At 40.2% G+C, this 52,032-nt stretch overlaps 4 protein-coding genes and 2 long non-coding RNA genes across 6 annotated transcripts; 4 read left to right on the top strand and 2 right to left on the bottom strand.

The window, feature by feature from the left end:
- Window positions 1–6,031: 6,031 nt before the first annotated feature.
- LOC120109333 (enoyl-[acyl-carrier-protein] reductase [NADH] 1, chloroplastic-like) lies at window positions 6,032–14,102 on the top strand. Its single transcript, XM_039123080.1, has 13 exons — window positions 6,032–6,464; window positions 7,350–7,655; window positions 11,182–11,291; window positions 11,387–11,442; window positions 11,560–11,644; window positions 11,764–11,811; window positions 12,010–12,084; window positions 12,158–12,269; window positions 12,563–12,614; window positions 12,700–12,751; window positions 12,859–12,916; window positions 13,192–13,290; window positions 13,388–14,102. The coding sequence occupies exons 2-13, from the start codon at window positions 7,379–7,381 to the stop codon at window positions 13,516–13,518; spliced, it is 1,155 nt and encodes a 384-aa protein (XP_038979008.1). The 5' UTR covers window positions 6,032–6,464; window positions 7,350–7,378; the 3' UTR covers window positions 13,519–14,102.
- A 4,356-nt stretch (window positions 14,103–18,458) lies between these two features.
- On the top strand, window positions 18,459–19,962 carry LOC120109332. Its single transcript, XR_005510271.1, has 3 exons — window positions 18,459–18,639; window positions 19,246–19,344; window positions 19,451–19,962. It is a non-coding gene; the product is annotated as an uncharacterized LOC120109332 (long non-coding RNA).
- A 2,348-nt stretch (window positions 19,963–22,310) lies between these two features.
- On the top strand, window positions 22,311–24,388 carry LOC103713901. Its single transcript, XM_008800955.4, has one exon. The coding sequence runs from the start codon at window positions 22,834–22,836 to the stop codon at window positions 23,938–23,940; it is 1,107 nt and encodes a 368-aa protein (XP_008799177.2). The 5' UTR covers window positions 22,311–22,833; the 3' UTR covers window positions 23,941–24,388.
- Window positions 24,389–27,508: 3,120 nt separating this feature from the next.
- On the bottom strand, window positions 27,509–28,228 carry LOC113463197. Its single transcript, XR_003387011.2, has 2 exons — window positions 28,089–28,228; window positions 27,509–27,843 (listed from the first exon to the last, which is right to left on the bottom strand). It is a non-coding gene; the product is annotated as an uncharacterized LOC113463197 (long non-coding RNA).
- LOC120109334 lies at window positions 27,862–32,608 on the top strand. The gene is made up of 3 exons (XM_039123081.1): window positions 27,862–28,464; window positions 28,611–29,286; window positions 31,465–32,608. Exons 1-3 carry the CDS (start codon window positions 28,127–28,129, stop codon window positions 32,512–32,514), a joined length of 2,064 nt encoding a protein of 687 aa, XP_038979009.1. The 5' UTR covers window positions 27,862–28,126; the 3' UTR covers window positions 32,515–32,608.
- Window positions 32,609–41,748: 9,140 nt separating this feature from the next.
- On the bottom strand, window positions 41,749–51,771 carry LOC120109331 (protein EMSY-LIKE 3-like). The gene is made up of 11 exons (XM_039123079.1): window positions 51,566–51,771; window positions 47,741–47,943; window positions 47,534–47,643; window positions 47,160–47,406; window positions 46,877–47,113; window positions 46,723–46,791; window positions 44,401–44,428; window positions 43,183–43,397; window positions 43,014–43,082; window positions 42,867–42,930; window positions 41,749–42,230 (listed from the first exon to the last, which is right to left on the bottom strand). The coding sequence occupies exons 2-11, from the start codon at window positions 47,825–47,827 to the stop codon at window positions 42,160–42,162; spliced, it is 1,197 nt and encodes a 398-aa protein (XP_038979007.1). The 5' UTR covers window positions 47,828–47,943; window positions 51,566–51,771; the 3' UTR covers window positions 41,749–42,159.
- Between the last annotated feature and the right edge of the window lie 261 nt (window positions 51,772–52,032).

The raw sequence follows: 52,032 nt of genomic DNA, 5'->3' as shown, positions 1-52,032 counted from the left end.
ATAGGCTTTGAGTCCACCATCTAAACTTATTGAAATCGGAGGCCTTGAACCTCTTTACCCCAGCATCATCAAGACCATATTTGCTATCTAGGGTGTCCCAGAGTTCTTTGGCATTCTTGGCTGTGTAATAGATATCATACAGCCTCTCAGAAAGAGCACCTAGGATTCTATGGATACAATGATAATCTATCTCATCAGGTGTCCTAGAGGGTATGCTAGTGGAGGCAGAATGTTCAGTGTTGGAAGAGGTAGTTGGGTTGGACCCGTTATCAACTTCGGTCGTACTTTCACCTATGGCTGAGATTAACCCTAATGTGGTGAGCCAGAACCGCATTTGGTTCTGCCACCTCCTAAAGTTATGGCCATCAAATTTTTCAGGTTTGGCACTAAGATGGTCACTAGTGTTTGAGGCCATAGGATCAGGGTTACAGAATAGTGACAGAAACCTGATTGAAGGCAAAAAAAAAAAAATCTATGTCAAAAGATTGCACTAATATTTATATTGAACTTTGGATGTCTAATTGATATATCCAAAAAACTAATAGCCAGATCAGCTCCAGATCGGTGGTGGAGCACTAGGCTCACTTAAGTACCAGCCTTTCTTAGGCACGTATGCCTTTTTGACAAGCTTTTCTTAGACACTATTAGTTAGTGGATATAATCACTAGAAATCACACAAATTCAATATTTAAAATAACCTAAATGCAAATTTAAACGAATTAACTAATTTTTGATTTTTTTTTTGTTTGACCTTTCCGAATTAGTAACAATTGATTACTAAATTTAATTCTAGCAAAACAATTATTGTAATTGAAATCTAATTTATCAATTCAATAAATTATATATAGTAGAATTGATTTATTTTCTTATTAGAATAATTAATTACTAATTTTGTAGCAAATCAATTATTGTAATTAAGATGTCAATTCGATGAATTAAAAGATTTATTTCTTTATTAGAATAATTGATTAAGATCTAATAAGTCAATTCAATAGATTAATTATTATATATCAACCAATTTCCGAATTTTCCGTTTGAATGGGATCTGGAAATTACTCCTTGAGGAGTCCAAATGGAGGTATAATAAACCTCTTGGAGGTTAACCAAATTATTAACTCTTTAGAATAATTTATTATTAATGATGTGCTAGCAAAAACAATTATTGCAATTAAAATCTAATATGCCACAATTGTAATAAAGAATTTAATTAATTATATATTACTAACAAAAAACAAATACTTCTTTTGGATTGTTAGCAATATATCTCCTAACTAAATAAATAAATCTATAAATTCAATTAATAAAAAAATCTTAAAGGAAATAATATACATGCATATCATTCGGCATCCAAATAATTCTATTTTAATACAAAATAAATCTATTCTAGCACAAAGTAAATCTATGCATTTAATAAGTTTATATCATAGAATTTCAAATCCTACCAATCTACAAATATTAAATTAAAAATAAAAGTAGAAGAAAGTAGCCTGATTGAAAGCAGGTCGAAGCGCGTAGACGCTGTCCCAAAAAAGTATTTGCCCCCACGTACGGGTCACCCGGCAATTTTTCTCGGAGATACGACGACCCTACAACCTCTTCTTCGGCACGTCTCGGAAGAAGTCAAAACGAACCCGATCGGACTTGCAGATCCAGCAAAGAGCAGTATGAAAAGAATAAAATAAAACTGAATAAAAATGTAAAAATGAAAATCGGAAGTGGCTAAGGGGAAGAAGAATTTCTCCAGAGTTTTTCCACTATTTTTCTATATTTTTTTCGTACTCCTAAAGAGATGAAATGGAGGGAATTATATAAGGATTTAATCGGGGGCAATATAATCTTTTTGGCGGACGCGTCCGCGGCGTCCCATTTAATGCAAACGAAAACGCCCGTTGGCGTTTTCGTTTTCAAACGAGCACGCGGCCGCGGCCGCGGCCGTTTCCAAAGCGTAACGCCCGCTGGGCGTTACCCCTTTTTTTTCTCTCAAACGCCCACGCGGCCAAATTTCGGGCCGCGTACGCATCTAAATTTTTCCCAACACAATGTTTATTGGATACTGCTAGTTCGCAACCTGTTGATTTACTAGAAGAAGATGAGAAATAAAAGCTTAGAAATTACAATTCATTGGTAGAATATGTACTTCACTAACTATTAAGTGCGCACACACAAACTAAGAAATAAATGATGCTTGTTACTCATCTGTGCCATCTGAATGTGGCAGAGTCACACAAACTTTGGAAGAATTCGATCCTCCCTTTCTCGTATACAGGAGTTGGTGCTCATATCTGCCCCTTCAAACAATTAGAACAAAACTTTATAATGACCCATTGCCATTTACCATATTCATGAAGCTAACAGAACATGCATGAATGCACATATACACGAAAAAAAAAAAGATTTGGAAGCGTACAGGTATAGAGTAGAGCCATAGGACAAAATGCAGAAGACTCTGCAAGACAAAGTGGGGCATAATGTTACCTACAATGGCGCACCTTACTACTCTATAATTACGAAAGGAAAACAGGCAACTGGCTCAGAACATATCTTGCTCTGCCTCCTACTTTTCTCGAAGAGAAACAGATTCATAAGAACGTAGTTGGAATTCAAATAGTAACAAGAACACCAAAATAGCCTTTGCATGGTTTTTGTTGAACATACATGAACACCAAAATGAGGATTTAATGCAACAAGAAGGCAGTTCCAAGATTCAACAAACATGTCAAACTGCTCTCCATTATGTTTAATTCTTAAATCGGTATAAATATGTGACTGTAATCTCCATAGAAAATTATTATGCAGCAGCATTAACTAGTCAAGTCCGCATGTTTGTGTAGCAAAAAGTTCAAGTCAATATGCGCACCGCACAGAAATATGTGGCATGGAGAAGGACATGGGTTTATCGATAGGAATTGAAGAGAGAAAGCTTGTCTGCACCAAATCATCAACAACCTATGATGATCACTCCATGCCTGCATGATAGAACGAAAAATACTGAATAATCATTAACCAACATCAAAAACAAGCCTTGTGTTTTTTGTTTAAATCAGCATAATGCATCTCAGTTTACTAGCTGTTCCAATACAAGTGAGTGAAGAAAAAGAATTCTGACATAAACCTCCTAAAAAATTTATGTGAAAAATAAAATCTAATACATTAGCAAGAGATGCGATGCCATAATGCCTGTGAAAAGTATAAACTCATCATGCCCAGAGGACAAAAAGATATTATCAGTAACTTTTATATGTTGAGGGACACATTTAGGTAAAATGAGAATTTATAATGAAATCTTTAAGAAAAGATATCAAATAAATCAGTTATTAAACGCCCAACTGCTGGCTCACTCAACCTAAACTGCGGCCCAGTATAATACATACACAATTTTAATTCTGCTATGGTTACTTATTATTCTAGAAAGCTGACTTGGATTTACATCCGCTTGGCAATTTGCAGTTGGATTAGAAGTAGTGAATGGGTTAAAGTAGGGCTCCTTTCTGAAAATATCAGTGTTCTTGCCTGATATCTTCATATTTCACGCATTAAAATATGATGTGCTCTATACTATCATGAGGATATGTATAATATCCACCACACTGTGTGGAAGTGTCCCAGTTGGGTTTACAGAGGTTCAAGTGTAAAGACACTTTAGAACACTTATCTGTGCCTGGAACCTCTGGGTAAAATTGTTGCTTGCACAAAATCCACATAATCATTTGATCCATCTCTACAGAAAAAGGCTCAACATGACATTTTCTGTTTTTCTGGAAATCTAGAGTTTAAAGGGAGGTAGATGATATTAAATGAAAATCGGCGATGACTAGGCTACAATAACCAACAGCCATCAAGATGGCAAAAGATGACCTAGCAATACATTGAATAGATATGTCTTCCAAAGTTTATACACCCTTTCACTAACATGTAGTTCGACTAGTGGTCAGCTCTCATGAAACCTTCTTCATTAGCAATTCTTTTACTGGCTATGTTATTATCAGTGCCAGCCTTTCCGAATCCACCTCCAAAACTTTCTTAAAGTCATCTTCCATCCTATCATCTTCCTTTTGAAAATTTGACATAAATCTTAGCCTCACTTAGTGAAATCACTTCAAATATGTGTTGCAGATGCCCACACCACCTCATTTTGATTTCTATTGCTTAGTCCCTGATTAGCATAATTGGATTCCCATTTTACCTGTATCAATCGGATCACTTTGATACACAGCATGTGTTCGAGCTCCTCTCCTAATTGTTGAACATTCTGATTTAAGAACATATATAGCAGCTCAAAGGCATGTGTCAACTGTTTAACAACATTTTATCTTAAAAACTGCCTCTTATTGTGGCCATGTAGCTCTGATTTTCTTACATATGTTTGTTTCTCTCCATCCATCAGTGTAATAGATCCAAGAAACTACAATGATGTATGTCGCAGAAACATCATGTAGAGATAAATATTACATATGTAGAGATAAATAACAATCTTCATAATTATTATTAGAACAGTTAATAACATAAATGCGTTATAATTGAATAATAGTATTGCAGAAACCTCATACATCTACTAAACACTTACATGCTCATTCTTCTTACAACCGATAGTTTGATATCAATCAACTGTTTGTGGCAAATAGGAAATGCTAGTAAAATAAATTAATAGAGCATCATGTTTGGTCCATGTCATGCGCCTAATTGAACTTTCTTAGGCATTATAAAATATTTTGCAATGAGTAATAGTATTGCATCAAGCAACACCAAAGGACAGCCATTGTGAAACAAGATTAAAGCCTAAACAAAAATGGTAAGGGTATCAGATGCCTGACTCCTATACCGACATATTGACCAACCTTATTCTATAACAATTATTTCTCGGGGAGAGAGAGAGAGAGAGAGAGAGATCAGTTATTTTAGCATTGCTATTTACTATTTAGTATGAGTAGCTTTAATTGAAAAGCAAGGTTGCATGCCTTATTTGAGTAAAAATTTAAAACTATAAAATCATTAATTGTTATGCAAAAATATGTAGAAGATAATGTTAAGTTGCATGCCTTGCTTTGTAACATTGATTAAATAGAAATAAGCAACTCTTGGCTGGATGAACTCAAGTAGTTTCGCCCTAGCCCTCCTAAACCATTTATCTTGACATAAGCATGATTATAATTTAGGTGCCTAAAACAAAAGGCTTCACCATTAGTGTGGCTGGCATACTTGAACCAAACAAATTGTTTTGTTTCAACAAAGAGTGCTTTGCCCGCGTGTGTATATGCAGCCATAAGCACTTCCATGTCAAGAGAAAGGTTTCTCCATTCAAGAGATCTCCATGGACTTTAGAGTTGAACTTGGATCAGGTACTAGCATATTTATATTTATATTTATTTTATTTGACGAATACAAATATGGATATGGATGTTAGTCGGATACAAAAATTTATATCTATATTTGTTTTAAATAGATATGGATGCAAATTGGATATCAAAAGTATGAATATAAATATATATATATATATATCAAATAATTAAATTCTATGACCATAATATCAAATATATTATTAAGTGGATGATAAATCAAGTTAATAACATATTAATATAATCATTTATTTTTCTTAAAAGTTCAAAAGTGCTATATAAACTTAAGCAAGATTATAAATAGAACCAAATTTTTGGATACGGATTGGATGAATTTGAATACAAATACGAATATTTATCGGATATATAGATTTCGATCCATATTCGAATAGTTTTGAATATAAAAATAAATTTAGATAGATATTATTTGATCCACTACTATCTTCTTCTTTTCTTTCTTTTTTTCTTTTTTTTTTTTTTTTTTTTTTTGTTGTTGTTGTTGTTGTTGTTGTTGTTGTTGTTGTTGTTGTTGTTGTTGTTGTTGTTTGTTTGTTTGCTTGCTGAAACCCACTACCATCCTTAGTGAGCGCTCAAACCTACGCTGATGAGCAAGCAGCCTCGGACACGGAGGGGCAAAATGCTATTTTTCATGTTTTAAAAGGCGAGAAAATATTTATCCTTTCCGACATGACACGTTTCAATTACCGACTAACCCTCCATGGGATTCTAGTGTCAGCCTCTACCGGCAAATCCCCGGAGCGACGCAGCATCTCGGCATTCAAGTGCCCACCCTTCCTCTCTTTCTTCGCTGCCGTTTTCCGCGTGACACCCACGTAGACCGAGCTCGGTCCAGCCCGGCCCCAATCCTTCGAATCCAAGGCCCCCGCTAAACCCTAACCCTAGCTACGGACGGGGGTGCGCTCGCTCGCTCGACCTCTCCAAAGCGCTTGCACCTCGGTCTCATCGAAATCGATTCTTTAAATCCCCTCTGTTGTTCCTTCCCTTGCTTTGAGACCTCGGGGGTTCGAGAGAGCTGGGCATCGATAGCAACGAGGAAGGGAGGGCGTTCTCTCTTATTTCTGGGCCAGATCGGAGGAGAGGACCCCGTTTGGGAGCGGCTTCGTTGGAGAGGTAAGGCCTCTTATGGGAATGTAGCAGGATTATTTTAAAAAAATATTGATGGCTTTTATTTCGTGTTTTTTATTTGGATTTCGAAAAAAAAATGCGGTTTTGAGTTAATCTGTAGCATTTTTCAAACACTGGTAATTAGGCCTTGTTCGTATTTTCTGGGAATTAGTGGGGTTACTTGGTTTCTATTTCCAAACGGATTCGAGCCTGTTCTTACTTCTTGTTCTTTTCTCGGGTTTTTCCTTTGGATCAAATCCGAAGAAGAAGTTCTTGAAAACTGTGAGTTTTTGATGTTTAATGACGAAGAATTTAATTACATGGCAACCTGATCTATAATTTGGGCACGAATGAGAATTTCTTGAATTCTCTGAAATTCCAGATGTTTTTGTGTATCAGCAAAATGGTGCTTAGTTCAACATTTGAACAATTTTCACATTCTACATAATTTCACTTGTGGTACGCTTGCAATTCCAGTGCGAATCACAAGTGATTTTTTCCCTTCCAGAAATTTTCTCAATCTTAAACATTGGTTTTGCATTTTCCTTGGGCATTAGGAATTGGTGTTTCGGGTAAAGTGGTGCATTCAACTTAACGTAAATTTTCTAAGATTTTAGTATTAGTTGATTCATAAAGGTAGTAGGCTACTTTTCTTTATAATCCTAAGGGCTCGGTGTTTTGTTCTAAAGTTCTTTCAGATTTTGGTTTCTATATAATATGTTCGCATATATATTTTTTTTCCTGATAATTGGATATTTCTTTTCATTGATAATATATACCGTTTTCTTTTTCTATTGATGTTTTTCCAGTGGGTCACTCTTGTTGAATTGTCAGGGAAAACATAGGTTGTTCTTCGTTTTTCTTACAGCAGATTTTTGTGCAAAATCACAGTTTTGCAGTCAGAACCTTTCTGATAGAAGATGGCAACAATGACAGCTGGAGGTCTGCAGATGGCAGCAATGAGGCCCTGCACCTCTTCTTCTCGTAGATTGTTCTTGTCAAGTGCAGCAATTTTAGGGGTGGATCTAAAGGGAGCAAGCCAAGCTAAATTTGCAAGCTCTTCTTATATCTCCTCTGTTAAACCTCTTTGCAAAACCTTCGTGTCTGCTCCTTTGAAGTTTACTAATGTCATTACGAGGGCCATGTCCGGTGAAAGTGAGAAAGGGGTTGCTTCAGGATTGCCTATTGATCTGAGAGGTAAATGATCTGTTTGTAATTTACTTAGTTTCTTATATTCAAGTAGATATTTTTGTTATGTTTTCTTATATTCAAGTAGATATTTTTTGCTATATTTTATTTACTTTTCTGCATGGCTTAATTTACACGGTCTTGCCTTCCCTTAGCATACACTTTAAAATTTTTATGAATATTTGGTATATTCTTGCTTGGAAAATATTTTTGGAATCAAACTTGCAATGCCTCCTCCAAATTGGATTTTTCGAGCAGCTTTGTATAAACAGTTTAATGCGAATATTTAGATTTATCTAATTGAAAGTTGCAATCAATGGGATAAAGGCTTGATGTTTATGATTATATTTTAACTGAACCATACACTCTTTGCGATTCCTCTTTCCCTCATATTTACTTAACAATTAATGAGATGATAATTCAGTGAATGTATTATATGATTCATGTAACATGCTAATCTTGACCGTTTACGTGACCCAAATCATATAAAAGTCAAAATGTGTTATTAGGGTCTTCATCTCAAACTCTTTGATTCAACCTTAAATGCCTAGTTAAGAATCCATTATCTTTATCACCAAAAAAGAATCCATCATTTTTGCTGTCTCTTGCTGCTCTTCATTTTACTCACTCCCCTACGTCCTTGTCATCACATCGCATAGTCTTTTTCTTCTTCTTTCACAAAAAATGTAGCAGGGTAAAAAATACTGAAAACGAAAAATCTGAGAAATGTGTAATATTATGCACCCGTCTTTGGAAAAATTCAAGTCTTATTAAATTGTTGATCTCTTTAATAAATTGCTTTTAGTATTTCTGAGTCTGCTAGGATTTTCCTGTGATATTGATGCAAACGTGTTTGCTATTAACGTGGTATTGCTTTGAATTTTGCCTAGTGACTTGTCTCTCTCTCCCCTCTATTAGCAGACTTTTCCTCTTTTTCTTCATTTCTCATAAATTCTATGCTTTTTCTAAGAAGAAGTGATTATTCTATGAAGAGCATAAAATATTGGAGAAGAGCTGGAGAGAATTCTACTTTCTGCCTTTGTTCTAACACATACCAAATGCTCTTCACCGTATATACAGAACTCATCACCAATGATATGCTACTGCAGCTCCCTTGGACCTTTCAACTTATGAATATCTGCTCTCCCATTCTCATTCCATGATTGCCTATCCTCCTATATATATATATTTTAATTGCAATGCTAGACAAAGTATTTTCCTGATCTGATTAATTGGATTAGTGAATTCTTCATTGTTTACACATTGTGGATGAATTCTCCTGAATGCTAATCAAGGAGCCCCATAGGGTTGACAAGCATGGTTTTCTGCAGTAAGTTGTGGCGGGAAGACCATGACTCTATTATGATTGATATTCTTACAATTCCTCCGTAAGGATTATATTCTAGGTCATATAAGCTGACAAAAATATTTCAATGGCTTTTTGAGACATCAAAAACTACTAGGGAAGAGAAAATAAAGTTTCTTAGTTATTTGGTTGTTTGTTTTAATTTAGAATGCTTTCTTCGTGGATGTTTTAGGTAACCAGAACAAATTTGTGTGTTTCTACTTGAATATTCCAAAACCATAATGGTTAAATCCTAGTCCAAGTTTTCAACTTTCTGATCAGCTTTATGAATGCTTTTTTTTTTTATTTTGCCAATCACACCTGTTTTATTTTCACAAACACTGGCATCAGTATCTTTCCTATTCCATTCTGTTGGGTTCACTTTATGTATCCATCTGCAACATTGGTTCCTATCTGGTGCCAAGTTTTCCAAATGAGAGATGCTTGAGACACTCAATCTACTTCTGTTATTAAAGCCCATAGAGATTTCCCTTCCAACTTTAGTTGGATGCGGTCCTTAATGAGTTGAAATTTCGAACCATAACTTGTGTCTTCTACTTGGAAATTCCGCAATAGATTTTCAGGGAATAATAACTTAGTGCAATCCATACAGGTCAAAATACATTTTGGTGCACAAACTTATTGTCTTAAGTTCTTCTAGATGCTGAAAATTCCAGAGCCGTGGGTCCTATTGTCATCCATATGTTTTTTTGTCTATTTTGCAACTGGTCTCTCATAGTAGTTAAATACATTAGTACATTTATATATGTGCCTTATTTATTTATTCTATTATGGACTCTTTTAAAGGCTACAATCTCCACTAAGAAAAGTTTTCCAAATTCTCACTAGACCACCTCTACACATGCTTCTTATGTCCTGTGCTACTTTCCATCCCATCTGCGCAGAGTTAAGCCCTTGTCCCTTTAAGGCTCATCTCGATCTATTCTTTACTTTAGTTTCTAGAAATACAATTTCTAAGTTTCATTGTACTAAATTTCTAATCCTATCTTTGCTTTGTCACCATCCACATAACTTGCTCATCTTTGAGCTGCTCATCCTATGATCACAATCTCTTAATTACCTAAAAGATGACACAGCACATCAATGTAGGCCAGTTTGATGTCATACAAATAATTCCATACTGTTATCTCACATTTTTGGAAGATAACTACTGAAGCACTTCAGTGCCTTATTTAACCTGCTTTAAGAAGAGAACTGCTGATGACTTGCATCTCTTATGTATGTTGCAGTTCCTAACTCATCGGAGGCTTCTCCTCTGTTGTGGGTTGCGATATCTTGATTAGGATACTTTCCCCTTAACTCCATTCTTGACAATAGGAGTATTCAAATAGCACAATCTGTGACCTTATACTGAAATTAATATCAAGGAAAAATTCCAGAAAGGATAATTAGGGAATTTTTATAAGCCTTTCAGATTCATGTCAAGGAGGTGTGTTGTTCACTGTTATAATAGAAGGGAAAGGTATATGTTGATGATTTTGTAATGATGTTTGTTGAAGTCCTGCTGGTTAGGGATATCCTGATAAACCTAATATCCTGTACCCTTCTCAAAGCTTTAATTTCATTATAAGGTCGCTTGTTCTTTATGTGGATGCTACTGGCTGTTGTTTTAAACTTTCGAATAAGCAATAGAATTGCATAATCTTGGCAGACTAAATTATTATCAAACAAAACTACTACATAGTCGAGTATATACACTTTGTCATTAAGCATATTTACTTCATTCACTTCCGTTCATAAGCATCTAATGGATGCTAACAGACTTGATCTTGAAGACTGAGAATATAGTCACACAATTATAGGATCTGTGTTTCAGATGGCTGGTTTAAATTATTTCAATTGTTCATTATTAGCTGTGTTTAATCACCATGTATATAAATAATGCAAATCTTATCCATCAGATGTCCTCTTTTATCTTTTCTCAGTTTTGGTTTCATTTGTTGTCTTCATCCAAAGTATCTGAAGTTATCTTTTGTATTCCTGCTTAGCTTGGACAGTTTAAGAATGTGTTGTCTCAACAATATTCTTGCTTTTTTAATTCTTGATTTGCAACCTTGCTGTACTCTGACAATGTTATTTTTAATCATGGTACATAAAGATGATTTTGCATAGCAAGATGAATGGCAAACAATTTGGATTACAATTCTGCATGGTATTCTTTTTCTTCAGGTAAAAGGGCATTTATTGCTGGTGTAGCTGATGATAATGGCTATGGTTGGGCAATTGCTAAGGCTCTTGCTGCTGCCGGTGCAGAAATTCTCGTTGGTACATGGGTGCCTGTATGTGATCTGCATTCTGTTATCTTTGTGACTATAGGAGGTAATGAACTGGCCCTTATTGGTTGACTTTTTGTTGAGAACTCTACCTCTTGCAGGCACTTAACATTTTTGAGACTAGCTTAAGACGTGGCAAATTCGATGAGTCACGCCGGTGTGTACCTAGCTCTCCTTTTTATTCAATAGTTAGATCTCCCCCTTGAGTGATAACACGAGTTGGTGAGGCCATTGATTCCACATTGTAGGATAGCTGATGTTACTCTTGTTGCAGGTTGCCCAATGGTTCTCTTATGGAGATCATCAAAGTATACCCATTGGATGCTGTTTATGATACTCCTGAGGATGTTCCTGATGATGTGAGATGGGAAAAGGATCATTTTATTTTATTTTGTTTTGTCGCCTCCTCCCCCTTCCCTGTTCCACTCCATTGTCTGGTTGGTTGGCTACAATGTCTGCTTTGTATTGTTCTGTACAGGTTAGAACAAACAAACGTTATTCAAGTGCCTCAAATTGGACTGTGAAGGTGGGGTAATACATCCTTGTTTCAATTCTTTAGATATGTTCATGCCATGCTTAGTTCTTTTCTGTCATTTTACAACCACACATCTTCATTCTCCTTGACTGCTCTATAATTAGGTTTCCCAGGTCGTCCAAATGCCTCATATCATAGAAGAATTTCAATTTTGTCAGCTTCTCATTATGCAAGCTCTCTCTTTTGTAGGAAGCAGCTGAATCTGTCAAGAATGATTTTGGAAGCATAGACATTCTTGTGCATTCACTAGCAAATGGACCAGAGGTACAATATGTCACATTTCTTCTTTTCATTTGGAGTGTTGGTTGTTTATGTTTGTATGGTTCCGCATATGCAGGTCACCAAGCCTCTCTTGGAGACATCTAGAAAGGGATACCTTGCTGCTATATCTGCATCAAGTTATTCTTTTGTATCACTGCTTAAGCACTTCCTTCCAATTATGAATCCAGGTTTGTTATAGTGGGTTTTTTTCCCCCTTCTTTGTCTGTTGTTATGGTCTGCCATGCTTCTTGAATTCCATATTATGCAATATTTATAGGTAAATGACTGCCTGGATTAGGTCCTTCTCCTTATTTTATTGATTATTTACAATCATCACGATTAGTGCTGGCCGATTTATCTGAAATTGGGGGCTAATTATTGGGGCCTAAACCCAATTGTCAGCATAGCAATCTTTACCTGCTCACTCTTTTGCTGGATGATGTAGTGCAAAATTAAGAATCAATGATTGTATTTACTGCAGGTGGTGCTTCAATCTCCTTAACATACATTGCTTCTGAAAGGACCATTCCTGGGTAAACTCTCTTCAATGAAGCAGTTAAGGTATTGAATATATGTCTTTCATGGCTAGATATTTAGCTTTTAAATGTAACTTTGCAGGTATGGTGGAGGCATGAGTTCAGCAAAAGCAGCACTAGAGAGTGATACCAGAGTACTGCACAAGATTCCCATGCCCTATTCAGATGGTTCACATTCATATTTTACTGCTTGCTGTTTTGATCTGTGACTGGTTTTAATGCATACTTTTTGGTTATGCAGGTGCTAGCTTTTGAAGCGGGGAGGAAGTGCAAGATTAGAGTGAATACAATATCTGCAGGTATGTATATCTTGTCTAAGAAATTTTTCATATGGCAGTTGTCAAAAGAAAACTACTGGACAGCCTCAATCAATCTGCCTGGTAAAATTTGATCGTGTTATGAATATAAATCCTTGATGCAATGGATGGATAAGTAGCCTTATCAATATTGTTGAAGGGTTTTGGTTATACTTTATATTTTGGTGGTGTTGACCCTGTGATACAATCTTTTCATGCACAAGCTTTCTGCTACTGTGTTGTTTGATTTACATTCCAAAATTGAAACATAATATCAGGTCCCTTGGGAAGCCGTGCTGCAAAAGCCATTGGGTTCATCGAGAAGATGATAGAATATTCTTACACCAATGCACCATTGCAGAAAGAATTGTCAGCAGGTAAAAAAATTATGAGATTTTTATCCTACCGTAACTCTTGTTCTTTGCCCCCTAGTAGTTCCAGCAATACTCATTCTCATTTGGGAAAATGGTGCAGATGAAGTTGGCAATGCAGCAGCATTCCTGGTATCTCCTTTAGCTTCAGCAATAACTGGCTCGGTGGTTTATGTTGACAATGGATTAAACACCATGGGACTTGCCACAGACAGCCCAACACTAGCAGTGTAGATGGCAGGGGCATATTGATCAGGTGCTTAAATTGGTGCTGAGGTTCCATTTTAGTTCCTGTCCGGAGGCTGTCCGCAATGAATAAAGAGTTGGGTTTTGATTTTTGTCTTACTAAGATGACAAGTACTTACATTCTTCAGATGAACAGGATTCCAAAAACAAGTTTTTGTCAGTAGCTTCGTATGAGAAGGTAGTGTAGGAGAGGAGTCATGGCAAGTGCTGTGTTTGGTTGCTTCTTTTGGCTATTATTTTGAGTACTCCCAAAATCAAGCTATACTTCTAAACAGTCATGTTTCTTGTGTTCTTAGAATCTTCAATCTTCATTGAATATCTTCAGCTTGTCCACGTAGCAATGAGGTGGGTGATAGATGCTATCATTAGGTTCTTAGAAAAGCACATAGTTTTTGTTTGCTAATGTGTGTTTGAGCGGTATCCAGGATTTGAACCCTGGATCTCTAGTCAACTGTGCTGAAAGTTGTTGGCCTGTTTGCTAAAGTTGTTAAAGCCATGTAACTAATCAACTATGAGATGCTCTCTATGGTTAACCGATGGCAAGCTCAAATATCTTATTGTTGTGGAGCCAATATATACTCTCTTTCTTTCTTTCTTTCTTTTGATGAGGCTGGTGGCTTAAATCACCCTAGTGCAAATACATCCTGAGAAGTCCGAATACAAAGATATCTTGAAGTTGAGGGGTGGAGGACAGGTTCTCCTGGATGATGTCCACTCTATCAGTAGCCATATATGATGTAATCCAGTCTGTTGCTCAATTTGCTTTCTCGTAAATATGGTTACCTTAAAACTCACCCGCCCTCTCGAGATGTCCATCTGAGTACCTGTATGCGTTCTCATCCACCTCAATGTATGATCTTTCATTTAGAAATCTGAAGTTGCCAGAAAAGGTTTTACATTCAAAGTAGCAGGCTATAAAAGGCAAGTTCAGTCTCCATGTGATTGAATCTGCTGCAGTCTCACTTGCTGCAAGGTAGCGTATGATTTGCTATATCTAATGTATAATTGCAACCACGTATTTGTGCCAGAATGCTGCATTCCTACATATTGCGAAAGTAGCTGTTTGTGGTTGGTCACATCAAAGCAACGGGAATTGTTCAATATGATCCCTCTTTTAGAGAAAAAAAATAATAATCTTGTGATGTAATACAATTTATTGTCATCAATGATTCGATAAAGTTATTAATATAGTACTTTAGTGTGCTATGCTAGACACTTTGACATTTATATTATGAGAGATTATAATATGTAAGAATAATTACTATTATTATTTTTAATACTAATTATATCAAGTATAATACAATTTATATATTATATGATATATTATAATTCACAACATGATATGTGATATTTAAAGGTAGCCTTGTATCATCTCATGAACTCACAAATTGACATGGTAGTGGTGTCTTATGTGCTACATAATTTTATATGTACTCATTATGGTGATGCCAGATGGATTAGCAACAATACTAGTATATTGATCCTAATAAATTTGTTAATCCATCTGATGGTGATCAAGAGTATGGTGAAGAAATGAAAATTGGAAGTAATGAACAACCAGCACATTTTCGGAAATATGAAGTGAGACCAAATTGTTAAAAACATGTGGAAAGATTATATCGAAGGAAGAAGACTTAGAAAATCTACTTAACTATTTTATGAGGGTTAGCTCATTAATTCATGCTTATAAGTCGATGCTATGCTTATTACATATAACAAAAGTTTTATGAGGATCTTTTCTATATTTGGGTGCAGACTATTAAATTAAAACAAAATTGATGTACCTTTCAAAGTAAGAACACCAACGGATCAACTTAATAATTAGCATCTAATAAGATATTTGGAAGGAAGCCAAACAATCCAAGTAAAATCCACAATAAGAATGCAAATTCCAGCTCGTCAATTGCCTCTCTCAACCAAGCCACTCTCCGGTCCTCCCCAAGAGAAGTAAACATCTCAGGGTAATCTCTGCTGCTCTTGAAAACTTTTATAGCCTTTAATATGTCTCGATTCTTGAAGCCTAGCTACGCACTGAAAATACTAACGCCTCTGTTGGATACGTGGAATACGAATACTCATTAGCAAGTTGGATATTCTTCTTTGTATCTTCTCCAAAATTTGGAGGTACCGATCAGTTTCCTCCTCCAGTATAGCTAAATACTCCTGCTAAAATTTAGGTATAGCACTCGCCTTGGGATGATTTTCCATGAGCAAGAATGCTCGAAGCAGACGAAGGTGGCAATGATGGAGTAGCAGGCTGACATACGAGGAGGTCGTGGATGTGCAACTTGAATCAACGAGAACTATTCCTCTTAGCAAATTTACTTGCACCAATTCATAAGAAGAAATCTAGTTAGAATGCCTTGCTATATCATGTAGACAAGAAAACGTATGCCACATAATAAAAAAGTTATATCCTTGTATAGTTCTTGAAACGTCTCCTAATAAAGAAATGATTTCTTATACTATTTTCATACTCTTTGGCAACCTACATAGTAATAAAAACTTCTATATGCTAACATATGATGATCATTCACAAATAGTATTTACAACATTAACCAAATTCTAGAAGCGGCTGCCATTACCATTTTATTGTCATTATCCCATCCAAGATTTTCCATCTAGATATCAGATCTTGTAACGGTATCATTATATTAAAGTGTTGATACATAATACGATACGAGACAGCGAGGCGTATCGAGTATCGATACAATATAAGTACCAGATCGGTATCAGTACGGTACGGTACCAATCGGTGCTGCGGTAAATTTTTATCTTATCCGAACAGCTCAACTCCGAAGAACTTTTACAATAGTTTGTAAGTTTTTTTTTCAACTGTCGCCCTTTGGTCGTTAATTTGGGCAATTATCAGCTTTGTTGTAGGAAACCTGGCCGTTACATCTTGTCCCGCACGTTTGGGTAATTATTGCACGTTCGTCAACATTTGATGTAATTAATTTATATTTCTTATCATTAACTTTTGCCCTTGTTACACATGCCAATTAGTAAGTCTGATTGCTTGCGACCTATATATTGTTAGGAGATACATACAATTCTTCCAAGACAATTGCATTATATGCATCAAGTTTGGAACAAGTATTGTCAGCGACGGTTGACAACCTCATTAGGAAGGGTCAAAAGCCAAAAGCTTGTGGAATCAAAAGGAGATTTAAATAGAACCCATGATAAACCCCCCAATTGGATCTCTAGAGAAAATTGGAATAAGCTAATTGATATTTGGATTTTCCCATAATGGAAGAAGAAATCAGAAGCCAACAAGAAAAATAGAAACACTATGAAGAATGGTAGCATCTCTATGTGGGTCCCACATATAGTATGTGGGTCCCACCTAAGCAGGATGTGGGTCCCATATACAGTATGTGGGTCCCACCTAGGCAGGACGTGGGTCCCACATACAGTATAGGGGTCCCACATAGGGAAGGAAGTCCTAGTCATACTAGGATCATAATTGATTTTAATCCAATTTGACTCAAGCCAAATCTAATTTGGTTGGGGGCAAATTAGATATTTTCACCAAACCAATTTTAGTGTCAATTACGGTTTTACCAATTTCAAATCATATTTGAATTTGATTAAGCCCAATCTCTATTACTCAATCAAATTGAGTCTAATCAGTGATCCAATCACCAATTAACTTCTCCAAGCAGCAATTGCTTAGGGCAATCAGTCAATCACATTGACTATTTAACCTCTAGACGATTCTTAATCGTCAATCAGCCATTTGATCAATCCAGAAACTTCTAAGCATGTGACCTCACAGGTTCGAACCTAAGCCGGTAATACAATAACACTTCCTGTACTAATTGAAGTAACCATCTAGCAATGGGATCCGACGACCGGATAGGCCGAATAGATGCAAAACAACATTCTAGAACCTATGGACTATGGTTACCGCATAATTCATCCTCTTGACCAGAAAATGCCCAAGATGGGTTTAGAGTCTGTCTACCCTGAAACGATCCGTCCAGAAATATGTTTCAATTCAATAAGTCAAGTGATAGTGATTTGACTTTTTCTGGCCAGGGTACTACTTAATTGAAAACACAAGGCATTCACCCTTATTTCTAAGGGAGGTCAATCCCATCTTGATCTGCAACTGACTACCACAAGTACTTGACTGGATCCAGAAACCTTTCGTCGCTGGATTAGAAATCCAGGTAGTCCGGCACCAAAGTACAATGAGTTGCTTGCAAGCCACCGGTTGCAATCTCAGTTCTAAAGGATACATATACCCATATCCACTCGGAACAACTCTTGACAAGAGAGAGTCCGTCAATTGGTCACGTTCAGTGAACGTACACTACCATTCACCTATATACCATACTAGTATCTCTATACTCTTTGGTTTGGAAGACAACCAACAAATATGATACACAATGACCTACGCCCGATAATACTATCGTCCTGTTAATAGTATATCATACAGTCATGAACATTTAAAGACCTGTGTGACAAAATCATATTTCATTACACAAAGCAGTGATCGCCCTCCAGGCCACCTCACCCCTTTGCATGCGTGACACGTGGCGGAGCAGGACACCTCTTTTGCTTGCATGCGTGACACGTGGCGGAGCAGAACACCTCTTTTGCTTGCATGTGTGACATGTGGCGGGCCTGGACACCTCACACTCCTCCTGATGTCATCCAAGTCCTCATCTGCCTCATGAGGTCATCCATGGCATCGCCCTCCAGGCTACCTCATCCCTTTGCATGCGTGACACGTGGCAGAGCAGGACACCTTTTTTTCTTGCATGTGTGACATGTGTCCTGGCAGGACACCTCATAGGGACACCTTACCTTCTTCTTGGCCTATAAATAGGCCACCCCTCTTCCTTCTTCTTTACATCAAGAGCACCAGAGAAAGAGAGTGAGAGGAGAGAGTAGTTCTGAAGGTGAAAGCCCAAGAAGGAGTTCTTGAGCTGTGAAGGTCCATCTTCTTCCTTCTTCTCCCTTTCAGCCAACCTTCTGCCTCCCTGCGAGCTAGCACTCCCCAGGAAGCTGATCATTCCGGAGCTTTGCATGGACGAGTCATCGAGGCCGGATGCTTGTGCGGCTGCGAAGCATCCTTAAAGGAACCTCCTTCTAAAGGTAAGAGATCTGATCTCTTTTATGGTTGAGATATGATCTCAATCTTCAAATCACAAGAAGTTGTGATTTATGCATATTTATTTGAATCACACAATCCTCGGAATATGAGGGCTTTGTGATATTTGGTGTCAAAGCAAAGGATTAGTGGAGACTATCCGATTCCTAGGAACTCTCACACGTGATTGTGTGACGAAGCGTGGCTCTCCACCCGGGGGCTCATGTGATGAGTGCTTTGATAGGCACGCGCGGGTGTCACCCTATGTATTGGGACTGAGCCCGCGCCATATGCGATGTGCAGTTAAAGACTGTCTTCGATTGATACCAGAGTTAAAATATCTAAAATATCAAGCATGTTATGAGTTAAAATGTTTAACCCGTTCTTTCCGCATAAAAATTTTCTGAAATTCATGCTTAGCCCTCTGCACGCACACCATCACTCTAAACATTGTGGAGGATCAATTGCATTTGTCAATCATGACGAACGACTGGTACACATCTTTATTCAATTAGATTTCTATAATAATTTTCATATTATTGTTCAGTCATCTCAAATCAGCCCATTATATGTTAATGGATTTGTTCTTTTCTCTTTTGTAAAAAATAAAGTTCGGTAGGGAGCCAACAATAGTTGAATCTTTTAATCGGACGCAGAAGACAAAACAAGGCATGAGAGGATATGTGGAAAAGAGAAGTGAAGCTGTCATGGTAAGTATAATTTTTTTATAATTCATAAATATTATTGAGCTTGCTCATGTTTATTTCTTATTTGATCCAGCATCATGTTTTTCTCTTCTTTCAAATCAACTGGCAGATAAAGTATTCAGCTGAATACTCCAAAAAATATGGTGATGCCTCCACCTCAGCTGCTCCACCACATAATTATGACTTATGGTTTGAGGCAACTGGTGTCCCAACTCATGGCTATGTCTATATATGGCTTTAGTCCCATGGAGAATCTCACTAGAATTATTGGGCAATCATCATCCTCTTCCACTTCTACAAATCAAGATCCAGAGCTGTACATGCGTGAAGACTTTCTAGGTATTCTTGAGCACGAAAAGAAAAAATGGCAAGAGGAGATTCTCCAAAAGATGAGAGAAGAGATTAGCTTTGGACCAAGGTATGCAGATCAGGGGAGTAATGGTGATTCTGGTTCTGCTGATCATGCTTCATTATGATTGCTTTTGCCTTAGATGATAGGTCTTTGCATTCCTAGGAGGAAGGAAATCTCTGTTGATCTCTATGATATACTTTAAGACTTTGATTTTGATGGATTTAGGACATGTTGATACCTATTTTGAATGACATGTTAAATGACTTTTGCATAATGTTAAATGCCTCTGCTATTACTGATATTATTATTATTATTATTATTATTATTATTATTATTATGAGCCAATCAATATACCAAATGTACCAGATTATTGGAATGTGATTAGTGACCAAATTTGGTTACTGAATTGTTTACCAAGTATTGTGACGAGCAGCCATAAACTTAGTAACATGATTTTGGTTATTAAAAATTGAATTTGCTGAGTGAATTGTGACAAATTAGTGACGGCAATCTTATCACTAGGTCAGTGACGGAACTAATGACAAATTTAGTGACACAATTTGTGACTATGTTTGTGACGACTAAATCTATCACCGAAGATTGTGACAGATCAGTAACCAAACTTGTGACCGAATTCTGTGATAAATTAGTGACCAAGTTATCTTTGTCACTAACTCAAGGTCTGGTTAGTGACGGAAAATACATAATTTTTTAAATATTTAATTTTTGGATTTGTAACAGCTTAGTGACGGCGGTTCTATCACGGGGTTTAGTGACCGAATCGTCACCGTCACTAAGAATTTAGTGACGCGTGTTTTTATAACCAATTTAGTGACGGAAGCTCCCATCAGAAATTCCGTATTAGTAAGCGAAAACACGGTATAGTGACGGAAATCTCCATCACCATACGCATGTTTACTGGTAGTGGTTCTTTCTGAAAAATGGTTCTATGCTTCGCTCCTATATGGCTATATTTATTGGATTTGAAAGGCGTCCAGGTATGCCTTTTTTTTTTTTTTTTGGCTAAAAGCGGGTTTTCATACAAGACGTGTACGAATACACCCAATAAAGTCAAAAAATACTAACTCACGGAGAGCCAGAGGCAACTCCCCCTCCCCCACCCACAGGGTGTATCCTGAGTGATGAGCCGCGAAGGCAGCCACCCAGTCGGCTGCCCCATTGGCTTCTCGAAATACATGCTTGGCCTGAATGGCCACCCCAACCCCACACATCATCCCAATGTCCCGAACCAAGGGGTGGTCTGAGCCCTCACCCCTCAGCCCCTTCTGAATCCAACTGATGACTGTGGCTGAGTCGCCCTCCAACACAATCGAGCCAGCCTGCAAAGCCTGCCTCGCATATCGAAGGCCGGCCCAGGCAGCTCGTAACTCTGCCCCGGGGACCGACATGCCGAACAGCTGACAGCCCCCTGCAGCCACGACTCTGGAGTGCGGGTCCCGTATCACAAAGCCCGCACCACCTCGCGCGCCTCCATCCAAAACCGATCCATCGAAGTTGACCTTGAGGAAACTCGGGGGTGGGGGTTCCCAGGTGAAGAACACCATCTGAGAAGCTGCCGAAGCAGAAAGAGAACCCCAGGTGTCCCGAGCTATCAGAGGTCCAGGTATGCCTTTTGCTCCTACTCCACCACTTAGCTTGTACTCTTAGATCTCCGCTATGCAACTTTTAATGTTTCTTCCTTCTATCTACAGTTTGGATTCTCCGTTTTGAGCGAATCTTCTAGTTCGTGCAGACCAAAAACCAACCAACTGCTGCTCGCTATTTCAACTTAGCCATCCAGTCTCGTCGGGTCGGATTTAGAGCCAGCCCACCGAGCTTCGTCGGGTTGAATTTCGGTTGGCGGAAGAAGTAGCTTGGAAGATGATGCTGCCGTGGGTTAGAAAGAAACAAAACGTTAAGGCAGCAGGAAATTAAAATAGTCGTCTCGTTTACCTGGAGAACAAGGATTCACCAGCTTAATCGGTGATTACATGGATTATAAATCATGTGGCAGTCCTCCCTCGTGTAGGTGAGGAAGGCTTGCACACACACCAGTAGATCTAGCATGCCTATTTATTTTATGCCCTCGCGGCGTGCCTATTTATTTGATCTTCTTGCTACATGCCACCAAACCAACCATTTCATGAAGTTGATGGGAAAAATATTGAATAAATTCGATAAAAATTGAAGTGCCACCTTGCTCGTGCTAATAAAGACCAATAGTTGTGGCGACATACAGTTAATGCATAATCAGCATGATTGCATTGCCTAATAGAGGTGAATAAATTCAGAGAAGACTAAAGTGCCACCTAATTCATGCTAATAAAAACCAGCAGTCATGGTGACCCATAGTTAATGCATAATCGGATGATTACTACGTTGTAAACAAGCAACCGTTACCATACAGTTAGGACATATCAGTATGTCACGCTAAATTAGGTAAAGGACCTGTGTTTTATCCTATATTAATGGGTAGCGCGGGGAACCTCAAGTAAGTTCATTTAAAAATTCCATTCTATAGATTTTCTCTCTTCCATGCCGTTGCTCTACTATTTTAACTTAAACATCGAAGATCCCCTATCAGAAACTTTTCAGCAAATGAACTTTTTAGCAACAAGAGAAGATCTCATAAGAGCGATAAATCTCGATTAAAAATAAAATGTATGTTGCAACAGTTATCTCGTGCCACCTTTCCCCGAAGCACCTTCTTCCTCGAGCTCACGGAAAGCGCTCCCCAGCAGGGATGAGTCAAGGCCGGCCCAGCGCAGATACAGTTTTAAAAAGGCGTACGGATATCCATCACAATACAGGCTGTAGTCGTAATTTCAGAGACAGCGGAGGGCTATTCTCAGTGCTTTTCCGAGCCATCACCGGCTCGCCTCTGGCCTGAACTCGGTGCACAGTGCGATAGACCCAACTCGCCCGCCCTTCGAATCAAAAAACGCATCCCGTAATCTCAGCTAGAAATTATCGCCTTCGCTTTCCCACTCCCATCCCCAATTATTAAAACCCTAAACTCTCCCGAACTCGAATTCCCCCTCTTCGATCCATCCATGGTGGCCTAGAACCCGAATTTTTCCTTTTCGATCGATCGAGGGCTTCGAAGTCGAGCTCTGAAACCCTAAGCCGAGGAGGACGCCATGAAGGCCTCCATCAGGTTTCGGGAGGACCAGAAGCCCCTCGTGAGGGCCAAGATCCCCATCAGCATCCTCGGCCTCCCCTTCCTCTCCGGGGTTTCCGCCGGCGAGTCCCGGGAGCTCCGCCTCGACCTCGCAACCGCCTTCGACTACGGCCCCTGCTTCCGCGTCTCCTATCGCCCCTATGACTCCTGGAACCCCTTCAGCCTCGTCGTCAAGACCGGGATCGGCGCCTTCGGCTCCCCCTGTGGCGTTCCTATGGCGATGACTGCCGAGTTCAACCTCCTCGGCGCCGGCGCCGTCGCCGGCGCCCCCACCTTCTCCATCATCTTCAAACCGCGCCTCGGCGACTTCAGCATCAAGAAAACCACCGGCTCCGCCGTCATCGCTCCCCCTGTCGGGAGGAAGATCGCCCTCGATGCCGACAGGGAGGGATCGGTGGACGGGGTCGAGACGCCCGTCATCGGGTTCCGGCCGGAGAACGGGAGCCACATCGGGAAGAAGGTGAACGGATTCCTGACGGATTTCACCGCCGGAGGCGGTGGGATCCAAGGCCTCCTCTCTAGCGCGGAGATCTCCGCGAGGAGCGTCCTCCCGCTGCGGAGCCGTGCCGCGGTGAGGTTCCGTTGGGGGCTGAGGATGCCGCCGGAGCTCCGCGCGGCTTACGCGGAGGACGCTGGCTGGGGGAGGGTGCCGGCGGGCGGGATCTCGCTCAGCAAGCTCCCGCTGCTTGTGATGAACAAGATCTCGATCGAACACGTAGCGTTGGACGTTGGGAAGTCGAAGGAGAAGGATGCCGTCGCCGGCGGCGACGTGGCAGAGGCGTGCCTGTCGGTGAGGCGGCAGCTGGAGACGCTGCAGGCTGAGAACGGGCTGCTGAGAAAGGCCGTGGAGGAGCTTCGGGCTGAGATCGGCAGCGGGAAGGTGGCGCCGGTAGCCGGAGGTCAGGTCTCCGGCAGCGCTGACGTTGGGAAGGGCGGGAATAAGGCGGCGGCGGGGAAGAGGGACCGCCGGACCGATGGGATGTCGCAGGAGAGCTCCGGGAAAGTGGCGGCGGACGAGGTGAGCGAGGAGCTGAAGAAGGCTTTGATGGGCGCCGGAAAAATCTGAAAGCAGTTCGTAGTTTGGACGAGTTAGATTAAGAGTTGGGTGCTTGCGTTTTGGCGTAGTCCGTGGCGTGCGTTATATGCAAAATAATATGTTTATAAAGTTTCTAAGGCTAGCCTTATTGTGCTGCGGTCTTGTACAGTCGTTTGTTGGCGAGTTTGATGTGTACAAAATTTATGTTTTTGTGATGGAAGTCATTTATTAGACCACATTTTTCATCGTCCGCGAAGGTTTTCATCTCTCAAGCAGACGCTGCCGGATCTGAACGGATCGAAGGCCTGGATACCATGAGAAAATTTGAATCGACTTTTCCGTTGGGCTGAAACCTTGTATGTATTATATATTAGAAGGTACACTGTCACGCTATATTTGGGATTGCATTGATTATCCCTATCAACCAAGCTGTAGTGGAATCAAAAGGAAATGAATGAATCGGAAAACATAAAGAGAATATTCGGGATTTTATATCTTCAGTTACTTTATCAAAATTTGTACTTGAAGTTGCAAGAGATGCTTTCATAAATTCTGGGTTTCATGACTAACAAGTGGGCTTGATGAATCAGAATGTATGGAAATTAACATATTAGATTGGACACAACGGTCATAGATAGGATGTGGTCAAGGGCAGCGATCCGTTGTCATTGAATGGATTCAAGCATGCATTAGCATATCGAAGCGCCGAATTTATCAACCCGGTCGGTAGGGATTGTACGTTAGTGTTTCGATACCTTGCCATTGAGGTCATATAGTAGTACTTTGATATGGTCATAGTTTTTAATTGTCGAGTTGAATTTGATGATTTGAAAAAAAAATAATTTATGAACGATATTTGGATTTTGAGAAAAATTGAATTTAGCATGCATAATATTTCAATAATGTTGCATCTCTGGATTTGGTTTAAATTGATGAATTTCATATGCCTATTTTTTTGTTAATGATTATTTAGCTTATTGCATGATTTATCTAGCTAAAGTGTTTATTGCTTACTGGCATGTCTAATTCATTATATGATTTTTTACTGTTTTTACATATCTTAAAAATTAGTTTGACTCGGAGATTTATCATTGGACAGCGATTAGAGATAAGATTTTGATATCTTTATTTAGACTAGATTTTACTTTAAAATTGATGCAAGACTTTAGAATATTTATCGGTTTTGTAAGACTTTGATTAAATTAATTAGAATTTGAACGTCATAATTATTTTTGCCGCCTGATTTGATTATGATATCATGATGAAATGCCTTACATGTTTGTGGGGAGAGTTTTCTATGAGTATATGGCGGTTGCCGCGATCCCCAGCTCACGATTTCAGGTCAGAGGCGTAACAGCTATCTAGATTAGACTTGATAGATTCGGGTGGTGTACCATGCACTATTGAATTTTGACAAGTTGGGGCTGGACTTGGTTCCTTCAATGGAAGGGCTTTTGGAAGCCTTACCACCATCAGATCCGTCTGATGGTTAATTTCCTTTGGATGAAAGTCTTGTATCATCGGATGGGTTCTAACAATATAAGAGGTGCTATCAAATCAACTTTGCATCCTTTTAATCCTAGTTTGAGCCTAAGATAGGTTCGGCCTGCATCACTAAGCTAGGATAAGGGTGCATCTTTCGCATGAAAGAAAGATTCACCTTTCTAAATCAACCAATACTGGATCATCCACAGGTCGCCTAGAGATTTATGCAGGTGGATGAACGATGGAAGTTCGAGCGTTCCTATGGTGGATTCATATGGAGGAAGGTGAGCACTTTCACGTGAGCTATATAACCTCAATCCCAACAAGCCAGGCTCAATTGCAACAGTCTCTAACTCCGCATCGGCTACCAAAAAGAGCCACGATAGGATCTTTGACGGGGAGCAAGTAGAATGGATATGGGTACTATTTGTCCTTGGGTTGTTGGGTTAATAGGCCTTGGGACATTAGATCCCTGCTAGCCAACGTTGGATACTGTTGTAACCCACAATAAAAGGAGCCAATGGAGGATGAAAATTCTGGCATCAGAATCTTCTCCACTAGCTAGAACAATCTTTTATATTATCATCAACAGCTCTGTACTGGTACGATATGCCATGGTTTACATAATTTGATTTATTTAAAGGAAGTGAACGGTTAATGTCTCTTTTCTTGTTCTACTATATGCAATTTATGTATTTGTCAATAATAGTCTATTGAAGATATCAAATGATACAAACCAATGCTTGATAGTGTCATTGGTTTTCATAAAAATGCCAACTTACCAAACTAATAAAGTGTCTTGGTGGTTGTATTAGAAACTTGAAATCTCTCACCTTTATCAAGAGGACAAACTCTTATCATGTAGCTCACTAATTATGGGCTTCTTTCATTAAAATATTAGAAAAAATACAAATTTCCATTTAAAAGATTTGATAAAATATGGCTCGATCTGTTAAGAAATTGACTTTGTTCGCTTCAGGATTGAATGCAGTGTATTTGGTGACATGCTAAACGTACCCACGCGATGATAATTATGTGGCTTTTTTGGTGGTGGTGGTAGAATTACGTGCCTTGTTTGGATAGCCAACGTAACCCATTTTAAACTGCTACTTCACTGGAATTTTTCACCACCTTGGTCGTGAAAATGAGGTGATTGCTTCCCATGTAGGTTGCTAGTACCTTACTATAATTGACTTTTACTTGTCATTGATAAAGTCTTGGTATATTTTGTCAGCTTTCACATGGCAAACAGACTACTTCCCACGTAGCTGATTTAGAATAAGCCGATTTGATTCTTTATAAACCTTTTTTTACCCCTGCTCATGAATCACTGGTATTATAAAGCTTGGTGTAGGGACGTATGTTTTATTAGCATGTGTAATTTACTATAGCTCAATTTTACCTACAATCCACGATTGCTGGTGCTTCTGGACAACTTTCTTATGGCAAAATTTCTACAAAAAAAGAGTTTTATATGGAAAATTAATACAATGCTTGCATGGCTATTTAGAAGTAGCCACTTTAATCTTTCAAAAATCCCTACTTAACTATTTATTTTATTATTATTATTTTTTGTTTTATAAAAATCTATAATGATCGAACATTTTTTTCTTTTTTCACTCGATAAATAGCTTTTTCCAAGAACAAACATAATACTCTCCTTGACTATAGGATCTGATACACTCAGTAGAAATTATTAATATAGGGCAATTGTATTTATTGCCTCCTCTATATGTTATCCACAATAATATATTTCTAAAGATAACTCTAAAAGATAAATTTACTATACATTTTTATGTAATACCTTTAAAAGACAAATATTTTGAGCTTCAGTAATATCTTGCTATGTGGGATCAGAAATATTCACATCTATGATAAAAGGATAGTTAAGAATGTAAAAACTAATGAAAACATCGCCTCTGAACTAATGTCTTTAACTCCCATAATGGCTTCAAACAGGAAAATTTATGGCACCAACTTAGTCGATTTTGATCAAGTACAAATATCGAAATATAATATTTAGAATTGTTAGGCGTACAAGCATGCTTGACATGGGGCCTCACCCAAGTGCCGCATTTGGACCACCCGGCTTCCTCATTTTTCGCTCATAAAACCCGCCGCACCGCCTCACGAAACACGATAACGCACAATATAAACTTCGGCATCCGTAATTTTCAGCGAGCCACGTAATCGGAGCCCCTCCACAGGTCGAACTTTGATTTGATGCCTCAGCTCTTCTGTGTTCTATACCGTCACCTGATGTGGATCGCTGGAAGAAGCGGTCTCGCGTCCCACTCCTTCCCCCGAATTAAATCGCATTTCTTCTACGAAACCCAAAATAAAACGACAAGTAAAAGAAACACGAACAGGGGCAATTTCGTCATTCCGTCCCCATTCAGCTCTTTGGCTTACTTAAAACCCCCGGTCAATCGCGTAATTACGAATTATCTATAAAAAAGGGGAGTAATTTTGGCGTAAGAATAAAAGAAATGGCTGGCTCAATGGACTTGCGTGCTCGATACCAAAACCTTATATACGCCCCAAACAAGGGAGAGAACGGGTAGAAGAGAACGGGGAGGGAAGAAAAAAAAATATATCATAAAACTATAAAAAAGGGAAAAAATAAAATAAGAAACGAAATGAAAAGCTAGAAACGGGGAGAAGAGAGGGGGTGAAAACCCTAGGGCGCGTACCTGAGGTGACGATTGAGGCAGCTTGATGAGACTCATCGATGGCGAGATCCAGCGATCTGGAGCGAGAGATCTGGGGGACGTGGGAGGAGCTCCTCCTCGCCTGCGCCGTTAACCGACATGGCACCCGGAGCTGGGACTCCGTCGCCATGGAGTTCCAGGCCCGCAGCCCCTTCGCCCATCTCCTCACCCCGCAGAGCTGCCGCCAGCGTTACCGCGACCTTCAACGCCGCTTCGCCGACGGCATCGACGGCGGCGACGACGACGGCGGCGGTGGCGATGACTCGGCGGCGGCGGAAGTCCCCTGGCTCGAGGAGCTCCGGAAGCTCCGCGTGGCCGAGCTCCGGCGGGAGGTCGAACGATACGATGTTTCGATCGTGTAAAGAAATCCATTCCTCGCTTTCTTTCTATTTCTAGCTGTTTTTTGGCTTATCTTTTTATATACTGTTGGATGGAAATCCGACGGTTTGGGGCTTACAACGTTTGATATATTGATATGATTAGTTATTTTCTTTATTCTATTAGGTCTTTGAAAATAAAAGTAAAAAAGCTCAAAGAAGAGCGCGAACGAAGCTTGCGGGAGGCGAGATCCGGCGAGCGAGAAAATGATCGGAAGGATGACGAGAAAATAGACGGCGGATCACCGGAATCTACGCCGGGGTCGTTACCCGGAAATCGGATCTGTGGCAGAGATTCCAGCAGGTCGTGCAAGCAGTCCAACTCGACCGATCTGAAGGAGGAGGAGGAGAAACCCGGAAAGCCGGAGGTGGAGCCTGGATCCTGCGGAGGGGAAGCCGATCCGGCCGCCGGTGGGGGCGAGAAGGCCTCCGGCGAGGGATCCTACAACGGGAGCTCGGACACGATAGCGAAGGGCGCGGCGGCGGCGGTGGCGGCAGAGGCCGACCTACCGCGGCCGCAGAGGGGGGAGTCAGGCGAGTCGGTGGCCGAGTCGAAGGGCGGCGAGGCGGAGGATGAGGGTCAGAAAGAGAGCAGCGACGTCCAGAGCTCCGCCAGCCTGTCGAGACGGCGGAGGGGATGGCGGAGGAAGGTGGTTACCGGCTGTAGCGGCGGCGGCGACGAGCAGGAGGACTCCCTCATCGCCAAGCGGATCGCCGCTGAATCACAGCCGTTGGCGTCCTTCTTCGAGATTATCCGGTCGAACAAGTATGGTTCCGTTTTCGAGCGTCGGCTCGAGAGCCAGGTAATTTCAATTTCTCGCGTGCTTTATCCGGTATATAGGAATCCCTATCACTAAAATAAAGTTCACTGTACTCCGTTGTCGGGCACTGCCGCTAGCGTGGGCATAAGTTGTGGTTTCCACTTTCCGAGGAACAAAGTGAGAGCAGCTTAGAAAGTTGGATTTAGCCGCGATATCTGAACATTTGAACCTACGATCTCGTAATCTTCTTTGAGGCAACAAATGGCATATTGTCTTATTGATGTCTCGATTGTCATTTGTTGCCGCTCAAAACCCAATCTAACATATGAGTGTCGCTCTGCCCAATTGAGCTAGAGGTGTATAACACGATGTAGAGCCATTCTACAATCATAAAAAATATTAGATATTTTGATCTTGGGTTAGACCGGCCTTCTTGACCTGTGTACATTAACTGAGGTGAAGAACATTAACTGAGATGAATAATTCGGTAAAAATCGAGATGCCAGTCTGCTCGCACTAATAAAGACCAGCAGCTATGGTGACGCTGCAGTTAATACGTGATCAACGTATTTGCCACTAACGTGCTGCTCACGTGGGACGGTTAACACGTCATTAACGTGTAGCCGACCGTTACTATATGGTTAAGTTACGTTACGTCAAATTAGGTAATGAATCAATATATTATCCTATATAAAAAGGTGACTAGGAGGATTCTCGGGTAAGCTCGTTTGGAGACTCCTTCCAACAAATTTTCTTCTTTCCATAGAATCAGTCTATTATTCTGACTTAGGCATTAGTGGATCATTCACTGAAAACTTTTCGGTAAGTAAACTTCTTACATGTTATCCTCGAAGGTGACCAGTTTTTTTCTCACATCGGTCTCATCCAACCTCATTCAGTTTGATTCTCACCGATCTCAGAGTAAGCTGAGCAGTGCTCCAACCTCATTCAGTTTGATTTAGGATTTACCGGCAACAAAAATGATTAGAAGATCGTCAGAATGTGTCTAGTTGAGGAATCTTATCGATATTTAAGTCAGATAAAATTTCGAGAGAAAATAGATAAAAGAGAGATAAAAGTATCAGAATATGATATTCAGGTTTTGCTTTAGATTTAGAAGGTTTCATGCTTAGTATTTAAAGAGGAGATATGAATATGCATGATTATGATCGTGCGGTTCATAGGTGAGTAGTTGAGTTTTTTTCATATTCGCTGATCGAGATAATTAAGATATTCTTTTTCAGGTGTGTCGTGACATTTTTCTTGTCTGCTTGTCGTTTGTGATATTTCTTTTGGAGCACATAAAAATCATGCAAAGCTGTAATTGATCATATTGATTATTTAAAAATTTGGTTGATTATTAATTTTATTGGATACGTATTGTCATCTGATTGACTAACTGCGTTGTCAGGTGAGATTTTAGGGATGGTAAATTGGAACTATATCATTTTTGTTATTTGAATCATAATAGCCAGATTGCAGATACATATAACTATTCATATTTTTATTATTTGAATCTATTCATATTTGAGATTAGCGTTAAGAGGATGATAATCTCCGTGACACTTGTAAAGGTGATCCCCCGCCGAATAGTCGGCCTCTTATTCTTCTTATCCAGTTTACAGATAAACATGTCTACGTGGCAGAAATCAAGTTAGTGGCGGAGTTGTCGCCACGACCAATCAAGTCCGTCGCGTTTTATTATTTACATTGTCGAGTCATTCTAGAACGGAATGTGTTGCAACGGTCGCGTCGAGCCCTTACGGAAAACGAAAACGAGCGGGGATTTTTTTTTTATTTGGTTGGGACATGGCCAATTCACAATCAATCGCGGGGTTGGCGAGGGTTGTGATCGAACGGTCGAACCGAATGGTTACGTGACTTTGATCGTGATCGGGACAGTCCCATCATTTTTTTTTTCTTTCTCGCCTTGAGATCTCATGAGTTTTTGTTTTCTCTAGGGAGCTTTCTTTTTTGTCCGTCAGAAATCTGAAACTGATGGCGTGTGGTCACCGTTCACCCACTGGGTCCCTGATTTCGGGTGATGGCACTCCAGCCGTACATTTGAACCGTCCTAGTAGCGGTGGTGTTATAATTTTACACGAGTTTTGGAATTCTCACTATTGTTTACCATATATATTGGCTTATTGTATCGTAATATTTTGTTTTTCTCGGGGTAACTAATTAAATATATAATATTATTTATATAAATTTTTCTAGGAAACCGGTCGATATCGGAGTGTAATTCGTCAACACGTGGACCTGGAGATGGTGCGAGCGAAGATGGAGCGCGGAGGCGGAAGGGTGTATACTAGCGTGGAGTTCTTCCGCGACCTGCTGCTCCTCTGCAACAACGCCATCGTCTTCTACCCCAAGCACTCTCCGGAGTCCACCGCCGCCGTCCATCTCCGCCAGCTTGTCGCCAAGGAGATGGCAGCCACAATTCGGAAGCCGGACCGACTGCCTAATGCGGTGGAGCCCGCGCCGCTATCGCTGCCTCCTCCTCATCAGCCGAAGTTTAAAAAGGATCCGGACCTGGCCGGCTCGTTATTTGAGAAGTCCGCCTCCCCAGCTCCCGTAACTGCGTGCCGGAAGCGTAGCTTCATCTCCACCAAGGCCAAGAAGGAGGAGAGGGACGAGAAGCATGATTCGGATCGAAAGGAGCGGGAGAACGAAGAGCAGAACCTCAGCGCTAAGAAGAGTAATAACAAAGAAAGATCCGCGACAAGAGGCTTGAGGACGAATAAGAACCGCGGCGGAAACAGAGCAGGAGGGGGTGGAGGTGCGGCGGTGGGGAAGAGCCTGAACTCCGTTCCCGCTCCGAGCCGTAGATCCAAGCCTGTGGAGACCACCGCGGCGGAACAGGCGGTTAAGGCGGAGAAGAAGAGCGGCGGCGGGGCGGCCGCAGCCTCCAAGCGAAGCGCCGTGAGCTTCTTGAACCGGATGAAGCGGAGTTCGCCCTCGGCCAACGGGACGTTGCTGGAGAAGCTGAAGGGATCGTCCTCCGGGGGCAGTGGAAGAGCGGCGGAACAGAAGAAGGGGGTAAAAGGAGATGGCCGGAAGGACCAGAGGTCTCGCCAGGGAGGCGGCTCGAACCACTCGAAGAAAGCGTCGGAGCCGAGCGCTCCGGCGAAGAGGAGCGTGGGGAGACCGCCGAAGAGGGCTGCGGCTCCGCCTACACCGCCGCCGGCGAAGAAGGCAAGGGAGGAGGCGGAGGCAGCGCGTGCCAAGCCTCCGCTGGCGTCTTCGAGGAAGCGGGGAAGGAAGTGAGGGCGGTCGGCCGCACTCTCGGTGTAAATTAAGTACCCTACTGGGGGCTTAGTTGTAACGGTCTCATGTTATTATTATTGTTTATTTTTGGGCCTCTCTTGTCTTTTTTTTTTTTCATTATTTCTCCTTCTGGCTAAATCTTTCACAAATTGTAGTGAGAGCGCCGTCAACGGACAGCTAAAGATGATGCTATTTGTGGCGTTTTCGTGATCTTTGTGGGGGATCATGTCCAAAAGCACAGACAATCAAAGCTATGGCCTGGGGAAAAATACTGAGCTCAACTTGCACCATGGCGCAGTATTATATGTTTTCGCTGAATTCCAGGTTGATGTGAGGCCGGTAAAAATCGAACCGAATAAAATGACCTAAGATATAAAAGAACTTGTTCCTTTGAGGATAACCTGCAAAAAGTTAAAATGGTGAAACAACATTATGGAAGAAAAATTTTATCGAATAGAATCTCTCAATGAGCTGATTTGAGAATCTTCAGACCATCTCTTTAACAGTCAACTGCATGTTTACAACGTAAAAACTGTCTCGTGAGCAATATGTACGTAATTGTGCATTAACTACGGTGTTGTCGTAACTGCTGATTTTTATTTGAAATGGTTCTCAGTTTTCATCGAAGTTGTTTACCGAGGCTAATACCAAGAAAGTCAGTCTAATCCGAAGAGGTGGAGATATCTAACATTTTTTCTATCACTGTATATATTGACATGCAATTAGATGAAACTCGAATTCTTCGAACTATTTTGATAGATGACTGTAATCTCCACTCATCATTATCGTGTTTGAAATTAGTTTTTGTTTTCTCAAAAGAGTTGGGTTTGACGGTGACGAGACCATTTGATGGTCCCGTGCAGCTACAGACCCTTGGATCATGGATTGAAATGCATGAACCTACCAACGCTGCAATGCTGATGTGTTAACGAGACCACTCTGTTCATGTATATTGATTTATGATCCAGCAATCGAATTATATTAGAAGTCGGACATTTGGACCTTCTTGTTGCTTCTGACTTGGTCCCACATCATATGAGCCAACTGAGACACCACGATATACATCAACGTAGGATCCTTTTATATCCTCTTGCACGCAAATCATGATTATTTTTTATAATAATACTTGCATTTCCATGTTTATCATCACTGCTGACCGGGGAATATTCAAAATTTGCTAATAATAGCATGGAACCTTTTAGCTTATCAAAATTTGAAAAAAATAATAAATTCAATAATAGCATGAAATCATTTAATCTATCAAATTTGGAAAAAAATAAAAGTAATAAATTCTGTATTAGAAAATAATAGTATGAAATTATTTATCTTCTGAAATTTAGCAAACTAGAAACAAATATATCGTGCTGATCAAGAATCAAATTATGCTCTCCAAACTAAGCTATCTCTGTAATTTGTAAATAACTATAATTTATGCTTATACGATTACAGCTTTTAAGTCTATTCCATCAAAATGGTGCAGAATAAATTTGTCCCTATTTTTTAATTATTATTTTGCTCTTATCCACTCTATTAATACTTAAAAAAAGTGAAAAAGGGAATTTAATGTTTGAGATAAAATCAAAATTATTGCAGAGTTTAATGTACATTAAATGCAGCCTATTCCTTCCGCCTCATTCTTTCACCGGTGCTCGAAGCCCGTCTCCCCCCCACCCCAATTTATTCTGCAACCGAAGACCACCTCAGAGTACTATCAAACTGAACTGCTTAAAATGATAGAAGGACAAGGCGGGTCTTTTAAATCCAAACATGAATCAGATAGCATTGGGGGTTGGCAAATTCAATTGGAATAGATCCAAGAAAAATTCGTTCCTGGCTTCAAATTGGGTTGGAGGGAGCGACAAGCCTGGCCATCGTTGCCCAATTGGGTGAGTTACGACCAGGAAAAATTTGTACACAAGTTCGTGATTACCTGATCTATGTGAATTCATGTTTGCCATTTTATTTTCACATGATCTGAAGACTGGGATCGGTTCGGCTTCAACCTAGCTTTGCTGCCTAAGTCCATTGTAGTAATCAATTAAGCAAACTCCTGAGCTCGGTCATTACGACCCTGTGCTCTCTACCGACAAAATACATGCTCGGCTAATTCCCAAGCTGATCTCAGAAAATACTAAGCCACATATCTGCATCTATACGCAATTATATCCATTCATACATTTCTTAAATAAACCAATTGGTCAACCAAGCTAACAAAAGCTAAAAATAAGAGCACATCTTTGAAAATACATTAAAATAAGAGCTTACCTTTGCATGTCAGCATGATCTACTTCCAAGAGCAGAAATCCAATAAAATTTGAGCATCAGATCCTCCAGCAGACAAACAGGTAGAATCTTGGCTCCCCCTTCACAACCACCTACAGAAAACACGCATTAGATCTTAACACAAGTGTAGCAAACAAATATCTAATTCTTCCTGCTTGTTGGTAGCCTTGGTAAATTGCTGGCAGAACCAGTACAATATAACTGCAACTTTCCCTTCAAGTTCACAGCAGTGAATCTGAAATATTTTTTTTTCTTATAATTTTTCATTTAATCCGAATGAAAAGCTAGAAAACTATCCAAACCAGTAAATTACAAAACGTATGACCCACCGAACTTGCGAGATATCATGTACTGCTAAACTTCTCCATTAAAACGGATTAAATGCAGATGGGGACAGTATTGAATAAATATGTTTTGTATAGCCTAGAAACCACCAATCAGTGAAATCTTTTTGAGATGCGGCCATTTGATGATGATCCATTTTATCGAGCAATCTAACTTGTGAACAGATCCCAAATGCTCGAGCCAAAAGCCTAAAATTCCCATGCCGAACCACATGCTAAGAAGCAGATATTGTTGTCTATAGTGCCGTTGCCGGATCTGTGTTCAGAGAAATGCTCTCTGCTAGATTTGTCAAATTATGAGTACGTTGAAAGGAAAACTTACCCATGGTAGGCTGACATCCAAGCCTCAAACCTTTGGCATGTCAAGTTCAACAATGAAATGTGCTACGTAGATAGATCCGGTATCCTCAGCCTTGTGGGGAAATTTATTCAGAGCTCATTAGTCTAAATCTCTGCAGCTATTAAGCCACCCTAGAAACCAGTTCTGCCCTCGCACTTGCTCAAGAGAGCAGCAGACCAACTTAATTATTTTTCCTTGGTCCACAATTACACTGCAGAAATATCAATTTACAATACCTAAGTGCGCACGATATTTCACTTTCTTTTTCTATGTTAGGATTAATTGTGTGAGAATCTCGCGTGAATTCCATCGTATCAGGTAAAGAAGAGGTGTTAGGAACCGAAGCTCTCTTCCGGATAAGTATGGAGATCTGCATAGCAGGAACGTAAGAGTCCCCATGTAACTGGATTCTCCTACTGGCTTGATGTACCTAGGTCAGACACCTCATGCCTGATAACAATAATTGAGATTCCATTGATGCTTATTCGATGCCTCTGCAAGTTTCAATCCTTAGAGGAGAAGTTAATGATATAGTTAGGGTTTCACGGCAGGGATAGAGATTAGAACCAGAATTAGAATGGATTAACATTAGAATCAGAATGGCCATATCTCCCGATGCATTTGGTCGTGACCGAAATCGAAATCGGAATAAGATTTGAATATTAAGGAAGAGTAGGGATTAGAGGATTTTCATTTCTTCTTAGAATCAGAAGGAAAATGAAACTCTCCAACCAAATAGCTAAAATAGTAGTCACTTATTTTTATTTTTGTGAGGACCCGTGCGGGCGTGTGTTTAGTTTCACATCGGTTATTCGCTGGGTAGATCTTGAGTACTTATACAGGATCAAGGAACCCAAACAATACCTTCCGGCTAGCCATTTTGGATGAGGTCCTGGGTTGTTACTAATGGTATCAGAGTGGACCCGGTCCATAACTTATGTGGACTAGGAGACACTGCAGCACGGATCCATTGGGGTTAACCACGAACCGATCGTGGTGTTTGTGATTAGATTTGAATGGATTTGAACATTTAGCCTGACGAGGACGTCAGGGCTTGAACGGGAAGAGTATGTGAGGATCCGTACGGGCGTGTGTTTAGTCTCATATCGGTTATTCGCTGGATAGATCTTGGGTACTTATACAGGACCAAGGAATCCAAACAATACCTTCCGGAAAGTCTTTTTGGATGAGGTACTAGATTGTTACAATTTTCATTTCGGAGTTCAATTCCTTCCAACCAATATACTCTCGCTATATTGATTGGCCATAATAGCTAGAGGTATGCTAGGCAAAATTTTCAGATTATGATGACAGAATGTACCACAGCATGCCCGTCAAACCAAATGACGGGAGCACCTATACTTGACTTTTTGTATCATGATGACACATAAACATGCTGAGGGGATCCATGTTGCTATGTTTTTGGTGGTAGGTGGTATTCATTGCTTTCCACTTTTCAAATTCTAAATCCGTGCATAAGAATTATTACAGACTTGTGAAGTTGACGTTTAAAGTGTGCAGCAGTTGATTATCGCAAAACAACCTGAAAGCATCATTTTCTGCCATGCAATAGATCTATATTGTCAAGTAATTTTCAAAATTATTTTATTTTTTGAAATTACAGTTTCATCCTAGCGACTCTCATTTAGACTTCGCCAACCAACCAGGGCAAGACCCATGGCCCATGAGATCCGCGTGGTGATGTCTCCCCACCCTGGCGTGAGGCGATCCTTCCGTGCGAACCTGGTTACCTTCCTCCCCCATTTTTTTTTTTAATTATTATTATTATAACGGCTGCTCATCCTACTAGTCACCAGCCAACCAAAAACTAGAACTTGGCTCAGGTGCGAGGGAAGAGCCCTCCAATGTGGTCAAAGTACCTCGCTAAAGTGCTGCACAGTGTAAAATGCAACCTAGTCTGCAGTCTTACTATAATCTCTCAGCATCAGCGTGGTGTCACAAAGCAGGAGACTACTCACTCCTTCTATCTTTCATCCGGTATCCAATTGATCACTGTTGGGGAAAAAATATGTCGCCACGCCCGACTGAGCAGACCCCCTTCGAGCAGAGGCCGACCGAGCAGACCCCCTCCGAGCAGGGGCCGACCGAGCAGACCCCCTCCGAGCAGGAAGCATCCGAACAGCTCTACCAATCCGAAGACGCCCGACCTGCGCGCTGAGGTCACATCCCCCGCAGCGCGACCGAAAGACTACGCTTTGCCTTCGTCAACCATTAATATGTATGGGTCCTGCAGGCATCTGGTTCACTCAACAATCAAAGCGCATGGCCCTTGCAGGCCCTTAGCCTATTCAACAATTAAAGCGTATGGCTTCCGTTGTCTACGGACATCAAGCCTCTTACGGCAAATCTGCTTGGCTACGAATGATGGCATGACTCCACGACGACTTAAGAGCTTTGGCCTAATCTCCTACAGTAACAGCATTGATTCGCACGATCGAGCATTAATTTCTACTGCATGCCCAATTGTACGACAGATCATTTGCCCCGTCGCATCACAGGTAATCCAGCCCCCTCTATAAAAGGGGAACTTCTCCATTTTAGGAGGGGGGATCGAAATTCCGACTATTCACTACTACAGTTCGTTCATACACTTGCCCCCTTTGACTTAAGCATCGGAGGGTCGGCGCCGGAAACCTCGGCCACCGATTTTTTACAGGTCTTCCGGAGGACGTCGTGCGCCGCCGGACCGCCGCTTTCCGATTCTCACCGAAGCTCCTCCTTCCTGGCCCATTGGTCGCCCTCGGATCCAAATTCCAGCAACAATTACTGTGGTCGAATCTTTTTTAGGACTTCGATCTCCGCCCCTTTGTCTCTCCTCTCGTATCCAATCTGTAGCCGTATCTTTCTTTTCCCTCTGTATGATGTGCTCGGCCCCAACCTTCCAGACCAAGAAGCTTTTTAGTCTTTCCGACGTCATCCGGTCTGTGTCTCTTTCCCCTTCGCCAAGATCCACCTGCCCCCCCCACCCATTAAAGCCCTCCACAAACACACTCTCTCTCCCCGATCACCAGCCAGCACGCTGTGGTCATTTCACCCTCTCGACCATCCCTCACCACGCGCTCTTATCTCCGGTTTGGTGAATTGGTGTTGGGGGAGAATGGGGACGAGCGACAGCGTGAAGCTCCGGGCGCGGCTCTTCAAGATGGCGTTGTCCGGCGAGCACCGTGCCATCGTGCTGGTCCGCGACCTACACCCTGCTCGGGGGTTTCCAGGGCCTCTTCGGCCTCGCCGAGAAGGGTTACCGGGAGGCGACCTTCGACATGCACGGCGCCGGCAGGTCGTCCGGCCGAGATCCAAGACGTGGTCGCTGCCTGCAAGTGGGTCTCCGAGACCCTGTTCCCCAGTGGGATCATCTTGGTCGGCTCCTTCGCTGGTAGCCCGGTATACTCTCTCTCTCTCTCTCTCTCTCTCTCTCTCTCTCTCTCTCAATCTTTGTGAGAGTTTGCGCTGGTTTGATGAGATTCAAGTTGTTTCTTTTGCCCTATTTTATGCCTAGAGAGCTTTGAATTGGGTCTAGATTTCATATAGAAACACCGTTTTTGGCTGTGTGTGTGTGTTTTTGTTTGGTTTCGTGTCTATGTGACGGCAAGTTCATGCGGTTACGTTTTATGGGCTGTTATGTTGTGATCTTTGACATACTCACTTATCATGGTAAAAGAAGGGGGGGGGGGGGGGGGGGGGGGGGGGGGGGGGGCGCTCTTGGATTTGTGATTTTTGGCATATGGCTTCTTTGGTGTCCTTTTTTTTTTGCTGGATTGCATGGTCGATTGGTTTGTGTGATGGAATTCTGGGTTTGAGAGAGTGACTTATTGCTTGATGAGATGGGATTTTCAGTGGTTTTGAGGTTGGGTTTTATGATGGATTTAGAAGAAATTGGCTCTAGAAGACATAATGTAACTGGTTGTGATACTGAAGTCAAGTCTTGGCCGAAAAGAATATGTGCTATGCTTTCACTTTAGGTTGTGTAGTTCCGTATCAGATCAAGCGTTCTATACTTCTGTGTCGAGTAATTTATGTTTGTGTTTCCACATTTGATGATTGTTTTCTGTTGTGGCTTAAGATAGTAGTATTCCTTACAGGATTGTGTGTTTGGATGAATGTTATTGGAAGATCTAAGTGGTGGAGAGCATGTGAACTGTCTTTTATGCCAAATAGTGTTTTACATGAGGGGAGCACCATGGCTTTGTTTACTTATTGTGTCCAGTTTTAGAGGCTTGGTCTAAACGGCGAATAGGTTGCATGCTTGCACCAAGCTATTCCTCTGATGTCAGTCATGCAATTGGTTGCTCAGACATGCAACTCTCTCTTTTTTTATTTGAATGGAGAGACATGCAACTTGTTAAATTAGCTTTATGGATTAAACATATAGGCATTAGGAGAAGGGGTCTAGTCCCAAGAAATAGGAGCAAGTGCTTGTCAAGTTTCTGTTATCATATTTTACTAGATGCTATAAAAGACAGATATGAAATGGAAAAAATGGAGATAAAGCAAACTTGATTGCATTATAGACAATTGAGCTGAAATTTTCACTGTTAATGTTCTATGTAAGAGCAAAAGACCTTCAGCTTTTTATCTAAGTGTTTAAGTTTGGACCTAATTCAGTACTTATTGCAGAAGATTCCTGATGCTATATTTTGCTAGATTTCCTTTCATTAGGGAGCTTTTTGTCAGTTTAGTCAATAATATATGTTATTTGCATTCTCTTGAGTGAAATTGAATTTTATTGAAGCTTAATGCATTAATCATATCACAAGAATATGCTATTATATTGAGTAAAATATCAAATATCACTCAGTCATTCATAAGCCAATAAGACAAATATTATAAAATTAATTGCATATTGCACCTTTCAAAATAACATCAAATTTTCTAGATACTTACAATTATCTTCACTTTCACACATTGCAATGTTGTTTATAACTTAAAACATGCATTAAGATTGCATCTTACCTATTTCAATAACAAAGTTTTGACAAAAATAATATGGATTAGTTCATTGGAGTCTTGAGTATGTGTGGCTAAATTATATTGATGAATTTTAGAAAGCATTAAACATATTTACTTGTGAAACGAAAAAAAAGAGTAAAAAATAACAATTTCGATCAGTTTGCACCAAAACTGGTTGAAAAATTTCCATCAGTTTCGGATCGGTTCTGGCTGAAACTTCAAATGTCGAGCTGAATATGCCATGTAGAACTTGTGATTAACATAAGGCTTCTGCTTCTAGCATCCTTTTTTTTTTTGTTGTTGTTGTTTTTTTGTGTCCAAGGGTATTATATGCTTCTACCCTCTGTTCCATTGAACAGGAGCATCGCTTGCGGGTTCAGCATCCATCCTTTCCGGGAGGCATCATGAAGCAATCCTATGGTCCAAGAAACCTAAGCTTTTCAACATGGCCACAAAAACTGCGTTCACGACTGTAAAGCAGTTGCAACATAAGCTGGAATCTAGAGCTTGCCGAGCTGAAACCCATCTACTTTAAGGAGTAGGGCATTTCCAGATGGAGAGGCCAGCTTATGATGCTTGGATGGTTGATCTCATCGTCACATTTGTTTGATCTCTGGAGGTAAGGTAAATCACATGCAAGCAATGAATGACTCTGAAATTGTAGGGAAGTAACCACATCCTGGTGTGAATGGGCGTATTTTCAACATGCTGTTTCCATGCATTTTTGAAGTGTCCCATGCAATTGCGTTAAAAAAAAAAAAATTACATAAGGGTCTTAAATCTTACATACTGCATGGTGTTAAAAACTGAGTTGGCTTGAAACAGGTGGCAAGCATTTTCAAAATTTCGTTCAAAAATTGTGGGCATTTACCAATTGGATTCATGTGGGAAAAGATCTATCAGATGAGATGAACTCTGCAGCTCAATAACAATATACAGCGTCACAAGCTATTGAACGAATAATTTTACAGTTCATTTCAGCTTCCCCCGGCATATTTTAGGGCTCGTTTGGTTCGCGGGAAAAGAAGGGGGGAAGTTTGGTCAACGGAAAAGTAATAAAATGCCTCTTGTTTGGTTGGAGTTTTCAAAGGAGAGAGATGGGAAAGTTGTATTCTCATGGGAATATGATTTCCGGAAAGTCTTTCGCATAAGAAACATGAAAAAATTACTTTCTCATAAGGCGGGAATCACTCAATCTTTATTTTTTTTCCAAAAAGGTTCTTCAGCATTAAAGACCTAATTTTTATTAAGGGTATAATAGAAATTACACATCATTTTTTCAGGAAAGTGGATGGTCAACCAAACATAGATACTCTGGAAATCTGTCACTTTTTCATGTTTAACCAAACATGCCAAAAGAACATTCTCAGGCATTCTCTTCCTATGAATCTTCTTTCCAGGAATCATATTTCTAGCAGGAAAAATGCTCCCCGCGAACCAAACGGGCCCTTAGGGGGAAGGGTCTGAAGCAGTTAAAATAAGCCTACCTGGAGATGTTCTTGGGGACTCTTAAAGCAGGCCATCTTGTACCACTCTGGGCTCTTCATGGCCTCAGGGTTGTCACCAATTTAGCTGCCGAGCCGCATGTTACAACCATCACCATCTTGCTTAGAGTCTGAGGTCGTACCGTCGCCAGCCATGCGATCACCATAAGAACCCCCCTGGGCTTCGCCAACCTTGTCATCATCGTAACTTGCTCTACGCTGGCTCCTAGTGTGATGCATGTGTTTCCACGCCCGGTCCATTTCCATCAATCTTCCAGGTGAGGTCCTCGCCCTCCTCTGCTTCATGGAAAGGGTGTGTTACAATCCAATGGCTCTTCAAACTGAAGGATTAAATGCCACGGATGGTTTAGCATTTGGTATGGGCCTTGTATGGCTAGTACATTACGACATGTATCTAGATGATGGGATTTACTAATAGGTTCACCGCACTCAGTAGCATACATAAAGAAACAAAGGGGAATGATGTCCAAAAAGGAAGCAGCAATCTGCTTCCAAAGAAAGGCAACAAAATACACTCCCTTGTGATTTTAGGCAATAAAATACTCATAAGATTCTATCCTGATTATATAATCTTGTTAAGAACAATTCTCTTGTTATTTCCTAGTTTATGCATATAATGTAATATGAACATCTAATATATTATGACTTTTAGCTATCATGATTTTAAGATAGATTTCATTCCTCGTGCATTTTTGAGATGCTGTAACACTATGTTTCACTGCCTATCAATAGAGAATTATTGTACATTAGCAATGCAATGTGGTTCACAGTTCGCGGGAAGGATACTGCGAAATGGCGAGATATCTATAACTGAGAAGAATTCTAATCTGTACAGATTCTAAAGGCCAACTTGAAATTGGAGATTCATCACAAGCTATAGTGAGTAAAAAATATGGGCCTATATGTATTTACCACTTTCACCATCAGATGCATCAGCAAGCCTTGCAATCGCATCAATTAGTGATTGTTCGTGCTCCTGCAAAAACATCAAACACCTATGCTTGGCCATGAAAACAAACAGCATTAAGAAAGTGAATGTTGGATGAGTAGTTTTCTTACTTTCAGCACTTTCTTTGCCTTTTCAATTTCAAGAGGATCTGGGTGGCTTGCACCAACAACCCTTTCCACCTGCATGGAATCACAAAATAAAAGAGAGAATAATTAACTAAACATCTCTGACAGTTCACTAGTTGTATGATTTGTTCAAGCACGCAACAGACACAAGTACCTCCTTTAGGAAAGTCTGTGTGTGAAGTATTTCTATGTCATCAAATGCCTTCTTCCCAATGCCATTTTGTGCTGAGGAACAATCTTCTGAATAATTCTTCGAGGACCCTCTTCCTCTTCCTGCACCTGGAATGGACCCATTGCGGTCCATAGGCTTCTTAGATCCTGGGCTGGGTTCACCTCGACCAACTCGATTTGAGACGCCTGGATCCTCACCAGTGCCGGCCCGAGCGTTAGGCGACCGAGGCGGTCGCCTAAGGCCTCAGGCCAATGGAGGGCCTCCGGGAGGCGTGACCAAAAGGAAGCAAAGGCCCCATGTGAAAACAGGAATAGGAGCTTCCCCCTTGATGGAAGGCTACGAGTCTTCCCCCTTGACGGAAGGGAGGTGGAGAGTTTCCTGGCCTGCAGAGAGGCAATTTGGGAAGTTGGGGACACTAGTTTTGTTTTGGGTGGAGAGAGAGAGAGGAGGAGGAGGGATTTGGTTGGCTTGATACACGCCTGAAGCCACTCTTATCTTTCATCCCTTCTCTTTTTTGGTTTTAGTCTTGGTTTTCCTTCCCTCACATTACTCCTGATCCAGCTGGGCCATCGGGAAGAAAGATAGAGGGATTGGAGATGGACTTCTTGAGTTCTTGGAGGGTGGAGATTCTTTTAATTTTCTCCTCTGGGTTTCTTCTCCCCTCTTGGGTGGTAGAGAGAGAAAAGGAGGGAGGGGGTTGAATGGCTGCTGTGCTGTGATGTTGCAGTTGCTGCTTGGGTACTCACTTGAAGGGGAGATGGTGGGACGGGACTTTTATTAATTAGATGGAGTGAATTTCCCATAATGCCCCTACTTTCTTTTATAGAGAGGCTTCTGGACAAATTCTTTTTTTTACCTTGACCATGAAGTGCCACGGGATGACCTTTTCTTATCCTGCTCTTGCTTGACATGGTAAACAGTATTGCCCAGCATTATCTCAATTATTTAATCAGTTTTATGGCCCGGCAATTACATTTCTGTGTTTCCATTCAAAAATTATATTAAACTGAAAAAACTTTTTGTCTACTTTTGTTAGATTCATGTATCTTTGTTGAAATAGTGTACTTGATAGCTATCTATTTTCATATTATTTTTTAAATATTTTATATTTATTAAAAAAAATTATTATTAAAAAAAAAGGCCTCATTCATTGGATTCGCCTTAGGCCTCCAAATGTATCGGGCCGCCCCTGATCCTCACCTTCCCATCGGATGTATTCAGGAGGAATCTTCTTTTCATTCATTCATTCATTAACATATACATGCATCAATACATATATATACATCATACAGACTATGTATGTATGTGTGTGTGGGTGTGTTCGTGCTTGCGTGTGTGTGATACTTTTAAACAGCAAAAATTTTAATAAGATATCAAGATTATACCATCTGCAGTGAAAGTGCCAGATTTCCTGGTGATATTTTTAAACGGCAAAAAGTTTAATGGAAATTTTCAAACCTTGCACTGAAAAATGTTGGAAATGAACAATTGAACCTCACAGCATTGCATATAAATCAAGTGAAATATCAAGATTAGTACCATCTGCAGTGAAAGTGCTAGATTTCGTGATGTTATTTTTAAACAGCAAGAACTTTAATAGTATATCATCATCTGTCATGGATTTTTCTAAACCTTGCAGTGAAGAATGTTGCAAATGAACAATCGAACCTCATAGCATCACAAAGATTCTAGAACTCCCCAATCTGTTGATTGAGTTCTGGCAATATGCACAACAACTTGACAGTATGGAAGGCTTCGTTAACCCTCCATCCATCATGGAAGGTTTCATTAACCCTCATAGAGGGATATCCAGGGTACGGCAAAGTTTCCATACACTACCACTCTTTTAAAGAATAAAAGATGGAACAAACGATTGAAGACAGGGTTCTGAGTCTCTTTTCACAGGAATATGGAAGAACCATCCATAAGGCTGATGGTGTAAAGATCAGCGGGCAGTCTTTTGCAGACAAAATCTGAAGATAGACAATTTTGGAAATGAAACTTGTGAAGCAAGAATTCATCTCCATAGTTGAAGCCTTGAAGCTAACATGTCAAATGTACTCGGACACTAAAAGCCTCAAAAATTGTATACTGAGTAATGAACCAGCAAGTGCCACCACAGAAGGTTTGAGAGTGTGAGAGTAAATCTAATCTTGCATTCATATAATTGACATGCTCATATACGTTGCATATGGCTCCCGTGATGCCCCTGTATGTACATTTGACTATATTCTTCAATCAATAGAGAGATGCATTTTATTCAGCATAACCCTTGAATATTACATGCTACTAGAGCCATCCCGATCCATTCACCTGTATGCATTCTTCTGACAATTGGATGAGGCTCCCCATCTTTGTGATTGTCTCAGGCCAAAGTTCCGCTCCATTCAGCATTGGCCCCACTCCACATGATCAAGTTCCCAGAAGTGTACCTCCTTTTAAATCCTCCACCATAAAGCCCCCTAATCCTTCAAGGACCTACCACTCTAATCCCACATTTCATCCTCTGTACTCCCTTCAATCTCCACATCAGGTACCTCCAGGCAAAGCTTTTACCCATGGTCCCTAATGCATCGAATACTTCTTAGTGGCCTAGGCATACCTTTGCCTTCACACTTTCAGATACCCAGTCCCACGTGGTCTGCTTTTTACATGTTTTTGCCTAGTAGCACAACAGTGAGATTCTCAACCTTCCTTTTCCTACCGGGGAACTTATTTCTTCTTCTCCTTTGGTTTTTTAGATACTGATATATGGACCTCCCCTGTTATTTTCAAAGGAGTATCACTCTGTTATTTATCTTTATTGATGACTATTATTACAGCAGCTAAACCTATCCTGTGCATTACCTGCTTTAAGGTCAGGCTAGTTTCTTGATTATGTTCCATAAACTATTTTTTCATCATAGATTAAATCTTGTGCATAAACTTCAGTAGAGAATATCTTTTTCTCTAATACTCATGTAATACTTATCTTCTCTGGCACCGGCTAGCACTTGTCATTGCTGACACACCTTAATAGAGCTATAAGAGATGAGACTACAGGTGATACAACTATGCAAGGTAACACTCTCATACAATATATAATTACATATAACCAAAGGTTCATAAGATGAGGAATTGCAGTTATTATAGTGAACAAAGTCTTCTTGCATAAAAAGGAGCTGATCCTTCACTACATTCTTCCAAAAACAGACTCCTTAAAAATGCATCTGACTTTTAGTATCGTAAAAATATTATAAAGCACATCTCAGTACACCATACACTCTGTTCCAAAAAGATTTTAAATTTGGGCGACAATAAAGAGCACAGAGAGATCAAAGCATATCTATATGACAAATAAGGTCATCAATTTTATTTGTGGAAAAATGATGCACATACACAAAGTGATAACAATACATCAGTGAGCAAAAAAGTGTTCTATTTCAAACTAATTCACAACAAAGCCTCACTAAAATAACTAAATAATAAGAAAATATATACAGAACAATTTCAGTCTCATCTACGATAAGTAAATTAATTCACCTCTTTGACATTGACCCATTCCCACGTTTCATTCATTGTGTTCATATCATAAACAAGAGCATGTAAACCCTGACAGTGATTGGAAATGGTAAGGATGACTGTATATCAGTACCAAACAGAAATGATGAGAGCTAAACACAAAAGGAAAGCAAACCTCACGAGCATTATAATCTGTTATAACAGCCTCATAGAAGTTATTATCTTCAGGCCACCTCGTCATGACCTTCCGCCCAATCAGTGGATCATATGCCGCAGGTTCAGCATGTTCAGTTGTTGCAAGAGCACCAGAAGAACTCCTGTTTGTTACCTGGCCCCTTCCACTTGGACCTGTAAAAGGGTACTGCAAGGACTTGTACGAAAATATATGAGGATCAAACAAAGAGATGGCACATTATTTTTACCAAAATTAAATATATTTAGTCTACTTATTATTGTACGGGTTTTGGCTTCTTGCCCTTGGCTCCTGCTGTAGTTCTCCACTTTGCACCTGATGATGATGGCTGCAGGGAAGCAGCAACTGGTTGGGAGTGCAGCACTGGGGATGATGCACCCAAAGATTGGGAAGGTATCGTTGTCTTTTGCCTTTTGCGAGAAGCTGAATCAGTAGGACTCGGTGCCGGGTCATGAACAGGCTGAGCATTATTTAGTAAATTAGATTGGAGCCCACCTGCCTGTCTCCAGTGCCTGTGAAATTTATCAAACAATTAATGTTAACAATCAGACCTCAGAAAGAAGTTCTTCCTCACTTCAACTTGTGCATTACAAATAGGGATTTAAGGAACAATGGATGATGTCTCATTCACCAAAGGACCTTATTCTCCAGATGGTGTCATCTGCATTGACCCTGCTTAACAATTCTCTATGTTCCTCATCAGATAACTTCAACTCTTTCCTAAGTTCGGTAATTAGACTTTCCTTCTCCTGGAGAAACATATTACGCATTAGTATTGGCAAGAGGAACGGAAGAAAACAATAGTAGCAAGGGTCAAACTATTAGCGTTGATGCATTGGGAAATACCCAATTAAGGGCATCAGATTGGGCCTTAAATGCCCGAAGAACTGAACTGTATGCCTCTTGCTCAAGTCGATGTATTTCACTCTCCATATCATTCTGAACCGGTGTGTATGGAAGAAAACCAACAGCAACTCTCCCATTCCCAGTCACACGCCCTCCTCTTGCGCTCCTATTTTGACGTGATGGTGGAAGATCATCATCAGTACCTGCAGCCACATTTCAAGCAGGACAATAGCTTTTCAAATATCAATATTTTAGTGGCAGAACATAAACAATTTAAAATAAAAAGTTCACAAAGTGTAGTCATGAAAACGTTGAATACTTGAGCCGCTTAGGTTATCATGTAATTTGGACTTTAAGAGGTGAAGAATACACATTGCATATGGTTGCACCTCACAGGTGTTCAGTTGGTGAGCCAGAATTGTTGAGGCATGACTAGTTGTATCACTCTCTGAAGGAGGAACCACAAGTAATCTCTAGATGCCAACACTTTTTCTCTCACTTTTGTTTTTGACTCATTCAAACCATAAGTGCATGGTGACAAATATGCCAGGGGAGTCCCCCAGTTTAGGTGCACACATACTGCTGTCCGAATGAAACTTAAATTCAGTTCAAGGAAACACTTCCTAATTTACAAGAAGTTTCAGCGGAAGAATCTCCACCTCCCACTGAAATTTATAGAAAAGCTATTTGTTAAAGACTTACCTTTTGGTACACAATCACAGTTTTTCAAAGTCTAATCATGTTATTAGCATGATTTGGCAAAATAAATGAAATTTCCTTGACATAATATAAATAAGGAACATCTATAAGATTTGCATACAGTCATCCACCTACAGCTATAATTTTATACCTTGTAGGAGCGCACACACCTCAAACTAAGTCCATAGACCCATTTAGTCTGGAACAATTTACCACTACATCATATAGGATAGAAACTCACCAATGCAAGAGAGACACAAGCTAGCGGAGTAGGCTACTGATGGAAGCAGAAGATAGTGATGAGTAGTTAGCCAACTAGTTGAAAGCACATAACTGGGTTCAAGTTCTAACCTACTAGATACATTAGCAACAAGAGAAGCCAGGCTAGGAGAACATCAAAACTATATTTCAATTTTAAAGCATGTCTTATTTTGCATGAGAGGAGAAACTGCAAAGCAGCAAGACTAGCCTTCCCAAATTATGAATTTGAAGCAACGGTGTTGAAAATTGCAAGACAGCTTTTATTTCTTTAAAAGAAAGAAAATGCAAACAATTGTCATTTCCTCTTACAAATTATGCGATTATATACAAGAAACACAAAAATAAATCATTCTAAAATAGCATTGGACTGCTGCAAATAACTAATACTTGCAATATGTTTTCTCATATAACCAGTCGTAGCAACTAATTGGGGTTGATTTATGAACCCTTCTTCACCAAGAAATCAAATCAAGTGTTACATCTGATTTCACTCATCATCATGATCCTTAGACACATATTCAAGTCCCTCTTCTTAACAGAGGTCCTTGAATCTTCCTTGGACATGCCCATACTGTCTCAATCAAATCAGCAATTCTCTATTATGGCCCTCAACTAGTGGGATGTTAATGCCTCCTTTAAATGTACCCATCCCTGAGCTTTTCCATCTTGTTTTGTCATGCAACCACCTTAGTATTTTTGTTACTGCTGTACTCAACTTGTGTGCAAAGACGTTCTTCTTTGCCCAGCATCATGAACCATACAACACAGTGAAGGTTATTGCTGTTGTATAACCTTTCCGTTGAGCCGTAACGGCATGCAAAAATGATATGGATACCTAAAACACCTCTCCATTTCATGTACGTATTACTAACAACATTAGATCAGTCTATATCTATTTAAATTTCTTGTATAATCATACCAACATATCAGAAAAGATCAAAGTGTAGTTCAGCCATTGATTTTGGTTGTAACCACCACAAGTTCATTTCCATCTCTGTTTAAATTTGATTTCCTTACCGCAGTCTAGACCTGAGCAAATCCTGCCTGAGTCACCCTGACCAAACCCACTGAGCCTGGTTTTGGGTAGGCTTGAGCAGATGTTCGAGGATTTGCTCAAATCTAGCCTGGCGCGACTACACACACACACATTTTATCACACGAAAAGGGGTAAAACTAATTGCAACCTTTCCATTTCACAAAGCAAAAGAGTCTGCTTCTCTAAGCTGGAGCTAACATAATTTCTAAGACCCAGATGGATTAGCAAACATCTGTTAAGACACATCACATATACCAGGTTTTCATTAACATATTTGCTGCTACATATATATATTCTGCAAATTGCAAAATAAGCTGAACAAATGAATAAAGGAAATGAAAAGAGATTGTTGACTACAGATGTGTAAGTTAATGATGTTTCTAAAATGTGTCCACAGACAAGGATCTAAAAGAACTTTCACAAGATGAGGTATGAGTAGATACAGAGTTTTCGTAATTTTATCAGTTGGCATGATATTCTAGCTGAGCTGCCCATGTTTGGACTAATAATCATAGCTTCCATCATAACAAGAATTGTCACAGGAGTTGTGATGGCAAACTTGGCATGTCACATGTGTAGTGGAAGCCTTTGTCAATAATTTTTAGGCACATCTGGTTAAAGTTAATGGTAATCAAAATTTTACAAGCTCTAAAAATTGATATAGACTGACATTGGTACACTTTTCATGGTCACAAGACCATCAATAATAAATGGTAAAAGATCAAGGCCTGACAGCAATCAATTTGCTAAAAATGTGTTACACTTGCAAAAAAGAAAAACATTCAACATTAAATATGGGGTGAAGAAACAGGAATATAGCCACAAGCAAATAGTCCAGCCACAAAATAATCCTTTGCTTCAAACAAACCTCGTTGCATGTTAATGATTATATGACCTCCAAATTTCTCATGTCTTCATTAAAAATATTGGTCATATTATAAGGCCAACAAAATAAGTTTCCCATGACACCTGAAGACATATTTTAAGAAGTTGTAGCAGAAGTATTCTATACCCAACCCCTCCTTAAAGAAAAAGGTAAACACAAAATGCCGAGACAATTTTATTCCATGGAACTTCACATGAATCATGGTGCTAGACATCTCTTTCCACAGATATATTCAATGGAAATGAGCCAGATTCTTAAGTCAATGGATGAAAATTTTAGATATTTTTAAGCATATAATACAGCATCTTTATCTGTGCAGCTTCTAAAGCTGATGCCTGCATGCATAATTCAGAAATTAACATGTTGGTGAATCGGTAACAATGTTCTTTTATGTGCCCGTGATAATGCTCAATGTATAGTTCCAGCAAAAAGCAAGATATCAAAGACCTTGAATCACGAAGGAGATACTAGTATTCTCACCAGCTGACATCTTCAAATGAGAAGACCCTGATTTTCCATCAAAGCCAACAAAAAATTACACAACAAGTATGGAATTCTTCTTGGGATGCTATTTTTCTGAACTTGATCAGCAAGCTAGAAAAATTAGTATTCTTTAAACCCTAATTCTTCCCGAAGTGGAGCTAACTCATTTACAGTGGAGAAAGAAGCAGCTAGCCAGCGGACAGATAACAAGGAGCAGACCTTCATATAGAAGTTAAAGAATTTTGAAATCCTGGATCTAATCGCTAACAAATGAAATGAAAATCCCTAGTTTTCTCCATCTTTCTATACTTACTGGCTACCTAGAGCTAGTTCTCCAAGTTCTCACACCAAATTCGTTCTAAGACGACAATGCAATAATATCTCCACCCATTCTAAGTTAAAACCACTTAAATATATTAGAAACGCCTATTTACATTATAGAAAGATCAATGCTACTCACCGCCGCTATCAGAAGGATCGAACTCAATGGCCAGACATACCCCGTAAAGTAAAACAGGGGCCTGAAACCCTAGAAACCACTGTGATCGACCAAAATAAGAGGAAAAGATGATCTCTTGCCTCGACAGGAGCGAATACCCATATAGATCGAGATATCCACGTCTCTCCGATGCAATTATCCTCGGATCAAAGCAGGAAACTGCCCAATCCGCGCTTCAGAATCGGAATTCGAACTCCGTTAGGGAAATTCTCGAGCGCTTTGTAGAGATTTAGGGGAGAGAGAATGTGAGCCAAGGGCTGGGCAGGGGAGGGAAGAGAGGGAGCCGCAGTCGGGTTCTAAGAGAGCCGAGAGGCGAGAAGAACAAGCGGACTTCAAACCCGTCCCGCCGTTCTGGGGTTTTGTTTGCTTCTGAACCAAAATTAAGCTGAGCTAAGTAACGTCCATAGCACGTGCTGAGCATCAAGTTT

Source organism: Phoenix dactylifera, unplaced genomic scaffold (genome assembly GCF_009389715.1).
Source record: "Phoenix dactylifera cultivar Barhee BC4 unplaced genomic scaffold, palm_55x_up_171113_PBpolish2nd_filt_p 002048F, whole genome shotgun sequence".
In the NCBI taxonomy this organism is placed as follows: Eukaryota; Viridiplantae; Streptophyta; class Magnoliopsida; order Arecales; family Arecaceae; genus Phoenix; species Phoenix dactylifera.
Note: the sequence above shows the minus strand (reverse complement) of the source record. Positions and strands in the feature narration are given on the sequence as shown.

What these genes read in the sequence shown, in the direction of transcription:
- LOC120109331 (XM_039123079.1), bottom strand. Translation starts at nt 47,827, where the DNA reads ATGGAGAGTGAAATACATCGACTTGAGCAAGAGGCATACAGTTCAGTT. An exon ending in AATCTGATGCCCTTAATTGG is followed by an intron (nt 47,644 to 47,740) that starts GTATTTCCCAAT and finishes ATGTTTCTCCAG; the next exon opens with GAGAAGGAAAGTCTAATTAC. An exon ending in CACAGACTTTCCTAAAGGAG is followed by an intron (nt 43,083 to 43,182) that starts GTACTTGTGTCT and finishes GATTCCATGCAG; the next exon opens with GTGGAAAGGGTTGTTGGTGC.
- LOC103713901 (XM_008800955.4), top strand. Translation starts at nt 22,834, where the DNA reads ATGAAGGCCTCCATCAGGTTTCGGGAGGACCAGAAGCCCCTCGTGAGG.
- LOC120109333 (XM_039123080.1), top strand. Translation starts at nt 7,379, where the DNA reads ATGGCAACAATGACAGCTGGAGGTCTGCAGATGGCAGCAATGAGGCCC. An exon ending in CCTTCCAATTATGAATCCAG is followed by an intron (nt 12,270 to 12,562) that starts GTTTGTTATAGT and finishes TATTTACTGCAG; the next exon opens with GTGGTGCTTCAATCTCCTTA. An exon ending in TCTGAAAGGACCATTCCTGG is followed by an intron (nt 12,615 to 12,699) that starts GTAAACTCTCTT and finishes GTAACTTTGCAG; the next exon opens with GTATGGTGGAGGCATGAGTT.
- LOC120109334 (XM_039123081.1), top strand. Translation starts at nt 28,127, where the DNA reads ATGGCGAGATCCAGCGATCTGGAGCGAGAGATCTGGGGGACGTGGGAG. An exon ending in CGATACGATGTTTCGATCGT is followed by an intron (nt 28,465 to 28,610) that starts GTAAAGAAATCC and finishes TTATTCTATTAG; the next exon opens with GTCTTTGAAAATAAAAGTAA. An exon ending in AGCGTCGGCTCGAGAGCCAG is followed by an intron (nt 29,287 to 31,464) that starts GTAATTTCAATT and finishes AAATTTTTCTAG; the next exon opens with GAAACCGGTCGATATCGGAG.